Genomic DNA, 72089 nt, shown 5'->3' with positions numbered 1-72089 from the left:
CTAGCTAGACATAGACACTGGACAGCACTTTCCATTTCACTCATTCCACACAACAGACACCAATGTAGCCTTCTGTTGAATGCTGCTTCCATTCAAATGGATAAGCTGTCTTTAGGGGGTAAATTGCCAGCTAATTGGCTTTTCTCCAGTTCAGCACATGGCCTGAAAACAAAAAAATCAGGAAGCAGGGGACAGGGATTTATTTTGGTCAATCATTGCCACCAGTGTCAGCTCAAGGGCAGGAGGAGTGTTATGTAACCACCAACCAGTCAGATACAAATCTCCTTCAAACCCGTTAAACAATCCTGAAACAGACCAATTTCACGAAAACGGGGTTCATATCAATTACCCAGCCGCCCACGATTCTGTTCCCAAAGATTTATAAGCCATAGCTGAGTCGGTTAGCCACTAAATATATATAATATATATCCCCTTTTGATTTTTTTTTCTGTAGATTCCATGAGGTTTAGATTCAAAAATTCTGCTCCTGCTGAACCTAATCTAATATTTTGAGTTCTATTCCCCACTTTGCAGACAATGCTGACCGCCATATCAATGAGTGCCATTGCTACGAATGGTGTGGTTCCAGGTAGGTTTCCAACGTGGATAATGGTACATTTCTACTTTTTCAAAATACTATTGAGCTGCTCTATAATTCCCTTCACCTCAAGACATTACGTTGAATTTGAACTTCAAATGAAGATGAAATCGATTAGCGAGTTGGGTTCCAGCACCAGAGGGAACAATGTATACCACTACACTACAACCTAAAGTGAGTTCCCCAAAGGCTGTGGTTGTGACCGACTCTGTCCCCTGTTGTTGGTCTGTAGCTGGAGGCTCCTACTACATGATCTCCAGGTCCTTGGGGCCAGAGTTCGGCGGGGCCGTGGGGCTCTGTTTCTACCTGGGGACTACTTTCGCTGGCTCCATGTACATCCTCGGTACTATAGAGATTCTACTGGTGAGTATCCTTTGCAAAGATAGCATCATTTTTGTGACCACCTGCTCTGAACCGATAACAACACTGCCAGATAAGGCTGTTTTTTGCAGAAACGCTGTACCTTTACTGAACTGAACTTCTCTGATGACACCCCGTCTCCCTTCTCTTCCCAGACCTACATTGTGCCTAGCGCGGCCATCTTCAAGGCAGAGAAGAAGGAGGATGAGGCGGAGGCACTGCTCAACAACATGCGGGTGTACGGCACCTGCTGCCTCACCCTCATGTCCCTGGTGGTGTTCGTGGGTGTCAAGTACGTCAATAAGCTGGCCTTGGTCTTCCTGGCCTGTGTCATTCTCTCCATTCTGGCCATCTACGCCGGAGTCATCAAGACCGCCTTCGAACCGCCAGACTTCCCGTGAGTCTGTATAAAAATACAACCAGAAACGTCTAGAAGAGATCCCACACATTACTCCTTACCTCGGATCATAAGTCTCCTCAGAACGTCAAAGGTCTCTGTTTGTCAAATGTGATATTTCAATGTTTCGTTCTATATCCTCCTCCCAGCATTTGCCTGTTGGGGAACCGCACACTGCAGAACCACAACTTCGACCAGTGCTTGAAGACGATGGAGGTGGACAACGTGACGGTCACCACCAAGCTGTGGTCCCTGTTCTGTGACTCTCCAGACCTCAACGCCACCTGCAACGAGTACTTCAACCTAAACAACGTCACTGTGATCCAGGGCATCCCTGGCCTGACCAGTGGTGTCATCAGAGGTGAGAACCCCCCCCCAGGCTAACTTTACAAAGATTGCTTTAGATGGTGGCTATCTTTTCTATTCATGAATTGGTATTTTGTAACGGCAGATTTCTCCTAAAACATATAATGACATCTACAAAACTGATTTGGGATGATATTATCCAACAAACTTTGATTGTGCGGTAAACTATACCTTAATGTAAAGCCTGTGCTTCCTCTGTCTTACGACCCCTATCCTAATGGAAACCCGGATTACGATCATTAGTTTATTTGTAAAGCATAATGCTGTATGTGTTCCTCTGTCTACTTACTATATTGCCTTTTGAAGCTCTTGTGAAAATTAGATTAGGAAGATGTACAGGAAACGTGATCCATTCCTGAGATCCAACAGAGTGGAAAAGAAAGTCTTGTTGAAGTCTTCCCTGGCTTATTTACTGACAGGATCTTTTTTATATGATAGATGGGACTGTCTTCAATTCAGTCAGCCCAGTATCATCTAGATCCATCATAGATTTATGCTGAGCTGCAGGGCTACCACAGCCGCCAGAAGACTTTACACGGTCATAGTTTTGGGTAACCACAACGTCCAAGATGTTCACGACATTCCAAAACTCTGACATTGATGTCCACTCCCCCATCATCACTTCCAAAGTCCTCAAATTCCCGAAGTTATGGAATTGGGCGTGTGCTGGCAGGTGATTGATGAGTTCCATATGAACTCTGTGTTCTTCCTTCAGAGGATAGTGACTAGTGATCTTTCTCCCTTCCTCTCTCTCTTTTTCCCTTTCCTTCTCTTCTCCCTCCCTCTCTCTCTCTTAACCACCATCCACCCCCCTCCATCTCCCCATCCCTCTCCCACCTCTCCATCTCCCTCTGCTCCATCCCACTCCCTCTCCCACCTCTTTTCTCCCTATCTCCTAACCACCCCACCACTCCCTCTCATTCTGCCCCCCCCATATAGATAACATCTGGGGGGACTACGGTCCTAACGGCATGCTGGTAGAGAATAAGCACCAGGTATCGGAGCCGGCTGCAGACACATCCCAGGACATCTACATGCCGTATGTGGCCAACGACATCACCACCTTCTTCACCCTGCTGGTGGGGATCTACTTCCCCTCCGTCACTGGTACGTTCACATGGACATCCACTTGTCAGGGAAGCGTTGCTAGGGTACACAATAGTGGATCTTAGTAGATAGGAGGTGCTCTTTGGGAAAGGGATTAAGACCAAGGCACATTCACTTGTTTCAATTGGTTATTCGGTTAACACTTTAGAAGAACTTTCATTAATAAGTAGTAAGTAAGCTATTTAACTTTTCTAACTTTTCTTTTTACATGAACTGTTGTTGCTGTGTTGATGGTTGACAGAAACCCGACCTAGACCCACCAAAGTACAAGCAGCAGCACAGCTCTTACTTGATAATGTTATACTACTTGCTTTCCCCTCTTCACAGGAATCATGGCTGGATCCAACAGGTCTGGTGATCTGAGGGATGCCCAGAAGTCCATCCCCATAGGAACCATCATGGCCATCGCCACCACCACCTTCATCTGTATCTTTAATGACAGCAACAAAGTGTCTAATAGGACACATTTAAGCACCTACCAAATTATTATAAAACATGACAAGTCAATGTGTGTTTGTGTGTAAACTGCAAAGCTAGGTTGTATTCATTTGGGCACTCCATAGCAAAACGTAGCAAAACATTTTGCAATGGTAATCACAATTGAGAATTCCTAATTGGACAAGTCCAGGTAGTCTCTCCCTGCTATAGTCTAATCCATTTGGTGCTCAAATGAATGTGACCCTTGTTTATTTTTCACCTCTTGTCCTCTGGAGGCCAATTTCCTTAATTGCGTCACCCAGACATTTCCTCTGTCATACTGTTTGGCGCCTGCATCGAGGGAGTGGTGCTCAGAGACAAGTAAGTGCTGTTTCGCTTTTCACACTTGGTATGAAAGCAGCACAAATGTCTTGTTTATTTCTTGAGCCCCATCTGTACATTCCATCTTTGATTTATCTTAAACTCCTGTTTTCTTAAGTAGGAACAGACCATGGGTTAAGGTGTCTCCTCGTTAAGAAATAAGAAGCCCAAATAGGTTTTTTGGACATTGAAAAATTGGTTTGAAAACGTCACAGTTTCCCCTTTAAAAAAGCTATTTGTCTGTGACACATAGTAGACCCTTGTTGCACATAGCACTGTCAGGTTAGAGAGTTCAAGGAAATTACACTGGGCACACAATGGTCAAAGGGTTTGTGTCTAGCTGGCAATTTTTCTACTTTCAGCAGCGTAGGTATGCATGCCTCCCTGTGTATGTGCGTGCGTATTATCTGAGTACTTTTCTAATGAATACATCTGTCTCTGTGTGTGTGTGTGTGTGTGTGTGTGTCTGTCGGTCCTAGGTTTGGGGACTCGGTCAAAGGGAACCTGGTGATTGGCATCCTTGCTTGGCCTTCCCCCTGGGTGATTGTGATTGGCTCGTTCTTCTCCTGCTGTGGAGCGGGTCTGCAGAGTCTCACTGGAGCCCCCCGGCTGCTGCAGGCCATCGCACGAGACGGCATCGTGCCCTTCCTACAGGTCAGAACACACACACACACACTGTAGACACACACAGCAACACACACACTAACTCTCTGGCATTTCCCTGTGTCCCAGGTGTTTGGTCATGGCAAAGCTAATGGAGAGCCCACCTGGGCCCTGCTGTTGACTGGTGGGATCTGTGAGATCGGCATCCTCATTGCCTCTCTGGACGCTGTCGCCCCCATCCTCTCCATGTGAGTACCCCCATTTACTATCATCTCCATCTCCTCCTCCTTCTCTCCTGGTCTCACACCCCTCTCCACCTGTCTGTCTGACTTTCTCCGCCCCTTCCTCACAACTGTTTTTCCCATCTACCTCTCTCCTTCTCTACCTTTCTCCTTCTTTCCCTTCTTCCTTCCATCCCTCCCTCTCACACTTGCTTTCCCATCTACTGTAGCCTAAATGTAGTGTTGCAGAACTGGTCTCTGAGGTTTACTGACAAATGGTAGTCGTGTGTAATCTCACCACTCCCTCATTGTGTATCCCTCTCTCCCTCTCAGGTTCTTTTTGATGTGCTACCTATTTGTCAACCTGGCCTGTGCCCTCCAGACTCTGCTGCGCACCCCTAACTGGAGACCCCGCTTCAAGTTCTACCACTGGTAAAAGGGAGCCCCTCTCTCTCACTCTATATGGTGTTGCTGGCTGTTCCAATGCCCTCTCAAATTAGCTTCACTGTTTTCTCCTGCTTTCTCAAGTACTATAGCAGGCTCTGTTAGCCTAGCAACAAACCTCCTTACTCTACCTGAGAATGTTGTAATTGAGCTGAGTGGCAGATTCCCCCCCCCGAGAACACACTCTCTCTCTCTCGTTCACTTGCTCTCTCGCTATCTCTCTGAGATGCTGAAACATTGGACCCACACTTTATGTTGCATTTTATAATTGTGTTAACTTCTTTGCCATTCGCCTCATTTACGGGGCACCCACGCAAGCGGCAGCCGTGCTCCTGCCATACTGGTGACCGCTCACGTGCCGTTTTCCTCACACAGCCTCCTGTCTCCTGACCGGCGACACTAGCTGCCAGTCGGAAGCGAGCTGCTTTTTCGTAGCTATTAAGAAGTAGAATGCCTAATAAAAACATGTCCCAAAAACTCTGCTCATCACAACTCAAATTACAAAATCATCAGTACTGACTTACCACTCGTGTATGTAGTAAATAAGTAGTGAAACAGCATATTATTGAGTACAACTTGTAAGAACTTGGCCAGGTCGCAGTTGTAAATGAGAACTTGTTCTCAACTAGCTTACCTGGTTAAATAAAGGTGAAAAAAAAAATATATATATATATAAGTTCATTTTTTTTCATGAGTTTGTTGTGATATACTGGCACCTGGTGGCGACTAGAAGCAATTGCATAATATGAACAATTAAGAATTGATGGTCCTTGAAAATAATTATTACTGCTTGTAAAAGTACTTGAAAGTCCTTGAATTTGACTTGCCACTGCCTCCACCCCTACTCGGCAGCATAAATCTCATTACCCTTAACTGGCCAAGTATTTATGGTCCACCCTACAGCTCGTGTAAGCTTGTATAGTGAATGCAGACACACACACCTGTATGGCGTGTCCAGCGATAAATGGATCTGTACTAAAACAGAGAGGGTATTTGCTGTCTGGGATTAAGGTTTCACAGTAACGGTGAATATATATATATCACAGTAAAGCCCAATTGTGAGCTGCTGAGCTATTCCATGGAACTAGCTCAGTTGTTTGCAGTGCTATGGTGCATTCTGATTTCTATTGGCAAATTAACCAATCAATTTTATTTATAAAGCCCTTTTTACATCAGCTGATGCCACAAAGTGCTGTACAGAAACCCAGCCTAAAATCCCAAACAGCAAGCAATGCAGATTTAGAAGCACGGTGGCTAGGAAAAACTCCATAGAAAGGGAAAGGCAGGAACCTAGGAAGAAACCTAGAGAGGAACCAGGCTCTGAGGGGTGGCCAGTCCTCTTCTGGCTGTGCCGGGTGGAGATTATAACTGAACATCTTGGCCATGTACTAACGTTCATAGATGACCAGCACGGTCAAATAATAATAATCACAGTGGTTGTAGAGGGTGCAACAGGTCAGCACCTCAGGAATAAATGTCAGTTGGCTTTTCATAGCCGATCATTCAGAGTTTGAGACAGCAGGTGCGCTAGAGAGAGAGTGAGTCAAAAACAGCAGGTTCAGGACAAGGTAGCACATCCAGTGAACAGGTCAGGGTTCCATAGCCGCAGGCAGAACAGTTGAAACTGAAGCAGCAGCACGACCAGGTGGACTGGGGACAGCAAGGAGTCATCAGGCCAGGTAGTCCTGAGGCATGGTCCTAGGGCTCAGGTCCTCCGGGAGGGAGAGGGAGAGAGAGGGAATTAGACAGAGCATACTTAAATTCACAAAGGACACCGGATAAGACCAGATAACTACACCAGATATAACAGACCCTAGCCCCCGACACATAAACTATTGTAGCATAGATAATGGAGGCTGAGACAGGACGGGTTGGGAGACACAATGGCCCCGTCCAACGATACCCCCGGACAGGGCCAACCAGGCAGGATATAACCCCTCCCACTTTACCAAAGCACAACCCCCACACCACTAGAGGGATATCCGCAAACCACCAACTTACTACCCTGAGACAAGGCTGACTATAGCCCACGAAAATCTCCCCCATGGCACGAACCCGAGGGGGCGCCTACCTGGACAGGAAGATCACGTTAGTGATTCAACCCACTCAAATGACTCACCCCTCCTAGGGACGGCATGGATTGACATGTGCCATCTTGTTTTGAACCGAGTACCCTGCAGAGTATCTGAATTAATACGATAGGTTTGATTACTTAAGGAATCAGCTTGTCATTTTTGGGCTGTCAAAATGTACTCCTATATGACTGACTGTGACCTCCGTGTTCTCGTCCGTCTCTCGTCCCCCATAGGGCTCTGTCTTTCCTGGGCGCCAGTCTGTGTCTCTCCCTGATGTTCATCTCCTCCTGGTACTATGCCCTGGTGGCCATGCTGATCGCTGGCTGCATCTACAAGTACATTGAATACAGAGGGTAAGAGTTACTGGATTCCACAGTAGCATGGTACATTGGTTCCCTTATCACAAACAGGACGCATGTTAGATTGTGTTTCTGAGTCCTCCTTTATCTTCTTCTCTCAATCTCCAGGGCGGAGAAGGAGTGGGGTGACGGTATAAATGGTCTGTCGCTCAACGCCGCCCGCTACGCCCTCATTCGCCTGGAGGAGGCGCCGCCCCACACCAAGAACTGGAGGTGTGTGTGTGTGTGCGTGTGTGCGCATGGATTAGGTTTATGTGCATATACGTTTGTTTGTGCCATCATTGACGCCGCATTTCTGAACAACCAGCAATAACCAACTTTGGGGCTTTCTCAACAGTATAATTTTATGCTAGAGAACGTAGTGAATTGGTACCATTTGTCATCTGAGTAATCCAGAGAAAGAGAGTTACTATTTGATGAATCGCTGAGCCTTCTATGTAATCTCACGGTTAAAAAAAGATACCGGTAAGCCTAAGCATAGCAGCCCCTGGACTGTGCCTGTCCAAAAAGTGGATCATTTACATCAGGAAAGAATGAGGTCAGTCTTTGGTCCTCTCCCTCCTGCACCTGGCATCGCCCACAGTCCCATTGCCAGGGAAAGCCCTAATCTACAGCGTCAAAATCAATATTTCTCCCTGTGCCATCTGGCCTGAAGAGAATGGCAGGCTACCAAGTACTTATGCCCATATATCGCCCACGCACGCCTCGCGACGCGCCCCTAAGCCTCTTTACACAGTAACTGGCACTGTGCCACTAGCCTTCGACAGCAGGACCCATACTGGAGCCGTTAGGAATCCTCCATGTCTGACAAGTAGTATGGAGCTACGGCTCAGAGGATTGTTTCTTCATTCTATGTAATGTATTCTCAGGGAATTTGGTAATGTTTCTTTTCCCCTGTTCAGAGAAATGAGTAATTGAAGTTGTTAGGTGTATGTCCCATTCTGCATCCTGATATTACCAGGTTCTGACCACTAGATGATGCTGTTTCTGGTGATTTTATTCTGCTGGGTTGCTGTCCATAAACTTCTTACAGGGTAAGAAAACCAAGAGTTGGAACCGGTTCAGGGAACAACTTGAAAATAACTAAATTATTCGAGGAACAGAACCCGAACTAAAATCGAAATTGATCTATCTGTTCTGGAACAGAACCGTTATTTTAAAAGCATGGGAACCGGTTAATAACATTCTTTGATGTGGAGCATTTTTTTCCAGTCCCTCACTCTGTCACTCAGAAACATATTCCAGCGGGAAATCTTTGCCAGTGTGTGTGTGCGTATGTGTAGGCTACCTGCCCCTCCTCTCTGAAGCATAGGTTACCATAGCCTACTGATGACGTTACAAGTGTAATTCAGAAATTAGGGAGAGATGTTTAATAAGAGAAGAATGGATTTACTTTTTCAATGCTAGTTAAGGATACTATAGTTATCACGTTTTCACATTGGATGTTTTAACTACAAAAAGGTAAGACGTGTTTTTAATTCCAGTGCTGCTCTGCACATACAAGCTCGTTAGCTAGCTAACTAGCTAATGTTTTCTCTGGTCCAACATTAAACCAACTCGGAAGTTCAACGACATTCAAAGTTACTCCACAGAAGCCGCTCCTCCGTAGGTATAATTCCGTGGACCTAATTCAGATAATGCATGTCATAACAAGGTACCCAGCTCTTCAAGGCAATCTTCCTCCATCCTCTCTCGCTCTCTCCTCACCCTCAAATTTTCAGTTGCATCTTGCACCCTAAACTGTGATTGGCAGCACTGTGTGTGTGTGTTTGTCTTTCATTATGACTAAACCATGCTGTTACGGCAAAATACAATTTGCTCTTAATTACTTTCCTATACAGATGAAATCGCTTGCCCACTCCACAGCACTGATTGAAGTAATTTAATGTTGAGAATCACCTAACAGCACCATCTAGTGGTCAGAACCTGGTAATACCAGGATGTCGGATGGGACATAAACCTAACAACTTCAATGACTAATTACTCTGAACAGGGGAAAATAAAAATCATCCAATAACACTGAGAGAACATTACACAGGATGAAGAAACAATCCTCTGAGCCGCAGCTCCATTCTACTTGTCAGACATAGAAACATGATACTGTATACTCGTTGTCTGGGTGGGATTGGTGTGGGGGGTCCGTGGGTGGCGTTTGACCATTTTGTTTGATTCCTCATATCTTACTCATCGTTAGAAAAAAGTTTGGTCTAAATCGGATGTTAGGTACTATATTTATTTAATACTATATGAATCCTAGAAATTAAAATGGCCAATTTGGGTGCATTCAATTAGGTCAAATTATATTTCAACAAAATAATGTTGCAAGAATGCTAATCTTATCGGTTTCTAACTACAGAAATGATTTCAGAACAATCTGAGATGCTGGGTGTCATGGCTTGCTGAGATGACATGGAATGACCCATTACTTAATCCAATCAGCTGCAGCCATCAGGAATCCCATCAATAGATGTTTAAAAGTTCACCTTTAGCCGTGCAGGCTTATGGCAATCTCATTTTGAACTCAAATGTCTGTACAAATGTCACTGCAATGTTCCCAGGTGTTAATACAGATAGCTAGACAGTAATCAGAAATTCAATGACTACGCCCTTTATCATCTCATCATCAAAGCAATGTGTTGGACCAGTACGTGTCTTGGTCAGCCTTGTATAATATAACACATTATGACTTGTCTGACGTCTTCCCGGGTCGTAGGCCCCAGATACTGCTGCTATTGAACCTGGATTCTGACCACACCGTGAAACACCCACGCCTGCTCTCCTTCTGCACCCAGCTCAAAGCAGGCAAAGGCCTGACTATCGTGGGCTCCGTGCTGGAGGGCACTTACATGACCAAGGAGGCCGAGGTCAAGAAGGCCGAACAGGTACTGTAGTCACAGGCTCAGCTTATACACTGTGGACGCGTCTCAATAGTCGTAAGTGGCTTCGTGGCTTCCAATCCTTCTCAGGTGAGAGGAATATGGTGGAAAAGTCTTGAACGTACCAGTGATTATGGAGGAACGAGGGTCTGGAGAGAGACATGTTAAGTGAACCAATCACAGAGGTTTAGTGGCTGGTGACATTTCCAGTCTTATTCCACTGGCTGCCTTCTACTGGTAGACCAACATAGACATTCATTACCAGGTTGAGCCCATTCCGATTGTGTCAAGTCCGTCTGGCTGTGGTAACTAGTGGAAACCTTTTCTCACTCTTCGTGACTTTCTCCATCAGAACATCAAGTCGTCGATGACGACGGAGCGTACCAAGGGCTTCTGCCACGTGGTGGCGTCGTCCAACCTGCGTGATGGTTTCTCCCACCTCATCCAGACAGCAGGCCTTGGGGGCATGAAACACAACACGGTCCTCATGGCCTGGCCCGGCACCTGGAAACAGTCCAACGACCCCGTCTCCTGGAAGAACTTCATCGGTGAGACCCACTTGGATTTGAGACCACACCAAAACTGTCTTAACATTAGCTCAGGACGTTTACTCGTCATGTGAGCATAACCCCTATCACATGGTACTAAACCCCATGCAATACCATTACTGAGATGGCGTTTCTCTCTGTCCCCTCCACAGAGACTGTGCGTGAGACCACAGCGGCCCATCAAGCCTTGCTCGTGGCCAAGAACGTGGACAGCTTCCCCACCAACGCGGACCGCCTGGGCCAGGGCACCATAGACGTGTGGTGGGTTGTCCATGACGGAGGACTGCTCATGCTGCTGCCCTTCCTCCTTCGGCAGCACAAGGTATCTATAGTGGCGCCATTCAGTCTGTTGGGGTGGAATATTAAAAACACGCATGCACCACCAAACGCGCCAACATATGCACACACTTAGTTATTAACACACACAAATAGGCGCACGTATCATTCTACACCCATACCCTAGGCTAGGGATGACTTGTGTTCACACTCCCTCTCTCTGTCTCTCTCTGTCTCCACGCATCTCAGGTGTGGAGGAAGTGTAAGATGCGTATCTTCACGGTGGCTAATATGGATGACAACAGTATTCAGATGAAGAAGGACCTGCAGATGTTCCTCTACCACCTCCGTCTGGACGCAGAGGTAGAGGTGGTAGAGATGGTGAGCTTACCTGTAGACCTCTGGGGCACTGACATCTCCCTATTGACCGATAGCTTGAGATGACGAAACCTGAGGTGTAGCTCCATCAAGTCAAGCACTCTTAAATGTCTCTCATATTTGTCAGTTTCTTTTGATATCCTTAGATATTAAAAGGAAGAAACTCTAGTGAAACAATGTTTCATTCAATAGAGCTTCATCAAGGGTCTCCCGAGGGGCGCAGCGGTCTAATGCACTGCATCGCAGTGCTTGAGGTGTCACTACAGACCCGGGTTAGATCCCAGGCTGTGTCACATGCGGCTGTTACTGGGAGACTCATGATGCGGCGCACAATTGGCCCAGCGTCGTCCGGGGTTAGGGGAGGGTTTGGCAGGCCGGGATTTCCTTGTCCCAATGCGCTCTAGCTGACTTCGGTCGCCAGCTGGATGGTGTTTCCTCCGACACGTTGGTGCGGCTGGCTTCCGGGTTAAGCGAGCTGTGTGTCAAAAAGCAGTGTCGGCTTGGCAGGCGTGTTTCAGAGGATGCATGGCTCTCGACCTTGGCCTCTCCCGAGTCCGTAGGGGAGTTGCAGTGATGGGACAAGACTGTAACTACCAATTGGGGAGAAAAAGGGGTAAAAATAAAATAGAGCTTCATCAGGGTTTCGTTTAATAAAAAAATGTAAGATGTTTAGTTTACCCTTTGGATTGTGTGTGTGTGTGTTTGTGTGTGTGTGTGTGAGAACAGCACGACAGCGACATCTCAGCCTTCACCTATGAGAAGACCCTGGTGATGGAGCAGCGCTCTCAGATGCTGAAACAGATGCAGCTGTCGCGGACGGAGAGGGAGAGAGAGGTAACACCGCCCCGTCTGCAGGGCACACTCATTACAACAGTGCAACAATCGCCCTTCAACGTTGTGCCCCAAATGGCACCCTGTTTCCTTCATAGTGCACTACATTTGAACAGGGCCTATAGGCTCTGGCCAAAAGTTGTGCGCTAAATGCGGAATGGGGTGCCATTTGGGATGTACACCAAGTCAATATGGGAATTAAGCGAGTATTGATATAATCTGTTATTGTTTTGCAACACCTTTATCAGAAAATGAATGGTATTTTCCTTTAGGACTTTATCTTGAAGGGTTTTAAATGCAATGCGGTTGATTCAGGTATCTTTCTTGAGTGCACTTATTTTAAGTTGGTCTGTAAAGAGAAAAGTGTCATGGGAATGTGATTTAGTTTGTCAGTGCTTTGGGTCACATTGAACAGCCATGGATGTACCCTGTTCTCACTTGGTTGCAAAGCTCTAATATTACATTAGGGACGCATACAGTAAATAGATAGGACATACAGTAAATAGATAGGACATACAGTAAATAGATAGGACATACAGTAAATAGATTGGACATACAGTAAATAGATTGGACATACAGTAAATAGATTGGACATACAGTAAATAGATTGGACATACAGTAAATAGATAGGACATACAGTAAATAGATAGGACATACAGTGCCTTCAGAACGTATTCACAACCTTTTGACTTTTTCCACATTTTGTTACAGCCTGAATTTAAAAATGTTTTTTTAATTATTATTTTTTATCACTGGCCTGCACAAAATACCCCATAATGTCAAAGTGGAATTATGTTTTTTGAAATTATTTCAAATGAATTAAAATGAAAAGCTGCAATGTCTTAAGTAAATAAGTATTCTACCCCTTTGTTATGGCAAGCCAGAATAAATTCAGGAGTAAAAATGTACATAACAAACCACATAATAAGTTGCATGGAATGTGTGCAATAATAGTGTTTAACATAATATTTGAATGACTACCTCATCTCTGTACCCCACACATACAGATTATCTGTAAGGTCCCTCAGTCGAGCAGTGATTTTCAAGCACAGATTCAACCATAAAGAACAAGTAGGTTTTCCAATGCTTTGCGAAGAAGGGCACATATTGGTAGATGAGTAAAAGAAAAAGCAGACATTGAATATCCCTTTGTGCATGGTGAAGTTATTGATTACACTTTGGATGGTGTATCAATACACCCAGTCACTACAAAGATACAGGCATCCTTCCTAACTCAGTTGCCGGAGAGGAAGGAAACCGCTCAGGGATTTCTACATGAGGCCAATGATGATTTAAAATAATTAGAGTTTAATGGCTGTGATAGGAGAAAACTGAGGATGGATCAACAACATTGTAGTTAGTCCACAATACTAATCTAAATGACAGAGTGAAAAGAAGGAAGCCTGTACATTATAAAAATATTCCAAAACGTGCATCCTGTTTTGCAACAAGGCACGAAAGTACAACTGCAAAAAATGTGGCAAAGCAAGTCATGTTTTTTGCCTTACAAAGTGTTATGTTTGGGGCAAATCCAATACAACAGATGACTGAGTACCACTATCCATATTTTCACGCATAGTGGTGGCTGCATAGGTATGCTTGTAATCATTAAGGGCCGGGGAGTTTTTCAGAAAAAAAGAAGAAAAAAAAAGAACGGAATGGCGCTAAGCACAGGCAAAATCCTAGAGGAAAACCTGGTCCAGTCTGCTTTCCACCAGACACTGGGAGATTAATTCACCTTTCACCAGAACAATAAACACAAGGCCACATCTACACTGGAGTTGCTTAAGACTGTGTATGTTCCTGAGTGGCCAAGTTAGTTTGTAAATCTATTTGAAAATATATGGCAAGACCTGAAAATGGTTATCTAGCAATGATCAACAACCAATTTGACAGAGCTTGAAGAATTTAGAAAATAATAATGGGCAAATGTTGCACAATCCAGGTGTGGAAAGCTCTTAGAGGCTTACCCAGAAATACTCACAGCTGTAATCACTGCCAAAGGTGCTTCTACAATGTATTGAATCAGGGGTATGAATACTTATTATTTAAATTTGATATTTCTGTATTTCATTTTCCAAAAAATTGCTACAAATTATAAAAACATGTTTTCACTATCATTATGGGGTATTGTATGTAGATGGATGAGAAAGCAAATCAATTTAATCAATTTTGAATTCAGGCTGTAACACAACAAACTGTGGAATAAGTCAAGGGGTATGAATACTTGCTGAAGGCACTGTATTGTTTTAAACATTTTAGTCATTTAGCAGTCACTCTTATCCAGAGCGACTTACATGAGCAATCAGGGTTAAATACCTTGCTCAAGGGCACATTTTTCAACTAGTCGGCTCAGGGATTTCGAACCAGCAACCTTTTGGATACTAGCCCAACGCTCTACCTGCCACCCCTGTATGTTATTGGTTTGTGTGTATCAGGGCTATCCTAGCCCACCTTGGCCTAGTGTTCGCTGTATGACCTTTGGCCCCCTCTCCTGTCTGGCTGCATATGCGGTACCGGGCAACACGGCCCTCAGATTCAGAGTATCACAGACTCGTCACGTAGCTCCATCAGGAGGAATAACCAAACCGGAGCCACGGGCTCAGGATCTGGCCCCAGTCGAGAGCTGGAGGACACACAGGAGGACGAGGTAGCCAACACCCACCATCTGTACCCCCAATGCCCCTGTGACTGCAGCCCCTCACCCCCACTGAGACCAACCCCCAGAGGCCACACTTACACAGCCACATCCACAACTGCTAACAGTCAGGGACCTAAAGTAAGTTAAAGCCCAGTCAAAATGTCCAGTTAAAGTCCTCCCCGGATAGACCCTGTATGGTAGATGGTGGCTGTGTAACTGTGCAGGTTACTCACCGTAGTGGCATAATGGACGTCATGGACTCACCTCATTCCCATTCGTCACGTGCACTGTGGTGTAATCCTCCTTTTTGTTCATCCCTCCTTCCTCCACTCATCCCTCTCCACCTGGTTAATTCTCGGTGGGCGTCACCATTACTCCACCTCACTGTATTGTAGCTCCAGACAGTACTTTGTGCCTCACACCTTATTAAAGGGATATTGGCCTGTTTAGAAAACACTGGTGTTGTTTTGCACGTCATGGATTTTGATTTGATTAATCGGTCATAAATGTTTTTACTATGTGTGTTGATTGTCTTAGTGGTGTTGCTCTTGCTACCAGGCAAGGTTATTATAGTAAACTAAAACTAATTAGGAAAAAACGATTTAGTAAACTGAAATAAAATCATGAACAAACCTGTTTGAAAAACCTACAACTATACTGAAACTATTATCTTTGACTCCAAAACTAACTAAATAAAATTTAAAAAACATCATGAATTATGTTATCATGAATTATTAATTATTTCTTTTTCAACTTTAGGCAAAAATCTAATCTAGTGTTCAATAGGGTTTTCATGCTTTTTGAGGGTTTTCAAGCTACTGAATCTGGTTGGTAAATGTGGCCAGGAGGTGGCGATGTTTCTAATAGGCCTAGCTTGTGCCTCACTATCACCAGATATAACTTGATTATGTTTACATGTCCTACTAAAAAGCATTGGATTGGTGTAAACATGGGCGAGAGAGTTTTCTTCCACCAGTCTGTGCTATTATTTTAAAATCCAAGTCACATTGAGATTTACTTCATAATTTAAACCGAACTAATGACCTGACCCATCACCTTAAGTATTACTGCCCCTCATTTGCAAGAAGTGACATCCTAAAAAACACACAAGTAACTATACAACACCAATGGCCCTAGCGTCCCATGCATGCTTTTCTACTTAAACTAAGTAAAAATTTGTAAATCTAAACAGAATTTCCCCCAAAATGTAAAAAATGAATAGAAATAAAAACAAATACAAAAACACAACTATAATAACCTACCTGACAACTCTATGGTTTCTAGCCTGTAGTCTCTCTCTCTCTTTTGTTCTCTCTTGCTCTTTCTATCGCTCTCTCATCATCTCCCTCTCCTTCAGGCCCAGCTGATCCATGACAGAAACACGGCGTCTCACGCCGCGCTTAACGACAAGGCCGACACTGGCCCTGACCGGGTCCACATGACCTGGACCAAGGACAAGTTCCTCACCGAGCGCAACCGCAACCGCGCCGAGGCCAACATGGGCGTGCGCGACATCTTCAACATGAAACCGTAAGTCAGGTGCTACGTGTGATCCCTCTTATCCTTAAACCTTCCAGAGCCAAAATGGAGGAGCCAAGTGGACAGTTGCTCACACTGCAGCTGCCCCGGAGCCTGCCGGTTTGAAATGGTTACATGGCCTGCATGGTGTGTGTTCAGGCTGCGTTGGCATGTTCAATGTTGACCTGTGTGACTGTGTGTGTGGACACATCCAGTGCATGGCCCCACCACCCACCACGCAGACCACATGCATTGTCTGAACTAATGATCATCATTGGGGCGGTAGCGTAGCCTAGTGGTTAGAGCGTTGGACTAGTAACCGAAAGGTTGCAAGATCGAATCCCCGAGCTAACAAGGTACAAATCTGTCGTTCTGTTCCTAGGCCGTTCTTAACCGACTTGCCTAGTTAAATAAAGGTCAAATAAAAAATGCCTTTGTGTCTCAGAACCCACCATCTCAAAAAGGCAGATATAACCACTAGTACATTACATAGCCCAAAATTGTAACAAGCGCAAATATATGATTTGGATACTATAAAGACTGTTTTTAAAGGGATAATTCACTTCCAAATCAAAGTTTGTCTGATGTTTTCGCACTTCTTGACTACTTTTGAGTAATGAAAACATCTGACTTTAACCATCCCTTTAAACTGAGGGAAGTGTTTAACTGTGGGGTGGTTGGCATGTGCAACAGTAGACATGCAAGGGGTTTCTATAAAACATCTAAGTCGGTTTCTGTTGTTTTGTCTCGTTTTCCTCCTTCTAGAGAGTGGGAGAGTCTGTAAGTCACATTTCTCTTTGCCATAGTGCCGTAGGCTGTGTGTGTGAATGTCTGTGTACAGTAGTCCTTTTCTGTCTCCTCCATATTGTTGACCTCCCAGCCACTGGGACTATGTGTGTGTCTGTGTGTGCATGCAAGTGTGTGTGTGTTTTGTTTGTGTGTGCGTACCTGTGTGATGGGAGGGTACACGTCATGTTATGTAGCATGTGCAATCAAAATTGCGCTTTCCATACAGACCTTAGCCGTGTCAACAATATTGCTTTATTGCCCATGCATCTGTTCTGTATAGGAATAGAACCGAAGAATGTCAGTGGTCCAAAATCCATTTCAATTGGTCATTGCAATCAACATGATATTGTCCTTAAATCTCAACTGGGTGGAAAGCGTATGTTTTTTTTGGAAGTGCCTCATTGTATTTGTGATGTGGCGATTTCTGCTTCAGACCATTTGCATATCATGCTCTGCATTGTTGGTGTTGCTGTGCACTCTAACACAAGAAGGGCTTTCAATATTACACCCAATATCACATTGAACTGGTCAATTGAATATTGGAATACTGTGTATACAACGCAGTGCTAGGAAGCAGGTAGTTTGACTCCTGGATGCTAATTGGCTGAAAGCCGTGGTATATCAGACAATATACCACAGGTATGATGCAAAACTACTCGTTTACTGTTCTTTGTATGTTGGTAACTGGTTTATAATAGCAATAAGGTACCTCATGGGTTTGTGGTACATGGCCAATATATCACTGCTAAAGGCTGTATCCAGGCACACCTCCTCAGGCCTTATTGCTTAGTTATACAATGGAATATTTCATACGCACAGGCTTGCCCATTGTATTTGTCAGTATACCAGGTCTACAATAGTTTATCCTCTCTACCACCCTACTGCCACTGCTGCTGTTTGAAGTGTGACGCTGCTTTGACTGCCCATCCTGAGCCTTAATTCAGAGTGACATAATAACTCCCAAGGCTTCACTATCATAACCACCAGCTGACCTGCTTCATGTTCTCGTCTGCGTGCTAAAGGCTGCCAATCTGACAATAGCACTGTAATTGTTCATTTAAAAAAAAACATGATCAGGAAGTGTTTTGTCAATCATTAATGAATGTTTAGACTATTGAGTGTTACGCGAGAAGAGTGACAGATTAGATTTACTTCCCATGTTTCTAGTTAGGATTCAATGTAAGGCGCTTTGAGCTTCTGAAAAAGGGTTATGTAAATCCAGTCCATGAATATTATTGGAGAAGTCAGGGACAGAGGTTAGAGGTCAGGATTATGTTGGGTTCAGCCTGCTCTTCTTCACCGTCACCCTTGTGTGGTATAGGAACCAGTCCAACGTGCGCCGGATGCACACTGCGGTCAAGCTGAACGAGGTGGTGGTCAACAAGTCACAGGGAGCCCACCTGGTCCTGCTCAACATGCCGGGACCGCCCAAAAACAGAGGGGGCGACGAGAACTGTATCCTTTACAGCCAAATGTCTGTTTATTCAAATTTTACTATGCATGTCTTTTGAATTGTGCATTGCTTAGTTGAATATGTTTACCCCAAGTTAACTTGAAAGGTATCGTCATCAGCGATCTGACAAGTTCGAGGATGATCTCTTTACAAAGGTTGTTTAGTTAATAGTTAAGTTGTTTATTGTACACTATATATAAAAGTATGTGGACACCCCTTCAAATTTGTGGATTTGGCTATTTCAGCCACACCCGTTGCTGACAGCAGTGTTCTCTCAAACATTTTTCCTCACTGAGCAAATTTCAGGTCTGCTGAGTGCAAACTTGAATGTGTGAAAATTCTGTGCAACTACAAATGATCTATAACTGGGCTAATAACTAACAAAGGATAAGAACAAAATGTGCACGTGGCTACATGCAGCTCTCGCTTTGATCTCAAAACAAGTGCATCTACTCACAATCTCTCATGCTGTAAACACAGTCCAGTTCAAAGTGAATGGCACAGATCCATTTTTGGCAATGGTCTATTTGCATATAGGCCTACAGCAGCTCTGATTGTTTATGCCGCACAGGTCTGTGTAGAGTACGGGTTGAGTAGTGCCTGTCAATGCAATAGAATCCTACTTCGATGCATTCTGCCTACAACTAAATCTCTTGCATAGTTCATTTTGTGTCGGTATGTTGCATTGAAAGTAGCTGATATAGCGTTGATTCGATCACAATTGCCACAGTAAAGGGAAACGTTAGTGTTAACAGGGAACACTCTAGAACAATGGTCACCAACCTTTTCTGAGTCAAGAAAATCACTTGGAGTCAAAATGCAAGCCGAGATCTGTTCAGATTTATTTTTTAACATGACTTAAAAAACATAAGCCTATGCAACATTAACCAATTAAAAACAGTACTGTAGCAATGAGGTTTGTGCAGTAAGCTATAGGCCCAATACATTATCACCGCATACTGGCTTTGCTTGAATTGCCCTGCCAGTGCATTGTTGTTCAGGACATTTTTTTAAATTATATTTCAAAATTTGAGGTAGGCTATATGACACCATATCAAAAAAATAGGAACACAAAGCTTTATTGTTGTTTTTTTTACAGAAATGTTTGGCAATTGACTAGGAATGCCTTGGAGATCGAGTGGTTGGTGACCACTGCTCTCGAAAGTTGAGTGAAATTCAATCTTGTGCTTCTCTCATCGAGGGAACATTGGCCGACAGACATTCAACGTGGCACCGTCTGCGGATGCCACCTTTCCAACAAGTCAGTTCGTCAAATTTCTGGCCTGCTAGAGCTGTCCCGGTCAACTGTAAGTACTGTTATGGTAGGCCACACAAGCACACAGGACTGCCGGGTGCGCGTAGCACGTAAAAATCATCTGTCCTCGGTTGCAACACTCACTACCGAAGAATGTCCCCGCAGCAATGTTCCAACATCTAGTGGAAAGCCTTCCCAGAAGAGTGCAGGCTGTTTATAGCAGCAAAGGGGGGACCAACTCCATATTAATGCCCATGATTTTGGAATGAGATGTTCAACGAGCAGGAGTCTACATACTTTTAGTCATGTAGTGTATCTTTAAAACATACTATAACTAATAGCTTTATAGCTAATGTACTCCCATTGTCACATGACCTGCATAAACCCCTGTCATGTGATGTGACTTATTTCCTCTTTGACCCTTGGCGTCTCAGACATGGAGTTCCTGGAGGTTCTGCTGGAGGGTCTCAACCGGGTCCTCCTGGTCCGTGGGGGCGGACGCGAGGTCATCACTATCTACTCTTAAACGCTTGCGGCCACAAAACCTTGGGGTTACTGGGGGATTGTCAGAGGGGGGCCATGTTACTGGACAGAGGGCTTTTTAGCCTCGGAAGGGATGACCAATCAGGGCAGTGTGATGTCATAGCATCAGCCTGATTAGTGGAAAGAGCACATGTGTCCTGGGGCCTATCTATCACGTCGACCGACTGGAGGACAGAGCATTCTGACACTAACATTTAATCTGACACGTGTTCATGTTTATTGTATGGATGTTCTTCTTTTTTCCCCCCCTTCACTCCCTCTCTATGTTCAGTTTTCATCTCTGTTCATGGTAATTGTGTATCATAATCAGCAGAGGACCACAGGGTTAATATGGACATAGGCTGTGTCTGAAATGGCATCCTATTCCCTATATAGTGGGCTACTTTTGACCCTTTGGCCCTATATCATTTCGGACACAGCCATAGTCTCTCATTTTGGTTTTGGCTTTGTCCTCATCTTTCAAGTGAGATTCAGATTGAGGATGCACAAAGTTAATGTGCTGCCTTTTAAGATCTCCCTTAGCTCAGAACCAAATCTACTTTGAATCCTGAAAGAGAGAAATACGGTTCCTGCTCTCACCTATTATCTAAAAACTCAATAGGAACGTTGTTACCTAGAATAATATGCTTCTGTGACTCTTTCCAGTATCCGAGCCCACAGCGGAGCTCTGTTAGAACGGAAGGAGGCATCAAGTCCAAAAAAAAAGCATACTTTTATTTGAAGTCTGTTCCACAGATCAGGATGTTGCTATGGCTTTCCTAAGCTCCATTGTCCCTTGGTTTTTAAAGGTGGGGTCATATTTGGAGGTGTTCTGTCCTACTGGTATCCTCGTATACCCCTGAAGCTACTCGCAGCGGAGTTCTGTCAACCTCCATTCTAATTGAGGAAGTTAGGGGGTCTAACTCAGACGCGAATCCACCTTGTTAATCCATACTAGGACTAGGGGGAACTAGGTTTATTCATGTAGTTAATTTGTGAAAGGGATTTATTGTTTATGTTGCTTGTTGCTAATTGTCGTCTTGTTGTTGAGTGCAGCGCGACATCTGAAAGAGGTCTGTGTATGGGGTGGGGGGCTTTGGCAAGGATAGGCCAAGGATTTTAATGTGCAATAGATGCTGTTGATATGGTGAATTGCAGACAGGCCTGAGACACAGAAGGTGGTCCAACTTGCCTGGGGAGGGGGGGTCACCTTAATTGACCCTGTTTTATTGGCTCTGTAACATTGGTCCCCGACTTCAGCCATTGTTTTAAGAAATAGCCGTAGTATATATCCTAGTATTTAGCCCATGGTAACTGTGTTACACCCAATATACACAGCATAAAGCATATTTATTTATGTTGTGATTATTGGAAATTGTATGCAAGGGTGCAGGGAATGAAAGTAGTTTTTTTGTAAATAGACTATTTTCAGGTACAGGAGTGCTGCTTTAAATTCACGTACTGTTCCACAGCTTCACAAATCTAGGACAACTGGGGTCAAGGTATTTCACCTACCAGAGCCCATTCGATATATATATACATCAACATATAGGAAAATCATGAGGTAGTTTGACACTAACACTGAATCTGAAATAAACAATGTGTCAACTTCTCTGTGACCCTCAAATCAGTCGTTGTGTTGCTTGACAGTTAAAACAGAAGGAAATGTGCTTGTTGGAGTCGTCCTCTGACGGCCTAGCCACTGTTGACTGTTCAGGTACTGTAGACTCATTTTCAGCACGGTGTCGTTAGGGACATCGACACTCAGCGTTTTGCACAGTCTCCGATGTACAGTACTGCACTGATACGGTAGATTGCATTGTTTGGCTCTGATTATAGAAGTATTTAGGCTGGGGATGTTGTGACACAGTGATGCCGCCACATTCAAATGGTTGTGATTTGTGAGTATCACGTCTATCACAGGACACCAAACCAAGATTCTGTACTGGAATGGAATAGTCTCATTATGAAATAGCTATGTCCCATGTTGTCCTCCGAACCATCAATGTTTTCTCTCTCTGATGAGCACCATGCAGAGTGGGTAGGTGAGTAGAGTTTCTGAAAACATGCTGTCTCATAGGTCAATCGTACAGTTGTGGTCCGTAGGTATCAGTTGATCATACTGTTCAATGTCAGGATTTGTTCTTATGTTATTTGTGTTTTAATTGTACGTGCATATTCTCTAGGTTTCAGGTTTTCAACTGACCATGATGAATCATTTTGACTTTGTATAGGTAGAAACGTGCCAAAAAGACTAAGACTGAAAGTATATGCTTGTCAATGTCAGCCACAGTACACGCGCCAACTGTCGACCGTGCTTGTAGGGCAAGGGAAAAAGCAAGATCACCTTCAAATTGTAAATACAATATACGCTATTATAACCAGTTAATGCTTTTGATTTGGAGACGCACAGAGGTCAACACATTTGAACTCAAATTCTTACCTAACAGACCATTTTGATGAGCAACACTGAGTTTGTGGTTACAAAATGAGTTCCTTTTAGGCTACATATCAACAGTGGAAGGAATGGCATCTGTGATTTCTAGGGCATGTGAAGCCCAGTTTTATAGGCAACTGGAAGTCGCCAGATTTAAGAAACTATTGGGGGCAAAGGAAGGAAGGAATCACTCATCAAACTCTTCTGTATTTACATCCACAGTTTACTTTGAAACCTTTTCGTAGCTGTGCAGTATTTTATAACCAGAACATTGTATTTTTCTACAGTATGTCATGAAAACAAGCCGTCTTTTGTTGTAGCGTCGACCATCAGACAATCTTTTTATGTTTCCGGTGTGTTTTTGTTTAATTTTCCGACATACACCTGTGTAACTTGTAGTCTTGTTTGCACTTAACAGTTATGTTACACTTGATTTTCTGATACTCTTTAAGTGTTACTTTTCAGGAGTGGAGTATTTCGATTTTATGGAGGTGTGGGATGGATGGGTGGGTGGGGGTGGTTGGAGAATGGGTTATGTTACTGATTTTAAGTTAATTGAAAATGTCTTTTTATTTTAGGTTTTTAGCCACCAAAGATACAATCTTTGAGTCTGTGATATGAAACGTCACATTGTTAATAGTGTAAGAAATAAAGTTGAACTAAAAACAGCACAGCTTGCTTACTTGAGCTGAATAGCAGCAAAAGAGATGACTTCAAACCTTTTTAGAGGACACAAAACTAAGACTTCTGGGTGACGGTATGCAAGTAGTATATGTTCCATTTACCTGGTTGAAGTGACGAGAGAATGTAATCTACCTCAAGGTGGCCATGGAGGCTTCATCGAAGGAGAAGCAACCTGTCGAATCGCTTTCTCTTTTCTCTGTACATAGTTACAATCTTTTTATATGAAGCGATTATTAGCGATTGGGGAGTGAGCCTCCATTCTGAGGGAGAACCAGCGTGTGTGTGTGCGTGCGTGTGTGTGTGTGTGTGCACACCTCACATATAGTAGGAGTTACTTTTGGGCGCATGCGTAGCGAAGGTAAATTATATCTGTGCCTCTGAGTAATGAATAAATAAAAGTGCTGAAATGTCTGAACTGTACAAACTCCTGTCATTTGTTATGTTTTTCACTGTATTAAAGTATTTATTTTAACATTGTAATATCTCCTAATCCAAGTAGTGTGGTAGGTTAAATATATTGTGTAGAATGGACATAGTGTATTCGGGAAGTATTCAGAGCGCTTGACTTTTTCCACATTTTGTTAAGTTACAGCCTTATTCTACAATTGATTAAATATAGTTTTTTTTCTCAGCAATCTACACACAATACCTCATAATGACAAAGTGAAAAGTTTTTTACACATTTGCAAATGTATTACAAATACAAAATAACTTATGTACATAAGTATTTAGACCCTTTGCTATGAGACTCGAAATTGAACTCAGGTGCATCCTGTTTCCATTGATCATCCTTGATGTTTCTACAACTTGGATTGGGGTCCACCTGTGGTAAATTCAATTGATTGGACATGATTTGGAAAGGCACATGCCTGTCTATATAAAGTCACATATCTGACAGTGCATGTCAGAGGAAAAACCAAGCCATGAGGTTGAAGGAATTGTCGAGGCACAGATATGGGGAAACATTTCTGCAGCATTGAAGGTCCCCAAAAACACAGTGGCCTCCATCATTCTTAAATGGAAGAAGTTTGGAACCACAAAGACTCTTCCTAGAGCTGGCCGCCCAGCCAAACTGAGCCTTTGGAGGAGAAGGGCCTTGGTCACTCTGACAGAGCTCTAGAGTTCCTCTGTAGAGATGGGAGAACCTTCCAGAAGCCATCTCTCTAGAAGCGTACTCCACCAATCAGGCCTTTATGGTAGAGCGGCCAGACGGAAGCCACTCCTCAGTAAAAGGTACATGACAGCCTGCTTGGAGTTTGCCAAAAGGCACCTAAAGAATCTCAGACCATGAGAAACAAGATTCTCTGGTTTGATGAAAATGAGATTGAACTCTTTCGCCTGATTGCCAAGCGTCATGTCTGGAGGAAACCTGGCACCCTCCCTACGGTGAAGCATGGTGGTGGTAGCATCATGCTGTGGGGATGTTTTTCAGCGGCAGGGACTGGGAGACTAGTCAGGATCAAGGCAAAAATGAACTGAGCAAAGTACAGAGAGATCCTTGATTAAAACCTGCTCCAGAGCACAGACTGGGGTGAAGGTTCACCTTCCAACAGGACAACAACCTTAAGCACAGAGCCAAGACAACGCAGGAGTGGCAAGGGGTCTGAATACTTTCCGAATGCACTGTATGCTACTCCGACATGTAGAGTAAGGAATCATGTCGGCTCTGTTGATGGCATTTCTAACCGTTGGACAACTTTCAGTACATTGCACCATCCTGTCCTGAACGCGACCCAGGATATTGCATCTGTCACATGGAGACAGAACACTGTAGAATCTCTCCACCAGGGGGCAGCCAACCCTTTTATACATCTGTGGTCTGAAAATCCACACAGATAAGCCACATCTTTTGCACACTTATGTTGCGAGAGAGCAAAAATGTGTCCCACTGCATGAATAAGAACAGAGTGAATGCTGTAGTCTAGTCGATCACATGACATAACTTAACCTATGGAGATACTACATGTCTCAAATTATATAGGATTCTCAGGGAGTTTACACAAGTAACCTCATTTGTTATACACTGCTCAAAAAAATAAAGGGAACACTAAAATAACACATCCTAGATCTGAATCGATGAAATAATCTTATTAAATACTTTTTTCTTTACATTGTTGAATGTGCTGACAACAAAATCACACACAAATAATCAATGGAAATCCAATTTATCAACCCATGGAGGTCTGGATTTGGAGTCACACTCAAAATTAAAGTGGAAAACCACACTACAGGCTGATCCAAATTTGATGTAATGTCCTTAAAACAAGTCAAAATGAGGCTCAGTAGTGTGTGTGGCCTCCACGTGCCTGTATGACCTCCCTACAACGCCTGGGCATGCTCCTGATGAGGTGGCGGATGGTCTCCTGAGGGATCTCCTCCCAGACCTGGACTAAAGCATCCGCCAACTCCTGGACAGTCTGTGGTGCAACGTGGCGTTGGTGGATGGAGCGAGACATGATGTCCCAGATGTGCTCAATTGGATTCAGGTCTGGGGAACGGGCGGGCCAGTCCATAGCATCAATGCCTTCCTCTTGCAGGAACTGCTGACACACTCCAGCCACATGAGGTCTAGCATTGTCTTGCATTAGGAGGAACCCAGGGCCAACCGCACCAGCATATGGTCTCACAAGGGGTCTGAGGATCTCATCTCGGTACCTAATGGCAGTCAGGCTACCTCTGGCGAGCACATGGAGGGCTGTGCGGCCCCCCAAAGAAATGCCACCCCACACCATGACTGACGCACCGCCAAACCGGTCATGCTGGAGGATGTTGCAGGCAGCAGAACGTTCTCCACGGCGTCTCCAGACTCTGTCACGTCTGTCACATGTGCTCAGTGTGAACCTGCTTTCATCTGTGAAGAGCTCAGGGCGCCAGTGGCGAATTTGCCAATCTTGGTGTTCTCTGGTAAATGCCAAACGTCCTGCACGGTGTTGGGCTGTAAGCAAAACCCCCACCTGTGGACGTCGGGCCCTCACACCACCCTCATGGAGTCTGTTTCTGACCGTTTGAGCAGACACATGCACATTTGTGGCCTGCTGGAGGTCATTTTGCAGCACTCTGGCAGTACTCCTCCTGCTCCTCCTTGCACAAAGGCGGAGGTAGCGGTCCTGCTGCTGGGTTGTTGCCCTCCTACGGCCTCCTCCACATCTCCTGATGTACTGGCCTGTCTCCTGGTAGCGCCTACATGCTCTGGACACTACGCTGACAGACACAGCAAACCTTCTTGCCACAGCTCGCATTGATGTGCCAACCTGGATGAGCTGCACTACCTGAGCCACTTGTGTGGGTTGTAGACTCCGTCTCATGCTGCCACTAGAGTGAAAGCACCGCCAGCATTCAAAAGTGACCAAAACATCAGCCAGGAAGCATAGGAACTGCGAAGTGGTCTGTGGTCACCACCTGCAGAACCACTCCTTTATTGGGGGTGTCTTGCTAATTGCCTATTATTTCCACCTGTTGTCTATTCCATTTGCACAACAGCACGTGGAATTTATTGTCAATCAGTGTTGCTTCCTAAGTGGACAGTTTGATTTCACAGAAGTGTGATTGACTTGGAGTTACATTGTGTTGTTTAAGTGTTCCCTTTATTTTTTTGAGCAGTGTAGTTTAATAATGTACATGTAACATGCAAGTAGGTGTGGTGGGTCACAGAAGCTAGTTGCCACAGAGATTTTTAGCAGGGTCATCTGGAGTGACAGAGTTGATCAGATGTCTGAGTTTTGACAGAGTTTGGGTGTGTGTTGTTAGATCAAACCTTTTTCTGTATCCAAAAGGGGTCATCAAGACTTCTATAGCCTCCAGAAATCACTTTTATCTGGTTTAAGATGTAGGGGTTAAGTAGTGCCGTCTGTGTAACCTTTTACGACCTTAGTCACCTCTGATAGATACTGCTGAATTGCAGTTTCATTCGTCTTTGCATTAAATGCCCCTGTGACGAACCCCAAGTAGCTTAACAGAAGGGCAAAAAGGGAAGAGAATGGTTTGGATAGTTTCAGTGGACATGTCGTTTTTTCCCCTGTCATGATGCAGCTCCTATCACTTTTGCTCTCATTAACAGGTAAACACATCTTGCAATTTGCATTTGTGTATTTACAGTGTACTATGTGAATTCTAGATTAATATATTGTGGGTTAGTACATTGTCTGTAAAACGTGATTGTATAGTCAGAGGAATTGTTCATTATAGTACAATCATGACAAGCCATTGGTGCTGACAAACTGTCCAGTAGGAGCCTGCTATGTCCTGAATGAGACCGAGGTTACTGGATACCCGGGCGACACAGTAACCATCTCCTGTCATTCTGAAAAATTCTATCAGCATCGTATTACGGAATGGTACAGGGGAAAGAAAATCGTCATGTGTGAGCGGCTGGCTGACACCCAAGGTTTCAAGCGGAGATTCTCCATGTCACTATGAGTAACCTCACGGCAGAGGACGAGGACATTTACTATCCAGTTCATCTCTATCTCAAACCAGGTGAAGGATTGTTTTGTGTGTGTGTGCGCTGACACTCCTATATTCTCATGCTGATGGACAGAGAAAATGTTTTGAGAGTACATTCAGGCCTCCATACTCGTGCTCCTAAATCTGGACTTCTATAACCACAGGTCCTAACCAGAGCCAAGGTACATGGTACTGGTCACTTCTCCTAGCCAGCCAGACCGACCAGACACCCCAGTCAAATGACCCACAGCAGGATGTGACCGCCGTCTGTCTGCAGCAAATCAACGGCACGAGCATCTCATACAATGAGAGAGAGAGACACACACAAAGACAAAGTGTGTTGCAATGTTATTCAGTCTGTTTGTGATACTGTGTCATACCACACACACAGATGACTCACCATGACATGACCCTGCGGGGCTGGCCCTCTTGCTCAGACATCGAGAATGGCTAGTCATGATGAGTGTGAAGATGCACATAGCCTACGTGGACTGCTTTGGTCTCTGTGTGTTAAAGTGGGTTAAAACAAGCCTGTGGTTGTAACTTGTAAATTATGCCCTTTACTAGTCTGTCTTCCTATACCTACCGGTTTATATGGACGGTCACCAGATGGATTCTCTTTGCCATCCTGCACTGTGACTGCTTCAAGCCCTGCACCCCTCACTCCCCGGTTGAGTTGCCCTTACCGCTTGGCTAATGTCAGGTATTCTCCTTTCCCAATAAGATTAAGGTTTGGATTGGGGTTAGGGTTAGGGTAATCTGATCCTAGATCTGTGGCTAGAGGCAACTTTTCAAATTCTCACTACACTGGACCAGGAAAGAACCAGAACCTTGAACTTTGGCCGCGAATGACCTTTGACCTCCTCTCTTACAGTATATGAATCATCAGCACAAGCTGGGCAAAGTACTGCCACTGTTTTCCACCTCAGTTTGCTCTGTTGTTTACAGAATCAACGACACACTTTGCCAAAGACAAACTGATATAGACACTGTGGATTATGTCAGCAAGTCCACAGTGGTTACAAAATAAATGGAAGATGTGGTGCTGAAGGCTGAACTAATCTGTATATTGACTTATTAGGCTTATGTAACATTCAGCTTTGTCCATTCAGACAGAGAATTTATTTGATTGTTGTTGTTGACTTATGTCAATTCCACAGCTTGTCAGTTCAACATAGATATACAACATATGCCAAAGCAGACAGCTCTGTGCGCTCGCTCGGTAGGCCTAGAAATACACCATATATACAAAAGTATGTGGACACCACTTCAAATTAGTGGTCAGCACAAGAACTGTCCGTCTGGAGCTTCATGAAATGGGTTTCCATGGCCGAGCAGCCGCACACAAGCCTAAGATGACCATGCGCAATGCCAAGCGTCAGCTGGAGTGGTGCAAAGCTCACCGCCATTGGACTCTGGAGCAGTGGAAAGGCATTCTCTGGAGTGATGAATCACGCTTCACCATCTGGCAGTCTGATGGACAAATCTGGGTTTGGCGGATGCCTGGAGAACGTTACCTGCCCAAATGCATAGTCCCAACTGGGAAGTTTGGTGGAGGAGGAAGAATGGTCTGGAGCTGTTTTTCATGGTTCAGGCTAGGCCCCTTAGTTCCAGTGAAGGGAAATCTTAATGCTTCAGCATACAACAACATTCTCGACGATTCTGTGCTTCCAACTTTCTGGCAACAGTTTGGGGAAGGCCCTTTCCTGTTTCAGCATGACAATGCCCTTGTGCACAAAGAAAGGTCCATACAGAAAGTTTGTTGAGATCGGTGTGGAAGAACTTGACTGGCCTGCACAGAGCCCTGACCTCAACCCATTGAACACCTTTGGGATGAATTGGAAGGCCGACTGCGAGCCAGGCCTAATAGCCCAACATCAGTACCCGACCTTACTAATGTTCTTGTGGCTGAATGGAAGCAAGTCCCGGCAGCAATGTTCCAACATCTAGTGGAAAGCCTTCCCAGAAGAGTGGAGGCTGTTTTAGCAGCAAAGGGGGGACCAACTCCATATTAATGGCCATTATTTTGGAATGAGATGTTCAACGAGCAGGTGTCCACATACTTTTGGTGTCCACATACTCCATATTATCATTTCAGAGTGAGTAGCAGCGAAATAAAGCGAACTGAATCCGGGAGATGATGCCCGCTGTGAAGTGTCCATGCCCAGGAGCAATGCAGCGTACAGGGACCTCAAGCCTGATGAAATTCAAATCCTCGCTGGCACCCAGGGCATTGTGCTCTGTTGCAGAATTCAAAGTATCTCAAGTCCGTCATATGATAAGATATGCCAACTGCCAATGAGGTTCTAAGATTTCGATTTTTTTTTAGCTTAAGCCTGTAGTATTATCCAGCATAGCTGCGTCACATGGTTTATCAGTCTCTCTCTCTCTGACATCCAATAACTTCACAACACAGTTGACTACAAATGCAAAGTTGCCAATGTTTTTGTAGTTGTTACAAACAAGCAACGCATAAAAATATGCTTTAAATGAAAACCGAGATGACTGCGTTAAAATATAAACGGTAGGCTATAGGCCTATTTCAATCATATTGAAATATATTTTATGTTCAATCAATTGAGTTACATTTTGCTACTTATAGGCTACTGTCTGTAATTTGTCTCAATATATTTCATTATGTGTAGCCTAACATGTGCGCAATGACATGCCAAATCGGTGATTTAGTGCCTTTTATTGGGTAAGCGCCTCAATATTTACCACTGTCAGTATTGTGAAACAACTATAATGTTAAGGAAATATTTGAATGGAGAAAGCTGATCCGAGAGCAGCATTCCCTTTCAAAGACGTATGTGTGCATTTATTTTGCAACTCTTGCACACACAACGCGGGCAGTCTGGTCAGCATTTTAGGCTTATGTGTGTTTTAACAATGCATATTTCCTACAACAGCCAAAGATGTAACATTAATTTCACAAAACACCACACAGAGAGGACAGTTGCTACGTGCGCGGTTGGAGCATGTGTCCATACTGCTAGGATCAAAAGAAAGGCAGTGCTGCTCTCGGATCAGCTTTTATAATTAAAATCTTACCATAGCGTTATCATTATTTCCCAACACTGACGACCGATCAGCTTTTCTAATTAAAATCTTACCATAGCGTTATCATTATTTCCCAACACTGACGACGGATCAGCTTCTAGAGAAATACAGTACAGTGGCTTCAGAAAGGATTCACACCCCTTGACTTTAGTGCTTTGTTGCAAACAGGATGCATATTTTGGAATATTTGTATTCTGTACTGGCTTCTTTCTTTTCACTGTCAGTTATGTTAGTATTGTGGAGTAACTACAGTGTTGTTGATCCATCCTCTGTTTTCTCCTATCACAGCCATTAAACTCTTAAATGTTTTAAAGTCACCATTGGCCACATGGTGAAATCTGTGAGTTGTTTCCTTCCTCTCCGGCATCTGAGTTAGGAAGGATGTCTGTATCTTTGTAGTGACTGGGTGTATGTAATTAATAACTTCACCATGCTCAAAGGCTTGTTACTAATTTTTACTCCTGAACTTATTTTTGCTTGCCATAACAAAAGGGTTCACTACTTATTGACTCAAGACATTTCAGCTTTTCATTTTTTATTAATTTGTACAAATTTTGAAAAACATAATTCCACTTTCACATTATGGGGTATTGTGTGTGTAGGCCAGTGACAAAAAGTGGGTGTGAATACTTTCTGAAGGCACTGTATTACCACCTAAGGCTGCACATATTGATGTGGCTTGTTCTAATGCTTACCCAATAACAAAATCACAGATTTGGCACATCATTGCGGCTGCGCACATGTTAGCATGAAATGAAATAGACACATTACAGACAGCCTACAAAGTAGCAAAATAAAATTGATTAAAGATTAAATCTATTTCATGATTGAAATAGGCCTACTGTATGAATGCAGTCATCTCGCTTTTCATTTGAAGCATATTTTTATACTTCGCTTGTTTGTATCAATTGCAAAGACATTGGTAACGTTGTATTTGTTGTAGGCAACTTTGTTTTGAAGTTATTGGCGGTCACAGAGAGACGGATAAACCATGTGAGTTTAGCGGAGATCTTCGGTGTACAAATTGACGCGGTAGGACAACAAAAACATCGAACGACGCATTTAGCTGTTCTACGAGTGGTCTGAGGCAGGCGTTAGATTACGAGCATTTTCAAGTGCGACGTAAATAACGCTGGTTTTGGTTAACAGCTCGGAGATTTAACGATGCTCCTACTAAGGTTCTAACGATGGCCTTTTAAGATGCTTTTTGGAAACCAGGCCCTGGTCTTTAAACTATACTCCGTTATTGCACCTGCTGCGACTATGATGGGCGTCAAATTCCAACCGCTTCATGCCAGGAGCGAGAGGGTTAAAACTGGGAGGGGATCACTCTCCGGAGCCTGACGTATCCAGCACAGTCATTGCAGAACTGGGTTGCAACGTTAATAAAAACTGCATAATACCGCTGGATCATCGGCGTTGCATGCATTTAAATACAGGCATCCTCCCAGGCCTATTGAAGGCAACTGGAATGCTTTTTCCACACCTCTACAATGCTAACAGGAAATTCTGACATTTTCTTGGTTTCTATATCTGTACAGAGGGCGTTGCAGGAAATGCAGAAAGTGACATGCCCTTCATTCGTAGTCGGACGCGGTTAATTCAGAATGGAGCATTTTAATTTGTGTATCTAGAATACGCGGATTTTCGTATAATTGTTGTAATAACGGCGGACACGACAATATCTATTACAAATCGATCAAAACGGATGCTAAAACGCGAGGTGCCAGGTCGATTTGAGCGGGTGGATGGCCAATCTGATGTTAACAATTGCGTTTCTCCCCGCGTCTGCCGCGTTGCTATGCTGTGAAGCTGGTCGTGAAGACCGGGCACTCGAGCCATGCTTCCCGGGGTCGGCGTGTTTGGCACCAGCTTGACCGCGCGTGTGATTATCCCTCTTCTGAAGAACGAAGGATTCGCCGTCAAGGCTCTATGGGGACGGACTCAGGAGGAAGCAGAGGAGCTGGCCAAGGAAATGAACGTACCGTTTTACACCAATAGAATCGACGACGTTTTGCTGCATCAGGATGTGGATTTGGTCTGCATTAACCTGCCTCCACCTTTGACGCGGCAGATTGCTGTCAAAACATTAGGTGAGTCGGGGATGCTGTGACATGAGCTTCCTTGGTGTGGTAGCCTATATATGGCGTTTGACTTATTCCCCATTGATTTCACAAGGACAGTTATACAGCTTATTACAACATTGCCATGTATTATTTTCAATGGACAGACGTAGAGTAAGGTAGACTATTTGCGGAGAAGTGTATCTGATGTTGCCGACAGCTGTGGCAGTGTCTCCCAATCAGCTGCAATTCAAATGAATGAAAATGAGCAGCCTATAGAAAAGTCACTTCTGTATAATCACTTTAGAATCCCTTACTAATAGTCCAGGGTTCGGGACACAATGTCCGTGCTATCTTAATTACATCTTCTTCAACATGAACCAGTTGACATTTGGTAAAGCAGGAACTTTTGCAATTGAGTCTACAGTTATTACATAATTATGACAGCAATGACTGGCTGACTATTTGAGAAGGGTGCAACTGCAGCTGCAATTTGGGGTGTTCCTGCATGTGGGAATTCCTGCATCTGCAGGAACCCCTCTGTATTCTAGTCCATTTTTATTCTGCACTACGTGACTAAAAGTATGCGGACACCTGCTCGTTGAGCATCTCATTCCAAAATCATGGCCATTAATATGGAGTTGGTCCCCCCTTTGCTGCTAAAACAGCATCCACTCTTCTGGGAAGGCTTTCCACTAGATGTTGGAACATTGCTGCGGGACTTGCTTCCATTTAGCGATGGGGGTTAGGCGATTCGGCCTGGCTTGCAGTCGGCCTTCCAATTCATCCCAAAGGTGTTCGAAGGGGTTGAGGTCAGGGCTCTGTGCAGGCCAGTCAAGTTCTTCCACACCGATCTCAACAAACCATTTCTGTATGAACCTCGCTTTGTGCATGGGGGCATTGTCATGCTGAAACAGGAAAGGGCCTTCCCCAAACTGTTGCCACAAAGTTGGAAGCACAGAATTGTCTAGAATGTCGTATGCTGTAGCGTTAAGATTTTCCTTCGCTGGAACTAAGGGGCCTAGCCCGAACCATGAAAAACAGCCCCAGACCATGTTTCCTCCTCCACCAAACGTTACAGTTGGCACTATACATTGGAGCAGGTAACGTTCTCCTGGCAGCTGCCAAATTTGCCTTTCGTGCACTGTTTTCCTGCAGTTCCGTTAACGACGGGAGCGGGAGCGAAGGACACTGTGCTAGCTTAACCAGCTAGTCCTAAGGAGGACTCGGGGAGGCGGGGGGGGCAGCACCATGTGCTACTATAGCTAACTAGCTAGCTACCTAGCAAGCTAACTAGCTAGCTACCTAGCAAGCTAGCTAGCACACAATGTCGCTAGCACACAGTGTCGCCTCCCGCCTGCTCTGTACCGGAGTAGCTAGCGGTAAGTGGGGGCGGTATACCGTGTCCTTCGTCCCAGCCTGTCGGGCACGGTTTTCTATGGTACACAGCAGGCGGGAGGCGGGGGCGAGAGCTAGCTAGTTAGCACACGGGTTCGCTCCAGACACCTGCCTGCTTTACTAGCGGGAGGTGGGGGTAACCAGTAGACCATGTCCTTTGCCACTGCCTGTCGGGCACTGTTTTCCTGCAGTTCTGTTAAAGACGGTGAGGGCAGGCGGGGGGGGTGTTCATGCAGGAACCAATGGGATACTCGAGGTGGGGGTGTTCCTGTAGGCTGCAGTTGCAAACTATTGGACAATTTGCCTCTAGTCTAGAACATGTGATAATGGATAAATCAAATGGACAGACTGACACATGCAGGTGTCCAGTGACCATGATGAAATAGGAAATATCCACGGGACGGGACATGGGAGACCTAAAGATAACCCCATGCTGGCCGAGCCAGCAGAGGGCAAAACACATCACTAAGGCAACATCACAGAGAATGATGCCCTTAATAAATAAAACCCTCTTAATAAGCCTACTTTCTGCGGTCCTTGGAGCTGTGGCCTTGTTACACAAGTAGAGGCAGAATATAGTTACATGATGTGTAGGATCTTAATTTGATCACTCTTTTGTTTGTGAGAGTTTTCTTACATAGTAGGAAATGCAATCTTATATGCAATCTTGTTTTCAAGGTTTAAAAAGGCTTCTAAAGTTTGTAATTTCCACTTTAACATTTATTTTCCTTCATTTTTGTTATTATTATTATTATAACTTGTTCTCCCAATTTTGTGGTATTCAATTGGTAGTTACATTCTTGTCTTATTGCTGCATCTCCCGTACGGACTCGGGAGAGGCGAAGTTGAGAGCTGTGCGGCCTCTGAAACACAACCCAACCAAGCCGCACTGCTTCTTGACACAATTCCCACTTTACCTGGAAGCCAGCGGCACCAATGTGTCGGAAGAAACACTGTACACCTGGCGACCGTGTCAGTGTGCACTGCGCCAGGCCCGCCACAGGAGTTTCTAGTGCACGATGGGACAAGGACATCCCTGCCGGCCAAACCCTCCCCTAACCCGAGCGACACTGGGCCAATTGTGCGCCGCCCCATGGGTCTCCCGGTCGCGGCCGGCTGCGACAGAGCCTGGACTCAAACCCAGGAATCTCTAGTGGCACAGCTAGCACTGCGATGCATTGCCTTATACCGCTGCGCAACTCAGGAGGCCACCATTTTAACATTTCAGACATGATTTGCCCTGAGAACATTTATAAATCAGTTTAATCCACATAATAATTCACATTTCCAGTTGCTGCAGGATTATGTCCCTGCTGTAGCAAACTGGCTCAAATTAAGATCCTACATCTGTAGCTAGCATTTGGGTCAGACTCAGCAGATAAGAAATTATGGACTTTTACAGTGTAACAGTGGCGTTTGGTGCCGTTTTAAGATGAGGGAAGACAAGATTTTTTTTTCATGAGCATGGCCCTATTTCTATTACAGCATATTGTATGACTCTCATTCATATTCAATTCACCCAGCTCAATGTATCATCAATAGGTTTAGGCTACTATACCCATTATGAGGTTACTACAACCTAACCTATGAATGAAAGTTTACAATGTAGGTGCACAGGTCAAGACAATTCTTTTGTAAACAAGGTAACGCACAGTGACAAATTCAATACCGCCTTGCACACTCTTGCCTGATTCTAGCTGATCTTGGGTGTAATCACTAGTCCAATAGCTGTAAACAAGAGTTTCTATTGGACAAATTCAGATATGTTTATCCATGTTTTATTCCGTTTTAAGAAAAACATTTCAACAGAATTGGCAGAATGAATACACCCCTGATCACACGCAAACACAGTTCACTCATAGGAGCCACATGAAAACAGCATGATCACTCATTGTAGCTAACATAGCATCCCTCTCTGTTTGAGCCGGGTGTTTGAGTAGGCTAAACTAGCTAGCTACCACAGTTTAGTAAGTGAAAGTGAAAAAATACTATGAAATATAGCTAGCTCTCTTTCTTGCTTCTCCTTCATTTTTGAACAAATGTATTTGTTCAAAACTGTTTAACTATTGTCTTTCTCTCTCTTTGAATCAAATCCTTACCACATTTTATGCATTGCACTGATATCTAGCTATAGCTAATGCCTTCAGTACTAGATTCATTCTCTGGTCCTTTGATTGGGTGGACAAAATGTTAGTTCATGCTGCAAGAGCTCTGATAGGTTGTAAGATGTCCTCCGGAAGTGAATTACTGTGTAAGTCTATGGAAGGGGGTGAGAACCATGAGCCTTCTAGGATTTGTATTGAAATCAATGTACCCAGAGGAGGACGGAAACTAGCTATCCTCCGGCTACACCATGGTGCTACCCCACAGAGTGCTTTTGAGGCTACTGTAGACGTTCATTGCAAAACAGTGTGTTTTAGAGGGGTTGGGTTAAATGCGTAAGACACGTTTCAATTGAATGCATTCAGTTGTACAACTGACTAGGGAAAGGGAGATGCCTAGTCAGTTGTACAACTGAATGCCTTCTACTGAAATGTGTCTTACGCATTTAACCCAACCCCTCTGAATCAGAGAGGTGCGAGGGGGTTGCCTTAATCAACATCCACGGCGCCTGGGGAACAGTGAGTTAACTGCCTTGCTCAGAATGACAGATTCTTACCTTGTCAGCTCAGAGATTCATCCAGCAACCTTTCGGTTACTGGCCCAACGCTCTAACCACTAGGCTACCTGCCACTAGGTATCCCTCTTTCCCTTTACTTAATCAATTATTTGGTGACGTTAATATTTATTTTTATTTTACTAGGCAAGTCAGTTAACAAATTCTTATTTTCAATGACGGCCTAGGAACAGTGGGTTAACTGCCTTGTCCAGGGGCAGAACGACAGATTTTTACCTTGTCAGCTCGTGGAGTCGATCTTGCATCCTTTCGGTTACTAGTCCAACGCTCTAACCACTAGGCTACCCTGCCACCCCTATTTAGTATAGTTTTATCTTAAAATGATAGCTTTTTTTAATGTTTAACTATTTCTATTTTTATAAAATCCACTGAGGAGGAGGGTCCTCCCCTTCCTCCTCTGTCCTCTGAGGAGCCTCCACTGCAGTATCAGATACTACACAGGTATAAGAGCAATGTGAAATGTTGCCCAGATGAGTACTGGCCAGTGTGTGTTCAACATATGCCCATGTAGCTGATGTGATGTCAACACTTCCTAACCTGGAAGGCTTGTGCTCACTGTCCAGACCAATGTATTTGGTTATCGTTAATGTGTGAAGATTACATTTTACTTGTCGTTTACCTTTCTTTGAACTGTTGCCAAAGCAGCAGCAGCAGCTGACAGAAGCACCAGATCGCAGCCTCAAGGACACAGCAGTGGTAGAACTGGATGGTGGCGTCTCTTCGGTAGAAAATGCTTGGGGTCATTAAGGTTCATTGACCGTAGTAACAAAGATGGAACAATTGAAACAGATGTTTCACCGGATGTATAAATCTGAAGCATCCGGTTGGCATTTCCACTCACCACCAAATATGGTGATGCGAGGAGGCCCATTAGCCGGCAGCGGGAGAAGATGGAGCGAGATGGATTTTGCCCGACATTCTGCAATATTTCGCATTGATGAAACATTTGATCTCAATACAGTTTTCTGTTCCCAAAACTTGAACCTGTTACGAACAAAGTGGACTCAGTTTTGTAGACTTTACCTTTTGCCAAAGTTTTTAAAAAGTGTGTCATTTAGGAGTTCAAAGGCTAATTGAGTTATTGCACACTTAACAGAGTAGGCGTTCCCTACCCTTTTTGTGGTACCTTAAATTGTCATGCTGGCCACGTTAGACAAGTATAATCAGAGCCTGAAGATATCAACAGTCACTACGCAGCTGAGTAATCAATGTGTCATCATTGTAACTTTTGGAGTGAATTCATTGTACTAATTTGTTAAAGGTGTGCCGATATGCATACAATGGTCTTTGTCATAACTTGAACTTTACTCTGGCGCGTGTAAATAAAGTTGCCACCAACCGTGACCACTCTCACGTGTAAACATGTCCTCTGGCTTCTGTTTTGACAGTCTTTCGTAGAGCCCCTTATTACATTTCCCACCCTAGTTTTGCTGGTTTAGGTAAATGTAGTGACAGTGCTAGCAGATGATTGATCAGAGCAAGGCAAGCCTCTGTTTACTCCATGACTGGGCTAATGTGAAATATTACAAAGTGTGACCACATACCACCTAGGATTTTGTTCCATTTATTGCTGTGGTGACTGTCTTCGTGTTCCCTCCCCACCTGAACAGGTACAGACATTTTGAGTTACTTTACATTCTCAGTTCTCACTATGATGTCAACCTGGAACGCTGTAGCCATGCCCCTCCTTGACCAGTTTCCTCCATGTCTCATTGTGTCAAACATTCTTTGTGGAACTCTGTCTCTCTCTCTCTCTCTCTGTCTCTCTATCTCTCTCTGTCTGTCTGTCTCTCTCTCTCTCTCTCTGTGTCATGAGGAGGAGGGTCAAGATACAGGTCCTGTGACAGCGGCCCATGATGGCTCAGGAAATAGCTTTGGCCACCAACCCACGCTGGCTTGGAATAGTGGCCGTTAAATGCAAAGCTACTTCCCCTTTTCAGGGTGTGTGACAAGGCAATGCTTATCTCTCTAACACCGGCTTGTTGACCTCATGCATCGTGTCGATAAGCCCTAATCAGACGGTTGCAGAACTGGAATTTGCACTTAGAAGGCATTTGCCGACTGTCTAACCAAAATCATGGATGGTTCCGGTCTGACAATGGAGACCAGGGTAAAACACTGGCATGAGGCAAGTGATGTTTCCCAAGCAACTGGTATTGTTATGCGGTTTAACCCCCTCAGTGTAACAATCTTGGTCACATTAAAGCAAACTGGTCTAACCAACAAGGCCACATCTCTTCTTCAAAAGGAATTTCTATTTAGTTTTTTTCCCTTCCTCCTTCCTACTATAGCATTACTAAGGCATCTGATGTTGGGAGTCTGAGACATTTCTCAGGGAATTGGTGCTCTGGCGAGCAAACGTGCTGGTTAGGATTAGTAGCTCATCTTCCAGTCTTCAGTTAAAGGACTTGCGTTAGCACCTAGAATGTATTGCCCGACAGTGTAAAGTGCATCAGTGTTTAGGCTGTTAAGGGTTAGAAACTTCCTTACTCACTCAAGTTTTACCCAAATTCATTAGCATTTCTTCTGCACTCGAGCCCAAAGAATTTCCATTTGCTGCTGTGCATTCTAGCAAGGAGATGGAGGATAAAATCAGATTGTGTGATGTAGGACAGATGCTAGATGCAATCAGAGACTGGAAGCAAATGTATTTTGAGGAAGAGTTGCAGGTGTACTTTCCCTCCCTTTTGCAGATTTGTTTTGTAGGCGGGAAGACATTTAAACCCGTTTTGATGCACACTCACCATCTAGCACGTTCATCTGGTGTAGAGCGCGTGTGACACAGGTAGAGCCTTGAGCCTTCCTGTGCAATTCATGAATGAACACAAAGAATACAAAGCCAAGTAGTGAAACCACAGTGTTGACTTGGTACAATAATTAGCCTACAAATGGCATCTTATCAGTACATTGACCAAAGTATCACCTGTTAATCTTTTGGCCTATCTGTCTCTTCTCTCTATGGCATGTCAATCTGTCTGTCTATTTCTAAGTGTCCCTGGTTAGTTTAGACTGCTCACTCCCACTATGAAGTAGTTTCAAAGGAACAGAAACCCTACGGAGGCGTGATGGGCGAGGTGAACTAGTTGGGCCTGGCAGGGAGGAGGAGGTTGACAGACTTATAGTCTTCTCCACATCCCATTTTCCTTTGACCTACATGTCGTTATCAATAAAACTTCACAATACGGTGCAGAGCATTCGATTTGACTCCTGGGAGGCAAGGAGACCCACAGCTCCTCTAAAACCATTGACAACTACGTGCTGCTTTCAAGGGATTGTTAAATAAATGTTAGCACTATTTGGTTTTAATATCACTTCTCAAAGAGCATAGTCAGAACAACACATTTCCGATTGTTCCACATTTCGCTCTATCATCAGTTACACAGCAAGCAACTGCATGCTTTTCATGATCAGTAAACATCAATCGCTCATGTAATTTCAGATACGTGAGGGTAGCCTATCCATTTGGCATGTAGCTAGCTAGCTAGTAAGCTAGCTCAACAAACAACATGTAATTTAGCTTCCTTCATCAGAGATTAGGCTTTTGGAAAGAGCTTGACATCGGCAAGTCCTCGTCCTGGTAAAGTCGGACTACTGTTATCAACACTAACATGGCAAGCAAATCTAACAATATTTGGATATAGCCTAGTTTATCTCCTGAAAGTTAGTTTGTTAACGAGCCATATTGAAGTGATCTGTTATTAGCTAGCTAGCCAATTTGACGTGGTCCATCAATCCATGTAGTCTGTCATGTCTGTCAGCAGCAATCGTGATGAAACAATCTTAAAAACAATGTTGAAAGTGGGATGTTAGCTAATTTCGCTAGGTAGACCTATATTGGTTGGAGGAAAAAGTACATTAGGTCTACTTATCACTATGTTTAGCCAATTATACAAAGTTTCTACCGGTAGCTTGCAAGGTAAACATTATCAGCTAACAGTAAATCGGCAACACAGGAGGCTGCTGAGGGGAGGAAGGCTCATAATAATGTCCGTAACAAAGCAAATGGAATAGCATCAACCACATGGAAACCATTTGTTTGATGTATTTGATACCCTTCCACTAATTCCGCTCCAGCCATTACCACAAGCCCATCCTCCCCAATTAAGGTGCCACCAACCTCCTGTGATCGGCAAATGTGCCCTTCTGCTGCTTGCCAGGCAGAGCCAACAAAGGATGGGAAATTAATCCTAAACCACAAACCACATACTTGTCAGTTATAGTTCACTTTTTATTTTTATACCACTCAAATATCCAATTGTAAAGAACAAAAATGTATACGAAACATGCAACAATTTCATTGATTTTACTGAGTTACAGTTTATATAAGGAAATCTGTCCATTTAAATACATTCAGTAGGCCCTAATCTATGGATTTCACATGACTGGGAATACAGATATGCATCTGTTAGTCACAGATACTGTACCTTAAAAAAATGGGTCACACAATTGGCCTTAGATCTTGTCACGGTATTTTTGTTCATTCAAATTGCCATCGATAAAATGCAATTCTGTTCGTTGTCCGTAGCTTATGCCTGCCCATACCATAACCCCACCGCCATAATGTTCACAACGTTGAAATCAGCAAACCGCTCACCCACACGACACTGTGCACTTGGTCTGTGGTTGTGAGGCCGATTGGATGTACTGCCAAATTCTTTAAAACGACGTTGGAGGCGGCTTATGGTAGAGAAATTAACATTCAATTCTCTGGCAACAGCTCTGGTGGACATTCCTGCAGTCAGAATGACAATTGCACGGTCCCTCAAAACTTGAGATGTGACATTGTGTTGTGTGACAAAATTGAACATTTTAGAGTTGCCTTTTATTGTAATGATCATGCTGTTTAGTCGCTTCTTGATATGCCACACCTGTCAGGTGGATGGATTATCTTGGTAAAGGGGAAATGCTCACTTACAGGGGTGTAAACAAATTTGTGCACAACATTTGTGAGAAATTAGGTTTTTGTGCATATGAAAAAATGCAAGGGTCTTTTATTTCAGCTCATGAAACATGGGACCAACACTTTACGTGTTATGTTTATATATTTGTTCAATGTAATTGTGTCCAATATTGAGAGATATCGTGAGGCTACCCTCACGCATCTGAAATTACATGATCAATTGATGTTTACTGATCAAGAAAAGCATGCATTTACTTGCTGTGTAACTCTGATGACAGAACTAAATGTGCGCAATTGTTTTGCATGGAATAATCAGATATTTGAAGTTCTGATCTATGGCTTCAAGGGGTCATGATATTACAACCAAATAGTTAACATTTATTTAACAATCGCTTGACAACGGCACAAAGTTGTCAGTGGTTTTAGCGGAGCTGAGGTCTCCTTGCCCGCCAGCAGGAAAATCAAACGCTCTGCACCTTATTGTGACATTTTAATGATAACGACCTATTCAGACTTTTATCGGTGCATGCAAAGGAGAAGAGACGAGGAAAGGAGGCCACTCTAATCTATTGAGATGCAGCCTCTGCTCTCTGGCTCAGTGTTGGAGTCTATGATGCAACTGACCTTTGCAGCACCGTGTGAGCCTGCCTGCACTCCTAAGCCTGACTCTGGCTTCAGCGGCGGGGGCTATCGGGTAACAGGTCGGCGTCCTCTGAGACGCACAGACAGACACTTCCTCATCAATAGAAGAAGCCCAAGCGGAGCTACCTGCTAGTGGTGTGCAGCTCTAGTGATTATAAACTGATTAATCTAGTGATTATCAGACTGTATACCACGGGTATAACAAAACATTTATTTTTACTGTCCTAATTACATTGGTAACCAGTTTATAATAGCAGTAAGGCACCTCGGGGTTATGTGGTATATGGCCAACTGCGTTGCGTCGTGCCTAAAAACAGCCCTTAGCCGTGGTATATTGGCCATATACCACACCCCCTCGGGCTTTATTGCTTAATTATATCCTGTGGAAAGTAGGCTTCCTCTAGCCTAAACACTGACACTGCCCAGATACTACACTTCCCATACATCTGGTACCTACCAACTCTGCCTGGATTGGATATCATCATGTCCCCTGCAGTTACCTCACATGCGTGTAGGTTATGCTAGCTGAAACCGTCTGACCTCTGTGACACTTTCAGTACATTCACATAACCAAGCTCCCTAGAAAGACCTCCTTCAGACTTCTCCACAGCATGATAGGTGGCTGTAGTATATCCAGCAGAGTAGGATGAAGGAGTTGGAGCTTGGTTATGTGAATGTACTAGAGCAGCCCTCCACATGATATCAGCCTCTGAGAGAATGATGATGTCCAAAATGTAATGTGACCAGCCTTCAGGGCACCCAGAACATTGTGGTCTAAATTAACTATTGGTCTTCCACTTCCTTCCATGCCCTCTGTTCTAGGTCTCTATTGTGAAGACTCAAGCTGTATGTGTTTGTAGCTTTTTTTGGCTCTGTGTTAGCCAGACGTATAGGAGACCGAAAGACAGTGCCATTCCCATGCTTTTCCTCAATGTCGCCACTTGTTTTGGGAGTTTCCCGGCCCTTCATGTTCGATCCTGTTGGACGCCCATTTACATGCTAATAGAAGCTGCAGAGAGAGAGTGGGAGAAAGAGAGAAAGGGCCCTGGTCTTAAGGTCCTGTGAAATTGCCTTTGTTTGCTAACTGAATCGCAGAACAGGAGCTCTTTCAGGATACCTTCTCCCGGTGCTGAAAAGTGAGCGTTCCTCAATTGGGGGAAGAGTTTACTCTTCGAAGCCTGTCTGTCTCTATGAAATGAGGGTCTGTTCTTTCGCTGCTTTGTGCCTCCACTTGTTGTTCATGTTTTTGAAAGTGCCTCAATGGCTACATTTGGCCATGCATCCCACAAACGCAGTGATGCCTGGATGCATAATTACTTTTTTTGCTGCTGCCATTCCTTAGTTCTATTCATGTTGTGACACGCTGCACTAATCGGCAGAAATTGTGCCCGTCATCCAAATATCCATCCAAACATGTTCTGCAGGATTGCCTTGTTGTTGCCAAATAATGTATCTGCTGACTGTTGTGGGGGTATCTTGATTGATGTTCCTTTGACCAGAAGCGATGCATAGGTATTTGCCATAAACCAATCCTTCTAGGTGAGGTTAAACAGGGCTAATCTTGTCTACACAAAGTACAGACTTGCAGCTACTGTACCAGTCAGTACGAAATCAGGGATGATGTCATTTTTCTGCACTGCATACACTCATAGACACAGAACCTATTGTTTCAAGATTTTGAAAAGTGATTTATTGTTGATAGGATCTCTTTTTTTAATATTTTCTTTTATTTGCTGATATTATTATTATTATTATTATTATCATTACCAAGGTGGAATCCTCACGTAATGGCGATTTCATGCCAGCACACCAAAAATATTTTCGGACTATCTCCGATTGTTCTGGCAATTCTCACGTAGAAACTTCATTGGGATGTTTGACATGCTTTTTCCATTTGTATCACTAACCATTTTTGAGAGAATCATGATGAAAGTGGCCATTTTAGGCCCTTGTTGACCATATGATCTGTGAACCGTACATACAGACATCTTGGTGTCATTATACTCCTTATAGTGTGCTCTATAATATGGAGTATGTCTTGATTCTGAAATTAAAAATGTTCACATAAATGTATTCAACATAAATATTAATATCTCAAAAGTACTCTTTTAGTTTTTGTCATTTTAAGATATTGTTTGGAACAATATACTGTACAAGTACATCACATTTCCAGAATGGGCTCTCTGCTAAATCTAATACATTTTATGAGCACCACCAACACTGAATGGGAAAATGGATTCAAATGGAACTTGCTGAATGTGCAATCCTAAAGGGCTGTGATTGGCTAATGACCTATAAAGTAATTTTCTATTCATAAACTGGGTGGTTTGAGCCCACAATGCTGATTGGCTGAAAGCCGTGGTATATCAGACCGTATACCATGGGTATGACCCCAAAATATTTTTACTGTTCTAATTACGTTAGTAACCAGTTTATAATAGCAATAAGACACCTCGGGGGTTTGTGGTATATGGTCACTATACCACGGCTAATGGCTGTATCCAGGCGCTCCGCGTTGCGTCGTGCGTAAGAAGAACAGCCATATACCACACCTCCCCGGGCCTTATTGCGTAAGTATGGGTCATATAATTAAAATGTACCAGAAAGCCCACTCTGGAAATCTTAACTTGTTTGAAGCATAAATTGTTACAATGTCTAAAAATAAACAACAAAAAGGGTACTTTTGAAATATTATTATATTTTGATGTTGAACAAATGAATGTGAAACATTTGATTTCAGAATCTAGACATACTGCATATTTCAGAGCACACTATAAGGAATATAATGACACCAAGATGATGTCTGTGTCATGTACAGTTCACAGATCATAGTGTCTTACAGGAGGCATGTACAGGTCTAAAAGGGCCACGTTCATCATGATTTTCTCATAAATACAAATGTAAAAAAGCATGTCAAACAATGAAGTTAATATGTGCGAATTGCCAGAACAATCTGAGATACCAAAAATATTTTCGTGCTACGCTGGTGTGGAATCACCCACAAATGTCTTTAAATATCCTTTATGTGCATTTGCACGGGAGCAGCCGCACTTGTGTTTGATAATTGGACAATGGGGAATAGAGACAAGTGGCAGGCCCATATGAGGCAGTCCCATGAAGGGAGAGCAGACTACTCTGGAAGGCCCCCAACATTCACCTGCGTTCCTAACCAGATTTAACATAAGATTTGGTCTGACGGTGCGGTACCCCAGTCAGATGAACAATTATAGGATGGTATCAGTAATGCGTCTACAACTGTGTTTTAATGCTTATAGATGGGGTTCGTAACACCATTGAAAGAAGACTTCTTTTAAGACCTACTGTAAGAACAGAAAGGCCATGTTTGTATCAGGTCTAGCCGCAGTACATATCTCACTTCCTGTATGAGTGTGTTTTTGTGTGGTCATGCTCTGGTATTTGAGAGAAGTGTGAATTCAAGTGCACCTTTGCAGGGTGTCTTGCTAGCAGCAATGAACAACAGGAAAAAGGAAGTTCCCTGCTATGACAATGCTAATAATGGCCACAACCTACATACACCATGGGCGGCTGTCGATGAGAGCCTATTCAGGGTGCGACATCCGAAGAACAATGCCTCAGTGCCGTACTCAAAAACATCCCTCTTGAGTGTTTCGTATTTGCATACCCTGATCTTGCTACTTGGGCCTAGCTGTCTAATTTCTCCACCAAGACGTTTTCTTCCAATCTACCAGCAACACAATTCTTCAGAACATCTACTTATATTCCATTTCTGGTCCTTGTCACCCTCAACCCATTCATTTCCATCCTACATAGACCAGTAATTGTGGTAAGTTCCTCTCATTGAGGTCAAGCATCCTGGCAGTCCTGCATTGTAGCAGTACCGTGATTTCAGGTCTCCATTGTCTTTATGCCGCCTCAGAATGCAGATGACCATCACAGAAGACCAGTCTCAGGGGTCCTTCTGTCTGCTCCATCTCTACAGCACAGGCTGACCCAAGCAACCTGCAGTCATCCCCAAAGCTGAGAGTGAAGCTTCTGTGCTCACATCACACACGTGCCCCCTTCTCCCGTGAAAGACATGTGTTTTCCCCCTGAAAGAGATTGTCTTCATGGGGGGAGAGTCCAACATTGTGTATATGTAGATTTATTTTCATTTCCTGCCATTGTGGGATGCAAAATAATCATTTTCTATGAATGTTATTCAGTGACTATGTAGGCGCTTACTCTTGAAATTTCCCACATTCATCATTGCCATTGATGCAGAGTCACTTCACTTTTTCCTCTGTCTCGTTCATGTAGTGTTATTTTAATGTCAGGCCTTTTTTAAGGGTGCCCATCTCCAATCCTCGGTACTACCATCACATGCCAGGCACAATGGCCCTTTTCCATGAAGGGCTTAGTAATGAAGCAGTCCTAAGCTCTGTCCTCTGATACACCGACCTGCTATGCAGTGATATCAAATCAAATGTTATTTGTCACATGCGCCGAATACCGCGGAATGCTTACTTACAAGCCCTTAACCAACAATGCAGTTCAAGAAATAGAGTTAATGAAATATTTACTAAATAAACTAAAGTAAAAAATTTTAATAAAAAGTAACACAATACAAATGACATAACAATAACGAGGCTATATACAGGGGGTACCGGTACCGAGTCAATGTGGGGATACATGTTAGTCAATGTAATTTCTACATGTAGGTAGGGGTAAAGTGACTATGCATAGATAATAAACAGCGAGTAGCAGCAGTGTAAAAACAAAGGGGGGGGGTCAATGTGAATAGTCCGGGTGGCCATTTGATTGTTGTTCAACAGTCTTATAGCTTTGGGGTAGAAGCTGTTAAGGAGCCTTTTGGAGCTAGACTTGGCACTCTAGTACCGCTTGCCGTGCATTAGCAGAAAGAACAGTCTATGACTTGGGTGGCTGGAGTCTTTGACAATTTTTTGGGCCTTCCACTGACACCGCCTAGTATGTAGGTCCTGGAGGGCAGGAAGCTTGGCCCCAGTGATGTATTGGGCTGAACACACTACCCTCTTTAGCACCTTATGGATGCCGAGCAGTTGCCATACCAGGTGGTGATGCAACCGGTCAGGATGCTCTCGATAGTGCAGCTGTATAACTTTTTGAGGATCTGGGGACCAATTCCAAATCTTTTCGGTCCCCTGAGGGGGAAAAGGTGTTGTCGTGCCCTCTTCACAACTGTCTTGGTGTGTTTGGACCATGATAGTTTGTTGGTGACGTGGACACCAAGGATCTTGAAACTCTTGACCCGCTCCACTACAACCCCATCGATGTTAATGGGGGCCTGTTCGGCCCTCCTTTTCCTGTAGTCCACGATCTCCTTTGTCTTTCTCACATTGAGGGAGAGGTGGTTGTCCTGGCAACACACTGCCAGGTCTCTGACCTCCTCCCTATAGTCTGTCTCGTTGGTTGATCAGGCCTACCAATGTGTCGTGAGCAAACTTAATGATGGTGTTGGAGTCGTGCTAGGCCACTCAGTCGTGGGTGAACAGGGAGTACAGGAGGGGACTAAGCATGCACCCCTGAGGGGCCCCGGTGTTGAGGATCAGCGTGGCAGATGTGTTGTTGCCTACCCTTACCACCTGGGGACAGCCCGTCAGGAAGAGCATGATCCAGTTGCAGAGCGAGGTGTTTAGTCCCAAGGTCCTTTAGCTTAGTGATGAGCTTAGTGGACACTATGGTGTTGAGGGCAGAGCTGTAGTCAATGAACAGCATTCTCACATAGGTGTTCCTTTTGTCCAGGTGGGAAAAGGCAGTGTGGAGTGTGATTGAGATTGCGTCATCTGTGGATCTGTTGGGGCAGTATGCGAATTGGAGTGGGTCTAGGGTTTCCGGAATGGTGGTGTTGATGTGAGCCATGACCAGCCTTTCAAAGCACTTCATAGCTACCGACGTGAGTGCTATGGGGTGGTAGTCATTTAGGAAGGTTACCTTCACATTCTTGGGCACAGAGACTATGGTGGTCTGCTTGAAACGTGGGGATTACAGACTCGTTTAGGGAGAGGTTGAAAATGTCAGTGAAGACACTTTCCAGTTGGTCAGTGTATGCTCTGAGTACACACCATGGTAAGCCGTCTGGCCCCGCGGCCTTGTGAATGTTGACCTGTTTAAGGTCTTGCTCAAATCGGCTACGGAGAGCGTGATCACACAGTTGTCCAGGAACTGCTTACCTCGAAGCAAGCATAAAAGGCATTTAGCTCGTCTGGTAGGCTCGTGTCACTGGGCAGCTCGCGGCTGGGTTTCCCTTTGTAGTCCGTAATAGTTTGCAAGCCCTGCCACATACAACACCGGCTCTGACACTCGTTAGAAGATTCAATCTTAGTCCTGAATTGATGCTTTTCCTGTTTGATGGTTCGTCTGAGGGCGTAGCTGGATTTCTTATAAGCCTCCATATTAGTGGCCTTTAGCTCAGTGCGGATGTTGCCTGTAATCCATGGCTTCTGGTTGGGATATGTATGTATGGTCACTGTGGGGACGACGTCGTTGATGCACTTATTGATGAAGCCAGTGACTGAGGTGGTATACTTCTCACTGCCGTTGGATGAATCACTGAACATATTCCAGTCTGTGCTCTCAAAACAGTCCTGTAGCGTAGCATCCGCGTCATCTGACCACTTCCGTATTGTACGAGTCACTGATACTTCCTGCTTTAATTTTAGCTTGTAAGCAGGAATCAGGAGGATATAATTATGGTCAGATTTGCCAAATGGAGGGAGAGCTTTGTATGCCTCTCTATGTGTGGAGTAAAGGGGGTCTAGAGTTTTTTTTTCTCCCTCTGGTTAAACATGTGACATGCTGGTAGAAATTAGTTAAAACAGATTTAAGTTTGCCTGTGTTAAAGTCCCCTGCGACTGGGAGGGTCGCTTCTGGATGATCATTTTCTTGTTTGCTTATGTCCTTATACAGCTCGTTGAGTGCGGTCTTGGTGCCAACATCGGTTTGTGGTGGTAAATAGAGGGCCATGAATAATATAAACTCAGCAAAAAAAGAAACCTCCTCTCACTGTCAACTGTGTTTATTTTCAGCAAACTTAACATGTGTAAATATTTGTATGAACATAACAAGATTCAACAACTGAGACATAAACGGAACAAGTTCCACAGACATGTGCCTAACAGAAATGGAATAATGTGTCCCTGAACAAGGGGGGGGGGGGGTCAAAATCAAAAGTAACAGTCAGTTTCTGGTGTGGCCACCAGCTGCATTAAGTACTGCAGTGCATCTCATCCTCATGGACTGCACCAGATTTGCCCGTTCTTACTGTGAGATGTTACCCCACTCTTCCACCAAGGCACCTGCAATTTCCCGGACATTTCTGGGGGGGGAATGGCCCTAGACCTCACCCTCCGATCCAGCAGGTCCCAGACGTGCTCATTGGGATTGAGATCCGGGAACTTCGCTGGCCATGGCAGAACACTGACATTCCTGTCTTGCAGGATATCACAAGACAGCTCCAAATCGATCCCACTCCAGAGTACAGGCCTCGGTGTAACGCTCATACCTTCGACAAACAACGCAAATCCGAGTATCATCCCTGGTGAGACAAAACCGCGACTCGTCAGTGAAGAGCACTGTTTGACAGTCCTGTCTGGTCCAGCGACGGTGGGTTTGTGCCCATAGGCGACGTTGTTGATGTCTGGCGAGGATGATCAGCTGTCCATCCTGTCTCCCTGTAGCGCTGTCTTAGGCGTCTCACAGTACGGACATTGCAATTTATTGCCCTGGGCACATCTGCAGTCCTCATGCCTCCTTGCAGCATGCCTAAGGCACGTTCACGCAGATGAGCAGGGACCCTGGGCATCTTTCTTATTGGTGTTTTTCAGAGTCAGTAGAAAGGCCTCTTTAGTGTCCTAAGTGTTCATAACTGTGACCTTAATTGCCTACCGTCTGTAAGCTGTTAGTGTCTAAACATTGTTTATGGTTCATTGAACAAGCATGGGAAACAGTGTTTAAACCCTTTACATTGAAGATCTGTAAAGTTATTTGGATTTTTAAGAATTATCTTTGAAAGACAGGGTCCTGAAAAAGGGCCGTTTCTTTTTTTGCTGAGTTTAGATGAGAACTCACTTGGTAGGTAGTGTGGTCTACAGATTATCATGAGGAATTTTACCTCAGGCAAGCGACACCTCGAGACTTCGTTAATATTAGACATCGCGCACCAGCAGTTATTGACAAATAGACACACACCCCTGCCCTTCGTCTTACCAGACGTAGCTACTCTGTCCTTCTGATGAACGGAAAACCCAGACAATTCTATATTATCCGTGTCGTCGTTCAGCCACAACTCTGTGAAACAAGAAGATATTACAGTTAATGTCCATTGGTAGGATTGTTTCGATCGTAGATCATCGAGTTTGTTTTCCAGTGATTGCACGTTGGCCAATAGAACCCACGGTAATGGCGATTTACTCACTCGCATGTGAATCCTAACAAGGCACCCCGCCCTTCTCCCTCTGTATCATCGCCTTTTCTTCACGCCAATGACTGGGATTTGGGCCTGTTCTCCAGAAAGCAGTTAATCCTTTGCGTCGGACACATTAAAGAAAAAATCTTTGTCCAGTTCGAGGAGAGTAATCGTTTTTCTGATGTCCAGAAGCTGTTTTTGATAATAAGAGACGGTAGCAGCAACTTTATGTACAAAATAAGTTACAAACAATGCAAAAAAACAACAACAAAAAAATGGCACAGTTGGTTAGGAGCCCGTAAAATGGCAGCCATCCCCCTCCGGTGCCATTATAGGCAGACCCTGATTAACATTCTATAGAAGTAGTGCAGGCCTCTTATATAAACAAGGCAGGTTGCAGTCCAACACAGACACCCTATAGAAATGGTAGATTCTGTTAAGAATAGAGAGACTATCCATGCTGCAAGTTTGAAACACATTTCCTTTTTTTTTTTTTTCTGTTGTACCGTCATCTGATTTACTTACCGCCCTGACATGGACTTTTTATTTTAATGTGTGGTCTGTGGAATGACTGTCCTACAGTAACAACAGTTGAGTCAGGTTGACATCCTCTTAGCAGGATCGTTTTCGTCTGCATAGCTCTGTCAGAATGAATTGTCTTCCGTATATATTTTAGACATTCAAGAAGAGTGATCGGTGCTTTAGTATAAGTACATGAGCGGTATTGTTTTTCTCACAGCCTTCTGGGTTGGTCTGCATTGGAGTTGTAAGGCAGAATGTACACAGCAGAAAATAAATCAGGGCCGTATCCTAGAGAAACTACCAGAGAGGTGGGCAAGCCTGTAATACGAGTGTATTACTGTTTTTATTTTCACTCTGCTCTGTGACACTGAGCACATAAAGGCTTCTCTGCTGTCACAATGGAGCCTCGAGGCTGTAGAGTGGAGAGATGCTACTGCAGACTGGAATGACACAAGCGATAATGCATGAACAGGAGCGAGGAGGGTTTTCTCATGTTGGCTATTTACCTTGCGCACGGATTATCTTGCCATTCAAATGCATGCCGGCCCAGAACCATATCGTTCAAAAGCACAGCGTTTCTGGAAGATATTGATGTTTGATTCACATGTTGAAGACGGGGCATCATCCAGTGTTGAGCCCTGTGAATAACTGCTGCGTAACCCTCAAATAATTTTTTGGTTTGTTTACTCTCCTAAATGATCCTCTCCCTGAGGTGCAGTGCATATGTCATCGTGTTTATCCGACATCTTGAGGCATGAACCACACAAATTATTCATTGTGGCGTTCCTGTCAGCAATGCTTTTCTTTCACACAAAAGCGGAGCTGTCTGCTGAGCTCTGTGTCATAATGCTCTGCCAAGGCTTTTAAGGATGGATAATCCTGATCAAACTGTTGCTGTAAGTTACCAAATGGCCAAAGCAAGAAGAGCAATTAAACCCAACCTATAATATATAAATATCTTGCAACGTGTCGAGGAGGTTATCTGGGGTCATTTACATCAAAAATCAAAGCTTATCTTGAAGGGCCGGGAATTGCCAGGGACCTCACGATACGATATTATCATGAGTTTTTATGTTTTAAAATTCGATACTGTGATTTTATTGCGATTCAATTCCCAAACATATTGCTCACCATATGTCTGCTGCAGAGAGATACGAGAGAGCCATGAGAGAACACATTTTGATCAGTCATGGAGATCAAAGTGCTGAAAACTAATTGGCTCCCTATTTAAAAAGAAGATGGAGAACAAGCTATGAAGGACAAATAATGGAGTTTTGGTGCAGCCAACAAGCACAACAATAATATTGTGATATTATCAAAACTATACGATATATCGTCAAAAAGAATATCCAAATATGTAACTAGATTTTTTTTTCCACCATCACTATTATCTTGTGACCTTGTCTTAACTTTAGCCTCTGAGAGAATAATGTCTCTATCTTCTCTATGTGGTAGTAATCAGTCATCCTAAAATGTTGTTGTTCTCAGCACTGATTGTCCGTAGAGGCTGAAAGATTGCCAACCCTCTTTCCCGTAGAGATATGATATCTGTGTATTCTCACTCTCTTGCTCTTTAACCCCCCTCTGTTTCTCTCTCTCTCCCTTTTGACCCTGAGTGGGAGGATGACAGAGGGCATCACCATGTCGACGATGATTCACCCCCCCCCCACCTTCTCTTTCCCAGTTACCCAGCCGAGCGTTCATTGTGTTTCTCTCCTCCCTTGAGGAAGTTCATTTCTAGCCATCTTTGCAGAAAGGACTGGCAGTGAGGCGTACAAGGCAAGCAAAGCTGTATTCACCCACAGCTTTTATACTGCCTTTTCCCTGCAGTCACTGTGAGTCAATGGAGATGTCTGGCTCCATTACTCAGACCTGGCTGTTTCATTCAGTTACCTGTAGGCTTTTGACATGGATGGTTATTAATGAATGTCTCTATACTAACATTAGATGGATTTATTGAACTGTGTAAATATCACTCTGAGGGTGAGAAAGTTTGAAGGGCACTGTTGTTAGTGAACCGTCACTGTGGATCTGTCTTATAGGATGATACAATTTCCCAGCAGCCTGAATATGTTCCTCCTTCTCGCTGGACTGGACTGTCCCCCTCTCTCCTCCTTTGCCCTTTCCTGTAGTCCGACTACTTTTCCACTGCTGCTTTTACCGTATTTTTAAACAAGTTTAGGATTGCCGTGAATGAGAGTCACATGTGAAGGAGCAAACAAAGTCACATGACCAACCAGCCCTTGTCTAAGGAGAAGGATGAAGGTCCTAGAAGGTCACTTGTTTTTCTTTTAATCTCATTACCTCCAGCCTTGTTTGGAGGACAACTTTATTGTCGGTTGTATTTTATTATGTTAAATAGTATAGTACTAAAAGTTTTTGTTACTGGCTGTGAGAGACCAAAGCTGTTCCTGTAGTCCGTTGTTCATCTTTGCCTTAGCATTCAAGTCACCACTCTTTCACCTCAGACACCTTCATTTATTTCTGGAACAGTTTTGAAAGCCGTTCCACTACAAAGGCAATGTCAAAATGAGGGTTGAGTTAACTTCATGTGACAGCACGGCTTGTCCCAAAAGATGGGCCTTAACGTGCACATAGGTCAATTAAGGATACAGTCCAAACATGCTCCTTGTCTAGCCAGTTCTCTGCTGGTGAGCAAGCTGCTCACCATCATCTCCTGTGAAACGATAGGCACCATTTCCCAGTAGACAAAGGAACTGATCAATCACCTAAATTGTTCAAGACGACCGGCAACCACTCTACCACTATTATTTTCAACATGGGGGTTATGTGCTAGGCTGCCCCCCCCCCAAATGTTGTGGCCAATAATTACTCACTCTCCGCTGGGCCATAACAAACAATTTACCCCCTCAAAGTAGCCAATAATTGTTTTGACATTTATGCTGGCAGATTAATTAAATTGAGAGTGCTTAAGGCCAATATAGATAGCTAATTTACATAGCTAGCGCCTGCCCGACATGCGCTCATTAGCATGAAAATGGACAGAGTGACTCACTGAATAGTAGATAAATTACGGCATCATTATTTTCCTTTGTGTGGTTCCATGTTTTCAGGGACACGTGTAATGCTGTTCCACAGGAGATGGCATGAAGGTAGGTCTAATGATTAGGTAGGCAGGAGGGTTAGCGGTTAGCGCACATGGCTAATTGGTCCCTCAGGAATAAATCAAATGTTATTGGTCGCATACACATATTTAGCAGATGTTATTTTGGGTGCTTGTGTTCCTAGCTCCAGCAGTGCAGTAATATCTAACAATTCACAACAATACACACAGATGTAAAATAATGAAATTAAGAAATGTATAAATATTAGGACGAGCAATGTCAGAGTCCGGGAGTATGAATAAATATATACACTACCGTTCAAAAGTTTGGGGTCACTTAGAAATGTCCTTGTTTTTGAAAGGAAAGCAATTTTTTTGTCAATTTTAAAATAACATCAAATTGATCAGAAATACAGTGTAGACATCCCCCCCCCCCCCCTTTGTTCAGGGACACATTATTCAATTTCTGTTAGTCACATGTCTGTGGAACTTGTTCAGTTTACGTCTCAGTTGTTGAATCTTGTTATGTTTATACAAATATCTACACATGTTAAGTTTGCTGAAAATAAACGCAGTTGACAGTGAGAGGACGTTTCTTTTTTTGCTGAGTTTAGATCTATTGGTATCAATCAAATGTATTTATAAAGCCCTTTTTACATCATCAGATGTCAGAAAGGGCTTATACAGAAACAGTCTATAACCCCAAAGAGCAAGCAATGCAAATGTAGAAGCACAGTGGCTAGGAAAAACTCTCTAGAAAGGCAGGAACCTACTGTAAGAAGAAACCTAGAGACGGACAAGGCTCTGAGGGGTGGCCATTCCTCTTCTGGCTGTCCCCCGGTGGAGATTATTAAAGTACATGGCCATTAAGGCCCGATCATTCTTCAAGATGTTCAAACGTTCATAGATGACCAGCAGGGTCAAAGCCTGCACCACTGTATGCTGCTACTAAATGCAAAGGCAGATGTTGTGGTAGTACTTAATCTATTATCAAATTCACTGTCCTTTTTAAATGGATCAGTATGTACCATCTATGCAATGTAATGGCTGCACTCTAAGCATGTGGGAAGGCTCTGTTAATGGCTCCGGGGCATTAGTGGGAGTAAGATCTGGCTAATTGCTAATGCTTATGCCCTCGATCATCATCCAGACATAGGACTGCCCTTGACCGCTAGCTATTGGAGCTCCTAGCATCATCCATATGTAAATAAGTGCTACTTTTCAAAGCTCCCCTGTTTTGAATATTCTGTTCTAGCACAAAATGTCCTAGACCTATTGAAATTGGATGCTATTTTATTTGACCCATTTCATTTGTAATACAGCAGTAAGGTCCTGTGTGACTTAGTTGGTAAAGCATGGCGCTTGCATCGGCAGGGCTCTGGGTTCGAGTCCCACAAGGGACCAGTATGTAAAAGTATGGGGTAGGTGTGGGTAGGTGTCTTGTTTTTGTTTATTTGGTTAGTTGTGGTGGAAAAGGTCAGTTAGTGAGTGTATCCCAGCACTAATGGGCACAGATTTAAGAGGGTCAGAGCCTGGGAGGAAGGAAAGTGGTTTGTTGGGTAATGTTTCCCACTGCCATTGGAGCTACCTTTGCTGTGTTTTTGTTTCAGGGCCAGTTAAGCGAACATTGCTCTGTCCTTGGAGATAGGCCTATCCATCACTCCTTGGATGGACCATTTGAATGCTAATGTCTGACTGGACACTGGACTGGAGGAGGCAAACTCAATGGAACAATGAGAGCAAATTAGTCAGCAGAAAGCTCTTTGTTTGAGGATATAGCGAGAATAACTTGTTTTCCTTTGCTCAGTAATACCTCCTCCCTCTTGTAATTACTTCAAGACAAATTACATTTGGGCAAACAGCAGAAACATGAGCTTGTTGCTAGGTGTCTGGTTTTCGTCTTTCTGTCGTATCCTTCCCTCCTTTGACAGCTGATGTGTTTTCTAAACGTGTCCCATTTGTAAAATCCCCAGGATGATCGTGGCATGATGCCCAGTTACCCAGCATATCTGACACTTCCAGTGAAATACAGTGACTGGCCTGTGTATCATTCCACCTTTTTATGATAAACATGGTTACTGCATAGGTTTGTAGCTCAACTCGGTTGATTTCTTTTCATTTCTGATTTCAGACAAATCCCTTTATCAGCATGGCCTCGCAAGCCGCCTGATCTCGAATGCTTACATGGTCGTTCGCTGCGCGGTGATCGGTCTGGTAATTACAAGGGTAGTATCAAATCAAATGTTATTAGTCACATGCGCTGAATACAACAGGTGTTCAGTGTTCAGTGAAATGCTTACTTACAAGCCCCTAACCAACATTGCAGTTAAAATTATATATATATATATATATATATATATATATATAGAGAGAGAGAGAGAGAGAGAGAGAGAGAGAGAGAGAGAGAGAGAGAGAGAGAGAGAGAGAGAGAGAGAGAGAGAGAGAGAGAGAGAGAGAGAGAGAGAGAGAGAGAGAGAGAGAGAGAGAGAGAGAGAGAGAGAGAGAGAGAGAGAGAGAGAGAGAGAGAGAGAGAGAGAGAGAGAGAGAGAGAGAGAGAGAGAGAGAGAGAGAGAGAGAGAGAGAGAGAGAGAGAGAGAGAGAGAGAGAGAGAGCAGCAGTAAAATAATAATAGTGAGACTATATATAAGGGGTACCGATACAGAGTCAACGGGGCTTATATCATTGTTATTAAAGTGACTATGCATAGATTATAACAACAGAGAGTAGCAGTGGTGTAAAAGAGGGGGGGGGGTCTGAGGACCCTTGCCAAATCTTTTCAGTCTCCTGAGGGGGAATAGGTTTTGTCGTGCCCTCTTCACGACTGTCTTGGTGTGCTTGGACCATGTTAGTTTGTTGGTGATGTGGACACCAAGGAGCTTGAAGCTCTCAACCTGCTCCACTGCAGCCCCGTCGATGAGAATGGGGGCGTGCTCGGTCCTCTTTTTCCTGTAGTCCACAATCATCTCCTTTGTCTTGATCACATTGAGGGAGAGGTTTGTTGTCAGCACTTCCTCAGCTAAATAGTTTTCTGTCCTACTGACCTAGAATGTTGCACATTCTTAGCATAAGTTTGATTCAATTCAATGTCATCTACTGTTTGGCACTCCATTAGCTAGTCTATATCTTTGTGTCTTTGCTTTGAGTTAAAGCCACTATCTTTTGCTCATTCATGCAATCATAATGGATTTTTTTTGCCCCCCCTTTTGCAACTTTTTATCGTTATCAATGATATCAGCACATTCTCTCCCATCCACCAGTGTAAGTTGATAATGAGTCTTTAAGCTTCTGAAAAAGCCTTGGTTGATTAAACACTGATTGGGCAGAACATTGTGGCTTTGTGTTCAATGCCTGGGCTAATTACTTTTCCACCGGGTTGCTAGCAGACGACACACTTTGATCTTTGGAAGCCCACTCATTCCACTTAGTCTTGTACACTGCGCCACCACACACACGGACGGACACACACACAGAGTCATATAGCACCCAGAAGTGAAAAAGACTACAAGGTAACAGCAGGTTAGCTCCTGTACAACGGCAGCATAATTCCACTGGCGGCAGGTAGCCTAGCGGTTAAGAGTGTTGGGCCAGTAAACGAAAGGTTTCTGGTTTGAATCACTGAGCGGGAAAGGTGGAAAAATGGGCTGTTTTGCCCTTCAGCAAGGCAGTTAACCCCCAACAACAACAACAGCTCCCCGGGTGCCGATGATTTGGACGACAGCCACCCGCACCGCTCTGATTCAGAGGGGCTGGGTTAAATGTGGAAGACCCATTTCGGTTGAATGCAACTGATCTGGTATACACTTTCCCTGTTCCCCACTATAAAAGCTGGCATTATCCTATCTGAAGATCAATCTGTCTCGCAGACAGACACATTGTCTTGACTCTTTGCCTCAGAGAAGCATGTGTACATGACAGTGTTCATGATTGACCGGTTTACCCCGTTTTTTCCAGCCGCTTATATTTTTGGCATCCTAAAGTAGAGGGGCCTTGTGTTCAGCTGTCACACAGAAGCATCCATTTTAATATTTTAATCCACCTGGATTTTCCACATTGGACCCTCGGTCAGTGCAGTTGTTGCCCAGTTGTGTTAGCCAGGCTTATCCTCCAGCGCTACCCCTAGTTTAGCCTAATTTGGAGCTCTGGTTATTAACTGTGTAGAGGTGAAAACACAACTACCAGCTAAACTCCAACCGTAATTAACATTAGCCTTACGGCTCTCTGTCCAGTATCCCAGAAGAGAGGTTGTTGACCTGTCTTGTGTGCCTGGATGTGGACATTCCTCTCTGGGTGTGTTTGCTGCTGCAGCTGGGTGTGGATCGATGGTGCAGGGTGTGATAGCCTATGTTGCCTAGGGGGACCTGTAATTCAATACCACAGACACAGACTGCCTCCAGCTTCTGCTCCCTGTAGCAAGCTTCCTCCACCACCACCTAACTCCCATTTCCCCTCCTCTACAATCACCCTCCTCTGGCTTCCTTCCTCAGCCTTATTGTTAATGTGCACGAATGCTGGATAAGTGTGTTCGTGCGTAATTGGACTGCAATGCACTTCGGTGCACATATTGGTGTTTTGTCATTGTATGCAGCTTGTGCATGACACATGCTTTTGCCTTATTGTGCTTTTGCATCATTAATTTGCACTACATATTTTGTCAATATACGCTACATGACCTGCTCGTCAAACATCTCATTCCAAAATCATGGGCGTTAATATGGAGTTGGTCCCCCCTTTGCTGCTATAACAGCCTCCACTCTTCTGGGAAGTTTTTTGGAACATTGCTGCGGGGACTTGCTTCCATTCAGCCACAAGAGCATTAGTGAGGTCGGGCACTGATCTTGGGCGATTAGGCCTGGCTCGCAGTCAGCGTTCCAATTCATCCCAAAGGTGTTCAATGGGGTTGAGGTCAGGGCTCTGGAGACGCCCGTCAAGTTCTTCCACACCGATCTCAACAGACCATTTCTGTACGGACCTCGCTTTGTGCATGGGGGCATTGTCATGCTGAAACAGGAAAGGGCCTTCCCCAAACTGTTGCCACAAAGTTGGAAGCACATAATCGTCTAGAATGCCATTGAATGCTGGAGCATTAAGATTTCCCTTCACTGGAACTAAGGGGCCTAGCCCAAACTATGAAAAACAGCCCCAGACAATTATTCCTCCACCAAAATTTACAGTTGGCACTATGCATTCAGGCAGGTAGCGTTTTCCTGGCATCCGCCAAACCCAGATTTGTCCGTCGGACTGCCAGATGGTGAAGCTTCATCACTCCAGAGAACGTGTTTCCACTGCTCCAGAGTCCAATGGCGCCGAGCTTTACACCACTCCAGCCGATGCTTGGCATCGCGCATGGTGATTTTAGGCTTGTGTGAGGCTGCTCGGCCATTGAATTCCATTTCATGAAGCTCCCAACAAACAGTTATTGTACTGACGTTGCTTCCAGAGGCAGTTTGGAACACGGTAGTGAGTGTTGCAACTGAGGACAGACGATTTGTACACGCTACGTGCTTCAGCACTCAGCGGTCCCGTTCTGTGAGCTTGCGTGGCCTACCACTTTGAGGCTGAGCCGTTGTTGCTCCTAGACATTTCCGCTTCACAATAACAGCATTTACAGTTGACCGTGGCAGCACTAGCAGGGCTGAAATTTAAAACGGACTTGTTGGAAAGGTTGCATGCTATGACGGTGTCACATTGAAAGTCACTGAGCTCATTAGCTAGGCCATTCTACTGCCAATGTTTGTCTATGCAGATTGCATGGCTGTGTGCTCGATTTCATACACCCATCAGCAACGGGTGTGGCTGAAATAGCCGAATCCACATACTTTTGTTTATATAGTGTCTACGCAATGTTTGTGTTTGTGCAGTTGTGTGCGTCTGTATGTCACTTTCGTGCCATCATTAAAACCAAACACACTATTCCCAGGGCTTATCTTTCTCCTGTCACGCCTGCCTTGGCTCCTTGATGTACATCTGGTGTGGTGGGGATGGGTTGGTCATTAGATTATTGGGATTTATCTGGCACAGTGGAGCGGTAAGCAGAACAGCTAGCGCCACGGGAAGCCCGCCCGGCCTTTTGTCATAATGATGCTGCTGCTGCATTTCACCCTTCTCTGAGCGCACAATTCATTTACATCAACCTCCATATTCTCCCATAATCCCCCTCTCTTTCAATCAGAGTGCAATCTGAGCAAGCCACTGTGATAGGCTAAGAGGCATCTATTGTGCATCACACGTCTTCGTTAGCCCCATAGAAGAGACAGAACCAGTTTTACCTTCCTCTGTTCCAGGGGGAAATGGAATGATGATACGCAGGTATGTATTTTAAGCCCTGAGGTAATGTGCTCAGCAGTGGGATTTAGGAGGCATGGGGTGTCTCACTATGGAGCGGTGTGGCGCTACTATCCTAGTCCCTGGCCACGCTTGTGACAGTGACACATCTGGGACATGTCTAGTGATTGGGGGAGGGGAAAACCCCCATGTCTACTTTCCAGTCACTCTTCCTGGTCTGATCACAACCCCTAGTTCCTCTTCCTAAACCATCAGTTGTTGCAGATCTGAATGAACTAAACTAAGCAAAAAATAGAAACGTCCTCTCGATGTCAACTGCGTTTTATTTTCAGCAAACTTAGCATGTGTAAATATTTGTATGAACATAACAAGATTCAACAACTGAGACATAAACTGAACAAGTTCCACAGACATGTGACTAACAGAAATGGAATAATGTGTCCCTGAACAAAGGGGGGGGGGGGGGTCAAAATAAAACGTAACAGTGTATCTGGTGTGGCCACCAGCTGCATTAAGTACTGCAGTGCATCTCCTCATGGACTGCACCAGATTTGCCAGTTCTTGCTGTGAGATGTTACCCCACTCTTCCACCAAGGCACCTGCAAGTTCCCAGTTGCTGGGGGGAATGGCCCAAGCCCTCACCCTCCGATCCAACAGGTCCCAGACGTGCTCAATGGGATTGTGATCCGGGCTCTTCGCTGGCCATGGCAGAACACTGACATTCCTGTCTTGCAGGAAATCACGCACAGAACGAGCAGTATGGCTGGTGGCATTGTCATGCTGGAGGGTCATGTCAGGATGAGCCTGCAGGAAGGGTACCACATGAGGGAGGTGAATGTCTTCCCTGTAATGCACAGCGTTGAGATTGCCTGCAATGACAACAAGCTCAGTCCGATGATGCTGTGACACACCGCCCCAGACCATGACGGACCCTCCACCTCCAAATCGATCCCGCTCCAGAGTAACGCTCATTCCTTCGACGATAAACGCGAATCTGACCATCACCCCTGGTGAGACAAAACCGCGACTCGTCAGTGAAGAGCACTTTTTGCCAGTCCTGTCTGGTCCAGCGACGGTGGGTTTGTGCCCATAGGTGACGTTGTTGCCGGTGATGTCTGGTGAGGATCTGACCGAACATCACTCCTCGCAGGTGTGATGTTCGGATGTACCAATCCTGTGCAGGTGTTGTTACACGTGGTCTGCCACTGCGAGGATGATCAGCTGTCCGTCCTGTCTCCCTGTAGCGCTGTCTTAGGCGTCTCACAGTACGGACATTGCAATTTATTGCCCTGGGCACATCTGCAGTCCTCATGCCTCCTTGCAGCATGCCTAAGGCACGTGTTTTTCAGAGTCAGTAGAAAGGCCTCTTTAGTGTCCTAAGTTTTCATAACTGTGACCTTAATTCCCTACCGTCTGTAAGCTGTTAGTGTCTTAATGACAGGTGCATGTTCATTAATTGTTTACGGTTAATTGAACAAGCATGGGAAACAGTGTTTAAACCCTTTACAATGAAGATCTGTGAAGTTATTTGGATTTGTACAAATGACCTTTGAAAGACAGGGTCCTGAAAAGGGGACGTTTCTTTTTTTGCTGAGTTTAGATGGGTGTAAGTTCGGCGTAGCCATCAGTTTGCATGCTCTTCTCTCTCCATCTCTCTCTTTCTCGCTCTCTCTCTCTCTTTCCCCATCTCTTTCTGAAAAGGCAGTTGTTTTCCTTTCCCCAGCATTGATGACTGGAGGGATGTGTAATTACCTCTGTGGCGTTAAGTGGGTTCCCCCCCTCTTCTCTCCTCCTTTTTCACGTTTAATTCCTCCCAGTGACAGATGATGGGTAATTGGGAATGAAGATGCAATTTTTGGAGCCTAGTGACAATTAGGCTGCTCATTCATATTAGATTTGTTTGAATGTTTTTATTTTGAAGACAAATGGGCACATAACCCATTGGAAACCATGACTGATGTTGAAACTGTGTGGTGTCCACATGCCAGTGGCTTACTGCTAATCAGTGGTCTTACAGTGTTCCCTGCTCATTTTCCATGCTTGAATTTGTGGTTTGTTGGCCCAGATTTTATTGAGGTTGTCTCTGCTGCCTCTCCTATTAAATAGTCCTTTATCGTGCTACTGTATGATGTAAGAAGTTGTCATTGCTTAAGTGCTGTTAATATTGAATGTGTAGAGTATGTCCCATGGGAGATGTTCCAGTAGGAGCGTCCTTATTAACCAGAGCTATAGAGTGGGTATCTCTAGGGATACATGAGAATCATTGAGAGGATTGTCTCATGTACAGTAGGTGATTGTTTTTTTTTTTTTTTTACCTTTATTTAACTAGGCAAGTCAGTTAAGAACAAATTCTTATTTTCAATGACGGCCTAGGAACAGTGGGTTAACTGCCTTGTTCAGGGGCAGAACAACAGATTTGTACCTTGTCAGCTCGGGGATTCGATCTTGCAACCTTTTGGTTACTAGTCCAATGCTCTAACCACTAGGCTACGCTGCCGTCCCATTCTGACAGGCCTCTTAAAATCAAAAGAACCCAAGGATGTTTATGGCTGCTCATGACACTTGATCACTAAGACAGATTTTTATCTTCCGTCTTCGAAACATCAAAAACCCAGGTTAGGTTTAAGGAGAGGGGCGGTGTCAGCTCTGCCCTCTGAAATGCCAATCTGGTGTCAACCACACACTTAGCTTTGGGTGGAATTCCCACGACCCACTGCCAGCTTCCTCACTCTGGCAGGTACAGCTAGTGGGTTCTTTGAACTACTGTATGCCTGGCGCTTAACATGCATTATCGATGGTAAGGGGCTGTTCTGCGATGCCAGAGGCTTTTTCTGCTCCATTACTGGACTCCCACTGGGACGTAGACACTACCTGTGAGATGCACACTTCACCCCAGCTAGCATTGGCTAACACGGTTAGTACTGACTCCCTTTATTTCTACTAGGGACACTTCATCCAAACTAGCGTTGGCTAACACGGTTAGCACTGACACCCTCTATTTCTACTAGGGACACTTCATCCAAACTAGCGTTGGCTAACACGGTTAGCACTGACACCCTCTATTTCTACTAGGGAAACTTCACTTTAGTTAGCGTTGGCTAACACAGTTAGCAATGACCTCCTCTATTTCTATGTGCCCTGGCTGTATGAAGCCTCTGTCTGCCTGTTGCAGAGCTCTAGTCATTAGCGCTAAACTGGCTTCTCTAATCCGCCAGCAGCACCCTGGGGACAACTGCAGGAAGTGTGTACCGCAGGCCACATAATGGAATAAGCTCTCCTCCACCTCTCTCTCTTTCAGTCTCTTGGTTGATTTCCCTTTACCACTTTAGCTCTCTGTCTCACTCACGTGCACCTCTCTAGTTCATTCTCTCCCCCTCTCCATATCCTTTGCATACTCTCTTCCTCACGCTCAATCCCGCTCCCTCTAGCTTTGCTCTCATAAACACACTCCCCTTTCCACTCAGGTGCTGTTAAGCTCGACTGATGACCTTCAGTGTGACCTCCAGAAACTAGCTAGCAACCTTTCAGACAGGAAGTGAGGGGAAGGCCACTCATGACTTGAAGAGCTGTCTGCTCAGTAAAGGCCTCAGACGTAACGCATCAACACAATGACTGTGGCTATAGAGCGTGAGCTGGTGTGAGAATGGATTTGTAAAAGGGCCGCTTTTCATAGGCGTGAGAAATTGTGACAAGAACATTATAGGCTAGGCTAAGACCGGCTCAGTTTAGCTTTTCGCCTGCAGCCTGGCTGTCTGTCACTAGCTCTCACTCACTGCAGGCCTATGTGCCAAGTTGTTTAACTGAGAGCAGGCGGCGCTTAACTTTTCACAGGGGTGCAGACCTGGGGTCAGGCCTCCTCGATAAGGGTGCACTGTAGCCAGCCTCGGTGCCTTTGTCCAGGAGGAAGGTTTTTTCCGTCACACCGGAGAACTGGGTCAAGGGGATTAATTTCCTGGCCTGGCTGGATCTAGTCGTTCGGCGCTAATGGGAGATTAGCTGGGAAGTTTCAGTTCCAAAACGTCTCTGGGTGCCGCCTGCCTGTTCTTCACATGGGTTGGGGGGATATTTAGGAAGTGATTTGTGCCTGTAAATAGGGGTGGTTGGGATGTGGAATGGGCAAAGGAGGGGGTTTGAAGGGGGTGGATGTTTTCCCACCCCTGCTGTTCATCAATGTGACTGGATTAATTACAGGGAGCATTGTGTTCATGGGGGGCAGGCTGGCCAGGAATCAGGTGGTGTAGGGGGGGTATGATTGGCCTTCTATTACCAGAAGTCTTTCATTACCATTGTGTGGTGGAGGGTCTTTTTTAAAACTTTTCTGTATATACAGTCTTTTGATTGGCCACCCACAATTCCCCATTGCTTTATTTTACTGGCTATCTGGTGTCCATTTTGTTTCTCAAAGTCACTGCAGACTCTGAGAGTTATGAATAGGGTAATTGCTCAGCTCGGAGTAATGTGCCCTTGAGCGTAATAGTGTAATGGGCTATTAGTGGCTCTATGTTAATTGTTTTAGCCTTTCTCGTGGCACAGTCAGGGCAGTGTGTGAATAGCCTCTCTCTCCCTCAGTCTACTCTGCTGTTACATGGTTCATAGAAGCTATGTTTTGCCCAGCTTTCTTTTTGCAGCAGCTATATTCCTCATAGATATCTGTAATGAGGTTATGTGAGCACAGCACCACTGGGGGTTTGGTAAGTAGTGGAATTAAAACAGAGGGCCTAATGAGGTTTCTCTCTCCCTCTCCTCGTCCCTTTGCTCTCTTCACTCTCATTTGCTTCCTACAGCAGTCTAAAGTCAACCCTATGTGTACAGTAGGTACACTCATGACAGACAGTGACTCTTTCCTCTCAAAAAAACAACAGTATTGACAAAGCTTCTAGAATGTTTTCTCATGTTTCATTTTCAGAATCACTTGTTGAGCCGTGGGTTTAAAATAGTTTTGGAGAGGCTATGTTGGAATATTTGTGTCAGCTAGTCGGGGGGAGGGGTACTGTTTTTTTGCACTGATTAATGTCTCTTCAAGTGATGTTTTCATGGCGAGGAGGATATTATGTCTACGTGTGAGTAACATTGGCCTCTCTCTCTCCCACTACCTAGGTATCGGTAAGAATGTGATCTGTGACCGCACCGCCACCCCACTGGATGCCTTTCGCATGATGTCAGCCGCCCAGTACTACCCCAAGCTGCTGAGCATCATGGGAAATGTACTGCGCTTCCTTCCTGCCTTCGTGCGCATGAAGGAGCTAGTGGAGGAGGGCTACGTGGGGGAGCTGCTGGTCTGCGAGGCCCAGGTCCACAGCGGCAGCCTGCTGGGTAAGAAGTACAACTGGAGCTGTGATGACCTGATGGGCGGTGGGGGGCTGCACTCGGTAGGCAGCTACATCATTGACCTGCTCACTTTTCTCACGGGCCAGCGGGCGGCCAAGGTGCACGGCTTCCTCAAGACTTTCGTCAAGCAGACGGAGCACATCTGCGGCATCCGACAGATTACCAGCGACGACTTCTGCACCTTCCAGATGGTGCTGGAGGGCGGCGCCTGCTGCACCGTCACACTCAACTTCAACGTGCCTGGTGACTTCCGCCAGGAGGTGATCGTGGTGGGCACGGTGGGCCGGCTGACGGTCAGCGGCACGGACCTGTACGGCCAGAAGAACACCATGGAGGGAGGGCCGGAGCTACTTCTGAAAGACAGCACCCCTCTGGAGAAGGCCTCCCTACCGGAGAAGGCTTTCAGTGACATCCCCTCGCCCTACCTGACAGGAACCATCCGTATGGTGCAGGCGGTGCGTCAGGCCTTTGAGGACCAGGACGACCGGCGCACGTGGGACGAAAGGCCGCTGACTATGGCGGCCACATTTGAGGACTGCCTGTACGCACTTTGCGTGGTGGACACCATCAAGAAGTCCAACCAGTGCGGCGAGTGGCAGAACATTGAGGTGATGAAAGAGGAGCCCGAGGTAAGCCCGGCGTACCTTATCAGCGAGGCCATGCGGCGCAGCAGGATGTCGCTCTACTGCTAGCACTGGCACCGAAATGGCTGCCTGGTGCTAGAGACTGGGGGTGAGAGAGCTGTCACTGTGCCCTCATTGGTTCGCTCCCCTAAAAAAGATGTGAACAGTGATGAACTCTCTCCAATCTCATTGTCCTCTCTTCTGCATGATCTATTCTGGATTATTAAGCCGCGCATCGTGACTCTGAGAAAGGGGAGGAATAAAGAGCACCTCCAAAAAGAAAAAGGCCAACAGAGTGGTTTAACTGTACCTTTAGAGAGGTGAATGTTTAATCCCCAGGGGGCTTTGGGCCCTGTCTCTGTGTATGTCTGCTGTGTGTGAAACCAGAGAAGAAAAACGCAGAAAAATCAATCGTTTGTCTGGTAGGGCTTTTAGTGAGGTCCCCTCCTCCGGTTAAGTATGCAATAAATCCAATCAGAGCTCCAGGCTAGTGGAATTATGTCATCCTAAGCAAAAAAAGTGTGATGGGTCCGCACTCATTCGCGCTCAGAATTATGTCATCCTGCCTGAATCAAGGGAATGCCTTTTTTGCCTGCTTCTCGTTTTTGTAGTAACGTCCATATGCAATAGACCAACACATAATCTGTGGATGGTGGTGCAATCCCATGCTATGCTGTGAGTAAAGCCTAGGCACATGTTTTCTATCCCCATGTTTTCAATCTCAAGGTCATGCCTGTTGCTAAGCTAATAGCCTTAGCTTAGCCAGCTAGGTTAGCGGTGCATGCGCTAAAGCTTCTAACACAACAGCAACGATGTAGAGTAAAACAATCAGTAATAGTGTCCCTCTGGGTTAGTGCATGGATGGGACACTTCCACGCATGAAACATTCCGATCTGCTTTTAAAGGCTAGTGTTTTGTGACTCTTTTTATAGTTTGTGTGAATATGTAGCTTAGTACTACTCACAGAAGGGCAAGTAGAATATGGTCTATTTAAGAGAAGACCTCTGGTTTTCACCTCATCATTTACTCATCACTATCCACATCACCATCCACACAGGTTACAAGAGATAATAGTAGTACAGTAGCATAAATTCACGAAGCCAAAACATTTTTGTATTTTATTCAAGCTCGATCTTATTGTTTCCCCAATGTTGATTGTGTTCTCAAATTATGCTACTGTATATCACCATCTGCATTTGACTACTTTTCCATAGTCTTGTATAATACAACAAAAGTTAATATGGTTTAAAATGTGTCATGATATAAATGTACTGTATGTATTTTATTTGTTTTTAAACTATCTGCGAAAGACTGGAACTGGAACATGTTTTGATACACACACTGTTCAGTATAAAAGTATTTATTTTTCATTTTGGACTGATTCGTACTGTATCGGGAGAAGATGTCTAGTTCGTGGGTGACAGTTGAGGTAAGAGAGGCCTTTTAGTATTCAGTGTTGCTGTGTGTTGGTCCGTACTGTGGGATGTCTGAAGACACTGACTACTTTGGTTGGAGTATATAGATGTTTTTTAATCATGTGGTCCTAAATTGTAATAAATGTTGATAGGTGCAGCCATTTTAAGATTTGTAGCTATTTAACCGTTATGGTCTGTCCAGTCACCCATTTTTCCCTGTGTTCATGTTTCATCGATGTGGTATATTGTGTTTGACAGTGGGTTTTGGAATATTTAATATTTTTCTGACCATGCTCCAGTTAGTTTATTTGGCATTTGTCGTGCAAGTTCTTTTTTTCAGTAGCTTTTCAACAAACAAGACAAGCTTCTTACATGCTGCTGACCTTTCCCAAATTCTGTAAATACTATCTCACTCTGATTGGGTGACATGATGTGTTCTGCATAGAAACATGACAACATGTCACCTGTTATACCACTGCAGATCATAATAGCTAATCAATACTGTAGACTTTCCCCTTTGTCCAATGAGGACCTTTATACCATAAACATGCCTTGATCTTTTCAATGAAACCTGGAAAACATTATACTGGAATAAACTCTCCATAGTTGCACACTATGGTATAAGAACCCCCAGTTACTTGGTGGACTTTGCCATCTAAAGGAAGGAGACATAGGGCAACGTCTAAAGATGTGCTCTTTCCAACTCTCTCTGTTAGTCCCCTATATTCCTAACCCGGGTCTATGGCCTTGTTTCAAACAATGCTCCTCTAAAGCTGCACCCATGGAACAGGAGAGGAAGTCCCCTGTTGAGGCCTTATAGGGAGGATGTAGGAACCGTGGTTTAGTCCCCAGTCTTCCAGTCTGGATAAAACTATAGCTTTACATATATGACAGGAAAGAAATAAGGACTAAATTAAATCAAACACTTGAAGTAAACCCTTGAACACTTCACGTTATAACGTATGCTGAATCAAACATATTATCATGTAATATCAATGTAGGGGAGAAAAGATCAATGCAAAGTAGAGAGGAGTCCCTTTAGCGGTTTGATCCAGCACCCATGTGTATTTAGGCTTAATCCTACATCTTGCTGAGGTGCTGTAGAGCAGTGCTTCTCAAACCTCTCCTCTGGAACCCCTAAATATTTTCCTGATTCACCTTGTCAAGGGGTGCGTTTCTCTGCCCAGACATTGATGACACATGCCAGATATTACAATGCCTGGATAGGTATTTTACGTATCAGCTAACCACATATGTTAGAGCAATCTGGTGCCCGACGGCATTGTTGATGAGGTGGCACGTGACCATTGGTTGATTCATGCAACTTCTGACCAGGGGAATGCAACCAAGGGCTTGACGATTAGTTGATAAGTTGAATCAGGTGGAATAGATCAAATACGTGGAATGGCTGGTGGTCCCCGAGGAGAGGTTTGAGGATCACTGCTCTAGAGGCACCTTACCATTTTCTTCTACACTGGACAAAAATATAAACGCAACATGCAACAATTGCAAAGATTTTACTGAGTTATAATTCATAGAAGGAAATCAGCCTAAATAAATTCATCAGGCCCTAATCTATGGATTTCACATCACTGGGAATACAGATATGCATCTGTTGGTCACAGGTATCTTTCAAAAAAAGGTTGGGGCGTGGATCAGAAAACCAGTCAGTATCTGGTGTGACCTCTATCATGCAGCGCGACTCCTTCGCATAGAGTTGACCGGACTGTTGATTGTGGCCTGTAGAATGTTATCCCACTCCTCTTCAATGGCTGTGCGAAGTTGTTGGATATTGTCGGGAACTGGAAAATGCTGTCGTACACATCGATCCAGAGCATCCCAAACATGGGTGACATGTCTGGTGAGTATGCAGGCCATGGACGAACTGGGACATTTTCAGCTTCCAGAAATTGTATACAGGTCTTTGCGACATGGGGCCGTGCATTATCATGCTGAAACATGAGGTGATGGCGGAGGATGAATGGCACTACAATGGCCCTCAGGATCTTGTCACGGTATCTCCTGTGCATTCAAATTGCCATCGATAAAATGCAGTTGTGTTCGTTGTCCGTAGCTTATGCTTGTCCATACTATAACCCCACCGCCACCATGGGTCACTCTGTTTACCACATTGACATCAACAAACCCCTCGCCCACACAACGCCATACATGCCATTTGCCCGGTACAGTTGAAACCGGGATTCATCCGTGAAGAGCACACTTCTCCAGTGTGCCAGTGGCCTTCGAAGGTGAGCATTTGCCCACTGAAGTCGGTCACGACGCCAAACTGCAGTCAGGTCAATACCCTGGTGAGGACGATGAGCACGCAGATGAGCTTCCCTGAGACGGTTTCTGACAGTTTGTGCAGAAATTCTTTGGTTGTGAAAACCCACAGTTCCATCAGCTGTCCGGGTGTCTGGTCTCAGACGATCCCGCAGGTGAAGAAGCCGGATGTGGAGGTCCTGGGCTGGCGTGGTTACACGTGGTCTGCGGTTGTGAGGCCTGTTGGACGTACTGCCAAATCCTCTAAAACGACGTTGGAGGCGGCTTATGGTAGAGAAATTAACATTACATTCTCTGGCAATAGCTCTAGTGGACAATCCTACTGTCAGCATGCCAATTGCACGCTCCCTCAAAACTTGAGACATCTGTGACAAAACTGCACATTTTAGAGTGGCCTTTTATTGTCCCCAGCACAAGGTGCACCTGTGTGATGATCATGCTGTTTAATCAGCTTATTGATATGCCACACCTGTCAGGTGGATGGATTAGCTTGTCAGAGGAGAAATGCTCACGAACAGCGATGTGAACAAATGTGTGCACAACATTTTAGAGAAATAAGCTTTTTGTGCATATGGAACATTTCTGGGATGTTTTATTTCAGCTCATGGAACATGGGACCAACACTTTACATTTTGCGTTTTTTATATTTCTGTTCAGTGTAAATATCCAGGCCAGTTGATGTAAAATATTTAAGTTGTTGAATATTTAATGTCTGAAATTATAAGATTTCATGCATCTGATGTCTGCTGACTGATTTATACATTTGAATTGAATCCAGGGGTGTCAAACTCACCAGGGGTGTCAAACTCATTCCACGGAGGGCCTAGTGTCTGCAGGTTTTGTTTTTTCCTTTCAATTAAGCCCTAGACAACCAGGTGAGGGGAGATCCTCAGTATTTACTTAATTCATCAGTCAAGTTCAAGGGAGGAGCGAAACCCGCAAACACTCGGCCCTCCTTGGAATGAGTTTGACACCCGTGATTTAATTTCTTTATGCCAATTATTATTTTTATTTTTATAAAGTGTATGTTTCAGGTCACAGCTAATATTGGTTACGTTTTATGATTAAAATGGATATGGATTTGAATGGACAACTGCTATATTACCGTCAAAGCTGCAACGCCTGGAGTATTACTACTGCGGTCAATACAACTGGAAAACGTGTATCACTGTACCTGAAGGTATTACCCTTAGAGCACTGTAGGGGTGCCATTCTCTGAGACACTGTAGTCACTGTCTGTCTAGTATGAAGAAGAAAAAAAAGACCAGTCACATTGCTTATTGTCATTGCTCACTTCGCTTGTGGGTTCTTACGATGCATCCAGCTCTTGGCTTCAAAAAATAACAAAACTTGAAACACGTGGGAGATGTTACAGTTCAAAATGTTAAGTGTGTGTGTGCTTTTTCTGCGTTGTTTGCTGAAATGTATATATTTTAGATCTCCTTGCTG

The 72089-nt window shown here is 44.4% G+C and overlaps 2 protein-coding genes across 7 annotated transcripts in view; both read left to right on the top strand.

Moving 5' to 3' along the window:
• slc12a7b (solute carrier family 12 member 7b) overlaps window positions 1–23947 on the top strand; it is a 70869-nt gene extending 46922 nt beyond the window's left edge. For 3 of the 6 annotated variants that reach the window (XM_014181114.2, XM_014181116.2, XM_014181118.2), the window contains exons 5-26: window positions 535–589; window positions 831–961; window positions 1114–1355; window positions 1505–1716; window positions 2661–2828; window positions 3156–3254; window positions 3569–3626; window positions 4106–4280; window positions 4359–4477; window positions 4784–4882; window positions 7203–7322; window positions 7437–7541; window positions 10042–10210; window positions 10557–10752; window positions 10905–11074; window positions 11278–11409; window positions 12133–12240; window positions 14774–14887; window positions 16236–16408; window positions 17162–17176; window positions 18507–18640; window positions 20328–23947. In XM_014181114.2, the coding sequence (XP_014036589.2) occupies window positions 535–589; window positions 831–961; window positions 1114–1355; window positions 1505–1716; window positions 2661–2828; window positions 3156–3254; window positions 3569–3626; window positions 4106–4280; window positions 4359–4477; window positions 4784–4882; window positions 7203–7322; window positions 7437–7541; window positions 10042–10210; window positions 10557–10752; window positions 10905–11074; window positions 11278–11409; window positions 12133–12240; window positions 14774–14887; window positions 16236–16408; window positions 17162–17176; window positions 18507–18640; window positions 20328–20419 (2886 nt within the window). In that variant the 3' untranslated portion in view covers window positions 20420–23947. The remainder of the gene's footprint in view (window positions 1–534; window positions 590–830; window positions 962–1113; window positions 1356–1504; window positions 1717–2660; window positions 2829–3155; window positions 3255–3568; window positions 3627–4105; window positions 4281–4358; window positions 4478–4783; window positions 4883–7202; window positions 7323–7436; window positions 7542–10041; window positions 10211–10556; window positions 10753–10904; window positions 11075–11277; window positions 11410–12132; window positions 12241–14773; window positions 14888–16235; window positions 16409–17161; window positions 17177–18506; window positions 18641–20327) is intronic. The other 3 variants (XM_014181115.2, XM_014181119.2, XM_014181120.2) reach the window with 3 other exon arrangements.
• An 8031-nt stretch (window positions 23948–31978) lies between these two features.
• On the top strand, window positions 31979–68524 carry gfod1 (glucose-fructose oxidoreductase domain containing 1). The gene is made up of 2 exons (XM_014181121.2): window positions 31979–33132; window positions 66089–68524. The coding sequence occupies exons 1-2, from the start codon at window positions 32880–32882 to the stop codon at window positions 67009–67011; spliced, it is 1176 nt and encodes a 391-aa protein (XP_014036596.1). The 5' UTR covers window positions 31979–32879; the 3' UTR covers window positions 67012–68524.
• Window positions 68525–72089: the final 3565 nt, after the last annotated feature.

The sequence above is a fragment of the Salmo salar genome, chromosome ssa29 (assembly GCF_905237065.1).
Source record: "Salmo salar chromosome ssa29, Ssal_v3.1, whole genome shotgun sequence".
In the NCBI taxonomy this organism is placed as follows: Eukaryota; Metazoa; Chordata; class Actinopteri; order Salmoniformes; family Salmonidae; genus Salmo; species Salmo salar.
The sequence above is the reverse complement of the archived record's forward strand: the minus strand, read 5'-3'. Positions and strand labels throughout refer to the sequence as shown.

Bases quoted from the DNA above. Each gene is read 5' to 3' on its own strand.
- gfod1 (XM_014181121.2), top strand. From the start codon at position 32,880: ATGCTTCCCGGGGTCGGCGTGTTTGGCACCAGCTTGACCGCGCGTGTG. The intron at 33,133-66,088 runs GTGAGTCGGGGA...CCCACTACCTAG, and splicing joins GATTGCTGTCAAAACATTAG to GTATCGGTAAGAATGTGATC.